At 44.6% G+C, this 70,709-nt stretch overlaps 2 protein-coding genes and 1 non-coding gene across 3 annotated transcripts; 1 reads left to right on the top strand and 2 right to left on the bottom strand.

Annotated features, from left to right (window-relative positions):
- Window positions 1–13,156: 13,156 nt before the first annotated feature.
- CCL26 (C-C motif chemokine ligand 26) lies at window positions 13,157–16,893 on the bottom strand. The gene is made up of 3 exons (XM_014850513.3): window positions 16,739–16,893; window positions 16,537–16,651; window positions 13,157–13,465 (listed from the first exon to the last, which is right to left on the bottom strand). Exons 1-3 carry the CDS (start codon window positions 16,809–16,811, stop codon window positions 13,369–13,371), a joined length of 285 nt encoding a protein of 94 aa, XP_014705999.1. The 5' UTR covers window positions 16,812–16,893; the 3' UTR covers window positions 13,157–13,368.
- Window positions 16,894–31,851: 14,958 nt separating this feature from the next.
- CCL24 (C-C motif chemokine ligand 24) lies at window positions 31,852–34,368 on the bottom strand. The gene is made up of 3 exons (XM_014850432.3): window positions 34,168–34,368; window positions 33,808–33,925; window positions 31,852–32,912 (listed from the first exon to the last, which is right to left on the bottom strand). Exons 1-3 carry the CDS (start codon window positions 34,238–34,240, stop codon window positions 32,774–32,776), a joined length of 330 nt encoding a protein of 109 aa, XP_014705918.2. The 5' UTR covers window positions 34,241–34,368; the 3' UTR covers window positions 31,852–32,773.
- Window positions 34,369–53,596: 19,228 nt separating this feature from the next.
- On the top strand, window positions 53,597–53,703 carry LOC123277063 (U6 spliceosomal RNA). The gene has a single exon (XR_006513736.2). It is a non-coding gene; the product is annotated as a U6 spliceosomal RNA (small nuclear RNA).
- The last annotated feature ends 17,006 nt before the right edge of the window (window positions 53,704–70,709 follow it).

Raw genomic sequence — 70,709 nt, 5'->3', positions numbered from 1 at the left:
AGTAATCATGTCTTTCACTCTCTGATGCTTTGCCGTCTTGGGACCTAGCTGACCCTGGAGGGATTACGCCTCCCCTGGTTAGCTAACTCCCAGAGACAGCAAATAACTCACCTGCGAGCACCTTTCACATACAAACCAACCGAGTCCGCACTCTAACCACCTCCTTTATGGAGCTTTCACACCCTGGGCCACTACCCCCCTGCCCTAATCGCCCACCACCAGAAAACTGGGGACAGTCCCTAAGTCCCAGAGCCCACTAAATATTCAAACTAGCCAATCCCAAACCTGCTTACTCTGTCTCACCCATTCCTTCCCACAGAAACCACAACAAAGGTTCTTGCCCATGTTTCCCCCGCTCCCTGTGCCTCCTGACCGACCTGGTGCTTCCCCGTGTGGCCCTGTGTGGTGTGGCGTGCCCCTCCTCTTGGGATCTGTGAGTATAACAAACCATCTCTTCAATGTAGTCATCTCCTGATCTATTGGTCTTGCCATACCTGAATTATAATAAAACCTGCATTTTAAGACGTTGATGACTTTAGCTTCCTGGCTCACTGCCACTCCTGCCAACATCCCGTCCTGATTCCTGGTGATTGCCATATGAACAAAGATGATCTTTCCACGCCCTGGTCCCTCAGTTCCTTGTCTGCCACCCAGTCTCAGCCACGCAATCCCAAGTTCATACCCTTAACCTCATAGGTATCAATCACCCAATTTTGTGCTTTCCTCTCACTGGCTACCACCTTCCTCCTCTAGAACTTGGACTCCAATTCACCAGGGCTTGTGGTCCTTTGAATATGTCACCTTTTCGTTGCCCCCTCCCCCTGTCTCCCATTTCTCTTAGTAAGAGCCAAAATCCTGGCAATAAGCCACAAGGCCCTACAGACTTTGTCCCCCATTATCTCTCCGACATCACGTGCGACTCCTCCTTCTCTCCTCTTTCCTTACACATCTCCTCTGACAAGCCAGGCACACTGCTACCTTGGGCCCTTTGCACTACCATTGCCGTGTTCTGGAACATTCTCCTTCAGATACCTGCAGGCTCATGCCCTCCCCTCCTTCAAGTCTGCTCAGATGGCATCTTCTCGATGCGGCTTTTCCTGACCCCCGACTCCCTGAACTCCTTACCTCGTTCGATTTCTTTCGGAGCTCTTACCACCTCCTACCACACTCTCTAGTTTCCTTGCTTATTATGCTTGTTGCTTATCATCTGGCTCCTGTGCTAAAATGTGATCTTGTGAGGACAGAGAATATTCTTCTTCACCGCTGGATCCTCGGCAGCTGGAAGAGGGCTTTGCATATACTCCGTGCTCAATAAATAGTTATTTAATGAACGAACAGAATATTAGCACCTGAGAGGAGCCAGAGAGCATCTCGTCCAACTTCCTCATTGTAACAATGATAAAAATGACAAGAGAAGCAGCAACAGCCGCTGCCGTTTGTCGGTCGCTTGCTGTGTCTCAGGCACTGTGCCCTCGCTTTTTATGCTGACCTCAGTTAGTCCTCAGGCGGCCTCAAGAGCTTGGTGTCACCACAGTCTCCATGTTATTGGTAAGGAAGCGGGCTGATGGAGGGTTCAGGTGCAGGGATTTAACTCACATCTTCACATTGATAAGTGGTGGTGCCGGGATCCAAGCCCAGGCAGCCTGAGTCCAGGCCCGTGCCCTCTTGTGCCCCGTGCAGAGCATGTGTGCGGAAGGGCTTTGTAGGAGAAAACTGGTTCACACGTGGGGGGAATTATCATCGCATAGGACACTGGGGCTCAGGAACCCGCTTGGTGCGGAGACACCCTTAATGAAGCAACTTGAATTTGCTGGGGTTGCTGGTTGGGAGCAGGGCGGGGAAGGGATGAGGCAGCAACCCTCTTCCCCAGGGCAGGTGGGATGGCCTAGTAGAGCCAGCTCCTGGTGCCTCCCAGCCTGAGCCGTCTCAGCCCTAATGCATTCGGTGGAAGCCTGATGCCCCAGGAGAGCCTTAATGGACCCATGGAGTCATAGCTTCAGCTGAAACAGTGGATTAATAATGGAGGAGGCAAGGTCATTAACAAGAAGAGCAGGGAGGTAGAGGAAAGGAAAAGAGTGTTTGACTTATAAGGATCCAACCCCATTCTGGCCAATCCTTAGCTTCCTTCTCCCCAACCACAGCCTCTCTCTTCTCTGTCCCAGGGTCCCAGTGTCTACGGAGCCCCAAATCCATTGATAGTCTGGGTTCCTCACCTGCCAAGAATCCACGTCACCTGGTTCCTTACCCCCAGCTTCCATCCCCCCTCAGAGCACACTGGAATGTGGGCGTGGGGGGTGGAGAGGATTCGTTGAAGGTCAGGAGCAAGTTTATTTAGAAAAAGCTTCCCAGCCATTCTAAGATGCTCCTCCCTCTTCCCCGGGTCCACTGAGAGCCACTGCTGTGGCGCTCTGGCTTTTTCTCCTTCCTTTCTTCATCCACTACACTGGTATGAAGAGCTTACTTCCTTCATCCAATAGACAGTGCGTCAGACATGGGCACTAGATCAAAGATGTGTTAGATTACTCAGAGGGGAAGCGTAACAGAAGCAGTGAATTTTAGAATAGAATCAAAGCACGTGAGCCCTGGAGAGGACCCTGGTGGGGACAGCGGCCTCTGCATTTGAGCCCTGGGTGGCTCAGGAGTTCATCTCTCCCCATGCCTCCTGTCCTGCCTGCTTGGGGCCCTGGGCACTTCTCACGTGGACTGTGTGGTGGTCTCCCTGCCTTTTTAAAAGAACTATATTTTATGGTGGTAAGATACACATGACATAAAATTTACCATTTAAGCCATTTTAAGTGTACAGTTCAGTGGCACTAAGTGCATTCACAGTGTTGTTTGACCATCACCACTATCCATTTCCAGAACTTTTCTATCAAACCAAGCAGAAACTCTATACCCATTAAACAGGAATTCTCCCCTCCTCCCTCCCTCCTACCCCCTCGGTACCTCTGTTCTACTTTCTGTCTCTATGAATTTGCCTGTTCTAGGTACCTCTTATAAGTGGAATCACATAATATTTGTCCTTTGGAGTCTGGCTTCTTTCATTTAGCATAATGTTCTCAAGATTCATCCACGTTGTAGTGTGTATCAGCATGTGTCCTTTTGAAGGCTGAGTAGTATTCCATTGTGAGGATAGCCCACATTTTGGCTGTCCATTCGGATTTGTGTTGTTTCCACCTTTTGGCTGTCGTGGATGAGGCTGCTGTGAACATGGGTGTATCCCTGCCTTTGACTGTGTCCCCAGCCTGTTTGCCATACAAATGTCAGGCATGATTTCCTAAAACACAGATTTGATTGTTTACGTTCCTGCTTAAAGTCCACAAAGGGCTCCCTGCTGCTGACACAGTTGAGTCCAGACACCCTGGCATGAGCGTAGGAGGCCTTTCATAATTCAGCTCCCCTCCCACCTTTCCCCCGCTTTGCTCTTTCTGGCTCTCCAAATGCACTCTGCCCTTCCCGGCCTCCCATGCCGCTGCATGGAATGCCCTTCTCTGCTTGCAGAAGCTCTGCTCGTCTGCCGAGACCCAGCCTGAACACCTGGCCTTCTTGGGCCCTGAAAGTGAGTGAACCCCACCCTCTGCCTCTGAGATTGGAGAGAAGGGATTAGAATTCTCACCTCTGCCACTCATTAGCTGGGTGACTTTGGGAAAGTTTCTTAACTGCTCAATCTCTTTCCTCATCCCTAAGATGTCTCACTGAAAGATATTTTTCAGAAAAAGGCAAAATCATGGCTCTCATGCAGGTATAAAAATGAACACATGTTAAAGATTTTATTTACTCATCATGAGGGAACCAGGCAGATGTTACAACTGGTTCAAAAGAGAATCTGAAAAACCTACACTTTTATAGATCAGGAATATTGAAATGAATGTGCAAACAGAGGCAAACTGGTTTTTCCACAGAGAAGAGAAGTGAACCTCCATCAAATGGTATAGAATCCAAAAGTCTATCGGTCACCTACACCTTACAGAGAAGTGAAGTAGTTCCCACAAACTCAGAATCTGATAAAGCAGGTGGCATGCTATCGATAACGCATGGCTTTCTCTACTTGACCTTGGTCCCCACTCCTATTTGTTTTTCCTTTCCTTCTGGGCATGAGGAAGACTGACCTTCCAGGCGCGTTTGTGGTTGACTGACGCCTTGTAGCTGGATCTTCACGATGAATTATGAGTGGAACTGACAGGTGTCACTATGGGCCACCACATTCAGCTGCTGGTTCAGAGTCATTTCCCCCCTGCCACTGCAATCATGAAAGCGTGGTCAAGAGGAATGTCTGGTGGCCTGGATCTCTGAGTGACTATGTGAGCAAAGCTTCCTGTCCACCCACGTTGGACGTGTTGTATGAGTGGGACATAAACTGAGGTTTGGGCTTATTTGTTCCACAGCAAAACTTAACCTATCCTGACTGATCTCAAAGGAAATTGTGACAAAAGCTCATTCTGCAGGGCCTGGCACATAAAAGTAACCCCAAAGTCACTGCTCTTTCCTCCCCCCACATTCTACCGTAAGACTGATTACATCACATTGTAATAATGTATTACAGTGTCCATATTTCCTGCTAGAACATGAGTGCCACAAGGCTGGGGACCATGATTTGTCAGCCTTTGTATTCTCAAATAGCATCTGACCATTGGTGGTTCCTAGTAAATATTTGCTGAATGAATAAATCAGGTATTTATTGAATTCGAGCTCTGCGGCTTGAGCTAGTTTTAAATTTTTAGAACCTTAGATTTTTTTTTTTTAATTTTTTTTTTTTTTAAGATTTTATTTTTCCTTTTTCTCCCCAAAGCCCCCCGGTACATAGTTGTGTATTCTTCGTTGTGGGTTCTTCTAGTTGTGGCATGTGGGACGCTGCCTCAGCGTGGTCTGATGAGCAGTGCCATGTCGGTGCCCAGGATTCGAACTGACGAAACACTGGGCCGCCTGCAGCGGAGCGCGTGAACTTAACCACTCGGCCACGGGTAGATTTTTTTTTAATCTATAAATTGGAGTGAAATTTATAATGGAGCTGTAAGAAGTAAAAAAAAAATCATGGGGATGTGGGAGTACTTTATTGCTTTTAAAATTATGCACAAATGAGAGGGACTGTTATAAATTAAAGAAACCAAGGCCGCCAAAGTTGGGGTGGCTGAGCTCGAGCCAGGACTCAAACTTGAGATTTTTGAGACTTAAAGGTCCAGAGTTGAAGAGGTCCTGAGAGGCCCTTCAGAAGTCTCCTGGGGGGCGGCCACCACATGGGTCTCCTGGGTCCTGCGCGTGTATGCAGCTCCTTTTTTGACCAAATGGAACTGGAGGGAGAGTGACTCACTCTGACGTCGGTGACTCAGCAGGGAGGGTTGGTGTCTCATGAGATTCCCAGCAGCCTGGGACAAGCCTGAAAGGCCTTGGAGAGCCAGTGACCGTGGGACAGAGCGAAGACGCCAACCCCTGACAGTCACCTTGGGAGCATATGCTACCCAAGTAGCCCAGGATTTCTCTCAAGGGACCAAGAGATTTGTTTGTTTCCCAATTAGTAAAGAGTAAAAGAGGATTTCTCTGCTGTTCTGGTCTGAGGGCAGAGATTTCCAATTCTGTAGATGACTAGTGGGGTCATGTTATCGTAATCGGTGTGAGGAAGTGGACAAAACCACAGGATGTGGATTAAGAGGAACTGGTGATGGCTCACATTCCACCGCTCACAGAAGTGTGACGTCAGACCCACCACTCCGTGTCTCTACCTCTGTTTCCTTGAAGATGGAAATCCTTCTGTCTTACTTACCTCTCAAGATTGAGGAACACTCTAGATGTGTTTTATAAAAGATAAGGCAACACTACGTAAATGTTAGTTATTTTGACAATCCTTATCTCATTGCACTGTACAAATTGCGCTGTAATTACTTGTTAACACATCAGCTCTCTGTTAGACCATGAACTCCTAGGAATCAGGGCAAGTTTTACCACTTTTACAGCTCCCGCCCCTAGCACCTAGTAGAGTGTCTAGCACAGTGAAGATGAATGGTTGTGCAAACAATGAAAAGAAAAGAGGAATGAATGGGAAGAACCAAGTGCTGTGTGGACGAGGATGTTTTTACTGCAATTGCTTCTCCCTTACCAAACCCTGCGCATATTTCTGGACCAGCCCCACCTCCTTCAGGAAGCCTTGCACAGCTAGATCTGCACCCACTTGTCTCTCTTTTAGATTGCTCATGAGCATGCTTTCATGCACTGAGGGAGTTCAGGAGCTCTAAGGAACCCTGAATATCGATTCCAACCTCCTTGTTTTGTGACGAAGAAACTGAGCCCCAAGCAGACGATGTCTCTAGTCAAACTCACACAGGTCTCTTATCTTATAGAGGGTCTTAACTGCTTTGTGTGTATTTCATTTCTCCCCTCCCAGCGCCACCCCCAGCCCCCCACTGCTGAACCGTACTGTCCAAAGATTGAACTAAGTCTTCCTTTTCTCATATTTCTCCCTGGACTTCCTCTCCCAATGCCTGCAGGTGACCCTGGATCTCAGGTAGATCCTCAGTAAAGACATCGTAGAATAGACTTTGCTGTAAATTGACCAGTTGTCAGGAGAGAGGTAATAAGAGTCCTTAAAAGATGGTAGGAGACTGTTGCCATCTGCTGGTAAGGATGTGGAACTACAGATAAAGGTCCATCTTACTGACCGACCCATCAATTCCGATTTGGTCCAGCAGGCTTGCGTGTTTTCTCCTCTTCCTGTGCACATACCACTCCGACTCAGAGTTGAGCCTGGGCAAAGCATATCTGGCAACATTCATCTTTGGTTGCATAGTCCATTAACGTTTGCTGTGTCTTTCATTTGTGCAAAGATACTTAGACTTCACCCCTGACCTCAAGGAGCCTGCAGTCTGATAGGGAGCTAAGAGCATCAATAAATATATTACACTTGTAAACAAGTATCATAGATGGGGGACAAAATATGCCAGAGTCCTTCAGAGGCAGGGGGCGGGGGCTGCTGCTGTTTGGGAACGTGGAAGGAATCACCGAGACCCCACGGAAAACATGATCATGATGTTCTCATCAAATGGAAGAGGCATTTTGCCATTTGGGGTCTAGTTTGGTGAGTAGAGTTTTGGCAGGGAGAGACTGCGAGTGGAGAGGAGATGTTCCAGCGGAGGAAACAGCATTCAGGAGATGTAAGGAAATTACCACTTGAAGGCCTGAAGTGAGCTAGGGGTTGTCTCATTATTCAGGAAAGCATAGAGTGGCCCAATGTGTTTATGGAGTGAGTGGTGGGTGATAGATTGGAAAAGTAGGCTGGGGCCTGGTCCAGGGAAGCAGATGTTGTCAGCGCCGGACTCATATGCCCTCGGACCTTGCCACTGTATCCCAGTCTGCCAGCATCTGCCTCTCTTTGAGGGCCCGCTCTACCCTCATACACAGCAGGCAGGAAGTGCACACCCCAACCCCAGCAGCTGTCAGCCCATGACTGATTGGAATCAGTACTACTCCCTTGCCCCTTGAGTCGGGCTAACTCTGAGACATACGTTCGACCTTTATTTTCCAGAGGTCCCCAACAAGATTAAGCTCAGTTGCCCACAGTGGTGACTTGCCTAGTAATACACCCATATTGGCTGCTTTCCCTTCCCTGTCATGCTTTCTCATTTCCTATTGGTGTCTCCTGAGATCACTTCCAAAATATGTTATGTACACTCAAATTCTTATCTCAAGGCCTTTTTCTGGGGAAACTCAATCTAAAACATCATGCAAGACCTGGGATACTAAGTTAATAAGGTTGGACTTTGACTAATAAGTTCTTCCTTAATGCAAAGTCATACCAGCCATCACTCACAGATAGTGTCTTCTAAACTGCCATCCTCTCCACATTCTCTCTTGTGGCTGTGGGGTCGCTATGCAGTGACCCAAGATTGCATATGTCCCAAGCTCTGCCTTCTCTTTGAAGATCCAGCTCAGCCAAGTGGAACGCTGCATTTTTGCATCTACTATTGGTCACAAATTCCCAAGATTCCTTCTTATATCATTTCCTTTCTGTTTAAAGAACTTTCTTTAGCCATTCTTTTAAGGCAGGGAGCCAGGACTTTCACCCCGACCTGGAAGTAATAAGATATCCTTTCCTACTATAGATGGATGAAATAGACCAGTTAAAAGACAAAGATTGGCAGAATAGATTTTTAAAAAAAATGTTCCAACTATATGCTGTCTTTCTATTAGAAACTCACTTCAAATATAATGCTATAAATAGGTTAAAAGTAGAAGGATGGAAAAAGATATAGCATGCAAATATTAATCAAAAGAAAGTATTTGTGGCTATGTTAATATCAGATAAAGTAGACTTCAGAGCAAAGAAAATTACCAGGGACGGAGAGAGACATTGCATAATGGAAACAGGGTCAATCCAACAAAAGACATAACAATCCTAAATGTGTGTGCACCAAACAACAACGCTGCAAGATATGTGAAGTGAAAACTGGTGGGAATGAAAGGAGAAATAGACAAATCCACAATTATACTTGGATTCCTCAACACCCCTCTGTCAGCAACTGACAGAGCAGCTAGACAGAAAATCAGCAAAGATGTAGAAGAACTCAACAGCACCATCAACCAATAGGGTTTAATTGACGTTCACAGAACAATCCACTCAGCAACAGCAGAATACACATTCCTTTCAAGCACCCGAGGAGCATACACCAAGGTACATCGTGTATTCTGGGCCATAAAACAAACCTCAAATTGAAAAGAGTTGAAATCATACAGAATGTGTCCTCTGACCACACTGTAATAAAACTATAAATCAATAACAGAAAGATAACAGACAAATCTCCAAACACTTAGAAACTAAACAACAAACTTAAAATAATCCATGGGTCAAAGAGGAAGTCTCAAAGGAAATTTTAAAAATACACTGAATTGATGAAAATGAAACTGCAACATATTAAAATGTGTGAGATGCAGCTAAAGCAGTGCTGAGAGGGAAACTGATAGCACTAAATGCTGACATTAGAAAAAAGGAAAAGTCTCAAGTCAGTAATCTAAGCTCCTACCTTAAGATGGCAGAAAAATAAAAGCAGGATAAACCCAAAGCAAACAAAAAGGGAGAAATTATAAGGAGCAGAAATCAATAAAATTGAAAATGGAAAAACAATACATCAGAGAAACCAAAGGCTGGTTCTTTGAACAGATCAATACAATTGACAAACCTCTAGCAAGAATGACAAAGGAAAAAAAAAAGAAAAGACACAGTTATAAAAATCAGGAAGAAAATGGAGAGAAAACTATAGACCCTGCCATCTTCAAATAAGGAAACACCGGGAACATAGCTACACACGTGAATTCAACAGCTTAGGTGAAATGAACCAGGTCCTCAAAAAACACAAACTAGCACAACTCATTCAATATAAAGTAGATAATTTGAATAGCCCTGTAACTATTAAGGAAATTAAATATGTAATTTAATACTCCCAAAAAGGAAACCTCCAGGCCCAGATGTTTTCACTGGAGAATTTTACCAAATGTTTAAAGAGGAGTTAATATCAACTCTGCACAGTCTCTTACAGAAAGTAGAAATGGAGGGAGCTCTTCCCAATTAATTTTCTTTAGAAATACCCTGATACCAAAACCAAACAAAGACACTACCAAAAAAAGAGAGAGAGAGAAAACTACAGACCAATATATCTCATGAATATAGACGCAGAAATGCTTAACAAAATCTCGCAAATAGAGCTCAGCAATAGAGAGAGAATTATACACCACAAGCGAGGTTTATTCCAGGGATGCAACACTGGCTCAGTGTTTGAAAATCAACCCAGGTAGTCCACCATGTTAACAGCTGAAAGAAGAAAACCCATGTAATCATATTGATGCAGAAAAGCGTGTGACAAAATTGATCACCTATTCATGATAAAAACTCTCAAAAATAGGAATAGAGGGGAACTTCCTCAACTAAATACTTTTTTAAGTCTACAAAAAAAGAAAAAGAAAGGAAGGAGAACACTACAACTAGCATCATACTTAATGGCGAAAGACTGAATGCTTTCTCCCTGAGATTGGGAACAAAACAAGGCTGGCCACTCTCACCACGCTTACTCAACATCGTACGTGAAGTTCTAGCCAGTGCAAGAAGACAAGAAAAGGAAATGGCATACAGATCAAAATGGAAGAAATAAAACGGTCCCTCTTTGCAGTTGACACAATTGTTCTTTTAAGAAATTCCAAGGAATCTACAAAAAGAACTCCTAGAAATAATAAGTGAGTTCATTAAGGTCTCAGAAAACAAGATCAACATACAAAAATCAGTTGTACCCACTTTTATATATAAAAGTGCCATAGATAAAATTAACTTAAAAGGAATCAAATACCTAAACATAAGAGCAAAAACTCTAAAGCTCTTAGAAGAAAATATAAGTATAAATATTCATGAACTTGGACTAGGCAATGACTTCTTAGATATGACACTAAAAGCACAAGGGACCAAAGAAAGAATAGAGAAATTGGACTTCATAAAAATTAAAAACTTTTGTGCGTCGAGTGAGCACCATCAAGAAGGTGAAAAGACAACCCAGGGAATGGGAGAAAATATTTACACATCATATATCTAATAAGGGTCTAGTATCCAGAATATATAAGACTTCTTACAGCTGAGCAATGAAAAGACAAAAGTCAAAGAATTTGAATAGGCATTTCTCCAAAGAAGATACACGAATGGTCAAGCACGTGAAAAGATGCTCAACGTCACTCGTTATAAGGGACACGCAAAAGAAAACCACAATGAGATACTACTTCACATCTGACTAAGATGTCTGTCATCAAAAAGACAGACAAGAACAAATGTTGGCAAGGATGTGGAGAAGCTGGCATCCTCCTGCGTTGCTAGCGGGAATGTGACCTGGTGCAGCTGCTGTGGGAAACAGTTCGGCAGTTTCTCAAAAAGTTAAACTCAGAGGCACCATACACCCAGCAATTTCATCCCTATGGATATACACCCACAAGAAATGAAAACACATGTTCGCTCGTAAACCTGTACACCAAGGTACAGTATTCTTCATAATAGCTGAAAAGTGGAGACAATCCAAATATCCTTCAACTAATGAATGAATAGACAAAAGGTGGGATAAGCCACACAATAGATTATTATTCAGCCATAAAAATGAAGTTCTGACCCAGGCTGCAACAAGGATGAACCTTGAAAACATTGTGCCAAGTGAAAGAAGCCAGATGCGAAAGGCCACATACGATTCCTTTTATATGAAGTGTCCAGAATAGGGAAATCCATTGAGACAGAAGCAGATTAGTGGTTGCCAGGGCTGGGGGGAGGGGAGAATATGGAGAGACTCCTAATAGGAATAGGGTTCCTTTCCGGGATGATGAATATATTCTGGAATTAGTAGCGATGATGGTTACACAACCTAGTGAATATACTAAAAATCACCTTAAAATGGTGAATTTTATGGTGTGTGAATGGTATCTCAATAAAAATAAAATTTAAAAATTGATTGTATTTATGGAACAGATGGGGCAGAAATATCCCTGCACAAGAACTGAATTGCAAAAACTATTCAATGGAGGAGGAGTCTGTTCAAATAAACGATGCTGGGACAACTGCATACCATAGGGAAATAAACAAACAAATAAACATCGACCTAAAGCTCGCACCTATATGAAAATTAACCCAAAATGTGCCATAGACTTAAATGTAAAGATAAAACTATAAAACTTTTAGGAGAAAACATAGAAAAACATCTTTGGGACCTAAGACTTGGTGAAGAGTTCTCAGGGATGGCGCCAAAACCATGATCCATAAGAGGAAAAAAAATCAATAAATTAGACTTCATCAAAATAAATCTTTTGCTCTGTGAAGATCTTGTGAAGATGAAAAGACAAACTATAGACTGGGAAAAAATATTTGCAAACCACGGATCTGACAAAGGACTCATGTCAAAACTCAGCGGTGAAAACAAGCAATTTACTTAGAAAATAGACCAAAAACACAAGACATTTCACCAAAGATGATCCATGGATGGCAAATAAGCACATGAAAAGACATTGTATATCACTAGGCATTAGGGAAATGGAAATTAAGACCACGACGAGATATCGCTATGTACCTATTAGAACAGCTAAAATCATAGTGGCACAAGTCACTCTGGAAAATAGCTTGGCAGTTTCTTAAAAAACTAAACACATATCTACTCTAGGACCCAGCCATTGTGTTCCTGGGCATTCATCTCAGAGAAATGAAAACTCATGTCCATGAAAAAAACCTGTATGTATGTGATTGTTCTTAGCGGCTCTATCGGTAATAGCCCCGGGCTGAAATCCCACAAGTGGGTAATGCTTAAATAAACTGTGGTCTGTCATAGCATGGAACACTGTTGGTCAGTGAAAAACAATGAATTATTCACATGCACCACATCTTGGATGGATCTCAAGGGCATTGTGTGAAGTTAAAAAAGCCGATCTCGAAAGGTCATGTACTATATGATTCCATTTATATAACATTGAAATGACGAAATTACCGAGAAGGGGAACAGATTAGTGGTTGCTAGGGGTTAAGGATGGTGGCGGAGGGGAGACATAACCGTAAAGAGTCAACACTAGTGAGATCTTTGTGGTGACGGAATAGTTCTGTATCTGGTTTATAATGGTGGCTACATGAATCTACACGTGACAAAGTGACAGAACTATACTCACACTTCATACCAATGTCTATTTCCTGGTTTTGATATCGTATTATAATTACATGAGATGTAACTATCAGGGGACACTGGGTAGAGGGTACACCCGGCCTCTCTGTACTATTTCTGCAACCTCCTGTGAATCTATAATTATTTTTCAAAAACCCCTTTAGGTGATGTGGACACAGGCATCCTAGGGGTGGCAGGTAGATAATATGCATGTTTATTAATTAATACCTTGTGAGAAAACACTGCCAAATATGGAGGCATTTCATGTACCCAGCACCAACAGGCTACGAGGTGTTGCACAGAATGCAATTTTCCACATACATAAACTTCTCTCTCTAAGTAATATTAACACGTTTAATGGGCATTTGCCAAAATGTATTGAAATTATCCTTGTTTTTTTGCACAAACAAAACCATAAGACCTAACTCAATACCATTCAAACTCTGAATTCAGACTCTGGGGCTCCGCCAGGCTGTCAGTCGCAAATATTGACTCGGTTTCTTTTCTTTGAAGGAAACTCAGGTTTTATTGAATAAGAATGTTTATGAGCAAATCAAATCTTTATGAAAAACCTTTATTAAAGAAAAGTCTGAGGGAAAAAACTCCCTCCCCCGCCCCCCCCAGCCCATGAAGTCTCTTGTTGAAGAAGTTCTCCAGGCTCTGCCAAGGGCAGCAGAGCCAAGAGCAGGATCCAGCTGTCCTTGGGCTGGAAATTCGGCAGTCACAACTGATGCCGGGCTCTCAGTAAAGAAACGTATCTTTGCACCCATTTTTCCTTTGGCCGTGCACAGACTTTCTGGCCTTTTTTGGTGGTGAATCTGGGGAGAAGAGATGCAGACAGTCAATAATGAGAACTTTCACCTCCTGGAAATGGATGGAAAGGGAGGGGAGCTGCCTGCCTGTCTTCTCGTCTTGCCGCACCCCTGTCACACTGTCCCTGCTCCCTCTTCTGATTCTTGCTCTCTCTCCTCTCCGCTAGCCTGCTTTCCCCTGGAAACCATGTTTCCAGACCCATCTCCCCCTGGAAACTTAACAGCGCTAGTCCAAAACGTGTAACCTGTACCGTGCCTCTTAACTCTTCCTCCCACCCCTTTTTTTTGGTGAGGAAGATTGGCCCTGAGCTAACATCTGTTGCCAGTCTTCCTCCTTTTTGCTTGAGGAAGATTGTCACTGAGCTAACATCTGTGCCAATCTTCCTCTATTTTTTGTATGTGGGATGCTGCCACAGCATGGCTTGATGAGTAGTGTTTAGGTCTGTACCTGGAATCCAAACCCACGAACCCTGGGCCACTGAAGTGGAGTGCATGAACTCAACCACTGTGCCACCGGGCTGGCCCCAACTCTTTCCTTTTAACATAGCAGCTTTATTTAGATATAATTCACACACCATGCAATTCATCCATTTAAGTGTATAATTATAATTCAGAGACTTTTAGTCTATCTGTGGACGATGCAGTCATCACCATTGTCAATTTTAGAACATTTGTATCACCCCAAAAAGGAACCTCATATCCATCACGACACTTAATTCTTAACCACATTGTCATGGTTGTTTGCCACAGCTGCTTATAGATAGTTCCTGTGTTCCTGACGACACTGTGAGCTCATGAAGCCTGGGAGTCGCTGTTGGTGGCCCTGAATCTCCCCCAGCCTTGTGCACCCTGAGAGCACTCAGAAGGGACAAGAGCCCAGGTTGGGGTGCTCTGGCTGGGAGCGCTTTGCAGGGCCCAGCAGTGTTCACAGGGCTCTCAGGCAGGCTCTGCATATGCAGGGAGAGGAGCCAAAGGATGAGAAAACAAGGGAGAGGAAGCACTTTGTGGACGTTTGAAAGCATGGCTGCCATTCCTTTGACATCATTCCCATTGAGAGAGGCGGGGCTATGTCCCTTTCCCTTGAATTTAGGCCAGCCTTGGGGACTGGCTGACTAATAGAATGTGGTAAAGTGATGCTATGTGACTTCATAGGCTAAGTCACGGAAGGTTGTGGAGCTTCTGCCTGGTTCACTGGAGCACTTATGCTGGATCCTTGAACCACCTTGTAAGGAGTCCTACCACCCAAGGTCGCCATACTGTAAGGAAGCCTAAACTAGCCCAACAGAGAGACCTCAGAGAGAGGCCCCAAAGAGAGAGAGATGCCGCCAGTCCCCAGCTGCTCTGGCTCCAGCACCTTCTGACTTCAACCACATGAGAGATGCCAAGCCAGAACCATCCAGCCAAGGCATTCTGGAATTCCTGATCCACAGAGACCAGGAGAGATAAGAAAATGATGGTTGTCATATTGAGCCACTAGGTTTTGGGGTGGTTCCCTATGCAGCCATGGATAACTGATAGCAGCCTCTCACCCTCCTCTTACAAATGAGGAAAGCTGACTTGTCCGAGGTCACACAGCTGTGTAAGTGACAGAGCCCCTGCTTTGAGCCCAGCTCATGAGGGGCTCTTTGCCAGCTGTTGGTTAAGTGTTGATGTCCATAAAGCTCCAGAAAGCCAGTCAAGACACAAAAGAGAAGACCCAGGGCATCCTGAGCTCTGGAGCGCCCCCCTCCATATCTGGGCACTTGAGTGCCTATTTCCCATCCTTAACTGTCTCAAAACGATGACATTCAGGTTTGTCCAGGGAGCCCCTTCCCTATCCTTCTGCACTGTTCTCCGAGGCTCAAGCACCCCATGTCCTCGGGAGCAGTGACCGGCCCCTCCTCGTGTATGTGCACTTAAGAGGAGCTTCCATTTGTGAGATGCTTACTGTGTGCAGGTGCAGTGCTAAATGCCTTGCATATATTATCTCATTTAGTCCTGCCGGGGACTCTGTATGTCCTCTCTCCTGTTACCAACGAGCCCGGCATGACCTGGATCCTGTCTACATGTCTGCCTTGTTGTGACACGTTCACCCTCCTCCCACCCACTTGCTGTTCCCTGCCCCATGCACCCATGCTCCTCCTGCCCCATACACCTGGGCCACCCCCACTTATCCTGAGGGTCTCGGTGTAAACGTGACTTCCTCCAGGAGACCCTCTGGACACCAAGTGAGGTCTTCCTGTGACTGTGATGAAGGGTGGCAGAATATACTGTCCCAAAATATGCCACTTTGGCCTAAGGATTATTTTGAGCTAAAGACATTTTAAAAAAACAAACAGGAGGTGCGAGAAGGGTGTTCTGATCTCCCCTTTGCTTCCTGAAAGCAGGAGATAAAACACCCATGTTTTATGAAAAATGTCCTCCCTGGGCAAGAAGGAAAGAAATATTCTCAGCTCCGGAGACGGTCAAGGCCAAGAGAATTCTGTACAAAGAGATCTTGTTAAAATAACTCTTACCCTTTAGCACCCCCATAAGTTTTAGTTACTTTTCCACAGCTGCCTCTCTTTGTTCAACCTGCTATAAAAGCACTTAGATTTTGCCTCTTCTTTGGGTCTTCATTTTCCTATGCGGGCTCCCATGTACACGTAAAAGTCTGTAATGTTTTCTCCTGTTGATCTGTCTTATGTTAATTTAACTCTCAGGCCCAGCTGGAGACCCTAAGAGGGTTGCCTCCCTACCTGACGAGCTCCCTCCTGCTCTCTTTCTGCTGCCTCCTTCAAGCACCCATCACAACCGGGATGAACTATTCTGTGCAAACGTCTTTTGTCACCCTCGTTCTGATGCTAGATGCAAGGTCTGTAGGGCTGCCTTGTTCTCTCTTTCATACCAAGCACCTACCACAGTGCCTGGCATGTGCCTGGCACATAGTAGGAAAGTCAGGAAATGGAAGCTCAGGGCCACACTTGTTAGTGGCAGAGACAGGGTGACAACCCTCAGCTTCCCACCCGAGGCCTCTCCTGGCACTGTGGGATCTGCCCAGCATCCACCCAGTTATGTGACTGGGAGAGACCCTGAAAACTCAAACGACAAATACTCACATCACAGCCTGCTGGGAGCAGCTGCTCCTGGTGAATTCGTAGGTATGCACCCATTTCCAGGGAAGGACCTTGTCGCCGTATTGGAAGCAGCAGAGCTTAGCCACATCACTGCCAGCTAAGAAACAGGGAGAGGAAAGAGCTTGGAGATGCCCCATTACTTCCACTCCCAGTCAGCCGGGAAGGGAGTAGGACAGCTACATACGTGTGGCGGCTCCGCGATGGACACTCAGCATGAAAACCAGGAGAACTAAGGGGGCCACAGGGAAGCTCTTCATGGTGCTGCAAGCCGAGCCCTTCCCAAGCCTTCTCCCCAGTTCCCCCTGTCTCAACCAGACTCCCTTTTATGGGCTGACCCGTCCCTCAAGATAATTCCGGAGAATTTTGCGGTTGAGCACAAAAGCTGCTCTTTTGACCCTTCAATGGAGGAGTAACCTGACACCCAAAAGAAAGAGAAAGTGAGAAGGGGCCATCTGGGGCAAGCAAGGAGCCAGCACCACACATACCTCTGGCCCAGTGTTGTCTGAGTCAACACTTCCTCGTGTGAAAGCACAGGCAGAGGAAATCGTAATTCCAGTGAACTGATCTAAGTATGGTATGACCCAATTGGTTGCTCCAGAGAGATTTCTGGCTCTTGGGCAAAACTTTCTTTGCTTTCTACCTTATCTCTTAGTGAGGCCTGGACAGTCTCAGCACGTGCATACGGAGCAGCCCGTCCATGACAAGGGACATTCAAGGAGGATGCTCCAGGCATAAGGCCTTCTTGCGTTCTTAGTGCCACACATGACCTGGCACGTGGTGCCAGCGCTGCTTGGGGACACTTAGAGCCATCTCACCTGATTTAGAGCATCCCAAACTGGAGAGACCATCACAATGGCCCAGAGCTTGACAAAAATACACAATTGCTGACCCTGATTTGCACCTTCTGGGTCAGGCTCTTTGGGAGGGGGACCCAGGAATTTATATTTTAGCCAGATTTTACTAAAATGGGGAAAGCGAATTCTAGAAGACGGCAGTGACTTCTGCCAGGAGACTTAGGGAGGGGAAGACTGGGACCTTCAGATCCATGGTTCATGACCCTGCGCTCAGTCGTTGCCACCACCTGACATGCCCCTGGGCTTTAAACATTTGAGTTTAAGGTTAAAAAAAGAAAAGGTGACTAACCATCTAGAACCATAGAATTTTTCAGGGACCTTAAATCTCATCTAGTCCAACCCTTTAAAACACCCTGCCAGAGTCATCCGGACTGTTCTGACTACTCCAAGTGACGGAGAACTCATCACTGAACTTGTCCCAACCCAAGACAGCTCTGACTGTGACAAAGTTCTTTCAAGTTATGTTTAAAATTTGGCTGAAATCTATATTCCCATTGCTTCTACATAATCACCCAGAGGTACAGAAAAATGCCTGGTTTTTCTTCTGGAAGGTGAGGCCATTGAGATTGGGGCAGATTTGAAGACCATTGTTCTAGTTTGGATTCTTCCAGAATAGGTCCTAAGATAAGGATCCCAGTGCAAGTAATTCATGAGGGAGGTGATTCCAGGAGACACCAGTAGAGGAGCGGAGAGCAAGGTGGAGAAGGGAAGGCACCAGTGAGGGGTGACAATCAAGCAGGTTACCGCCAGGGGCAGCTGAAGCTCAGTTCCACGGGGGGCGGGGGGGGGCCGGGGGCTGGTTCTGGGAGCTTGTGCAGAAGAAGCCTGAGTTGGCCCAGGGGTGGGTGAGGAAGTGGGGATATTTACTCCCCAGTCCTCTGCATGTCCCTGGTTGAAGGCTGTGTTCCTCACTCGCAGTTTGTCCTCTGAGCAGGCTGAGCGTGCTCTGTGATCAGAGAAAGACCCCTCGGGCAGAGCCGAGGACATCCTCAATAAGCAGCCTTTGGCTCCCAGAAGTGAAGATGAGGGTATGTTGGCGGGGTCCCAAGGGGCACCTGCTACAACCATCATCAAGTTTGCCCCGGAATGTTCTCTTCTTAGGGCTAACCTCGTCTATGCCATCAACTGGCCCCACACCATCCTAATGGCCACCGTCACATACCAGTTTCAACTTCAGTGAACAGCTACATTGTGCTGGGGATCCAAATGTTTCATGAATGGGACAAAATAACTGCTAATCATAAGGGTTGATAAATAGTTGATAAATTAAACTATACTAAAATTTGAACCTTTTATTCATTAGAAAACAGCAGTAAGAGAGTGAAAAGGCAATCTTTGAGGTGGGAGATTGTTGCAATACATCTGTACTGGGTTGAACAGTGTCCTCCCGAAATTCACGTCAAACCGGAACTTCCAAGTATGACCTTATTTGGAAAATAGTGTCTTTGCGGCTATAATTGTTAAAAGGAGGTCCTTTGGATTAAGATGGGCTCTTGTGATATTGTGACTTATAATAAGAAATATATTTTTGGTCTGCATCCCCTGGCACACAGCTCCTAAAACTCTTGTAATTTTCTAAGCAATAAAAGCCATAGGAGCATCTTTTTTTTTCTTTTTTATCCTTTGTTCTTTTGTCCTCAATTCATGAAATAGCTCCAGGGCAATAAAGGTGAAGGGAGTGCCTTGTTATTCATAACAAGTCCCTTTCAACAAGACCTGAGTTGATATTGATGAGGCGATTTTTGGAAAGCCCCTAGATAGTCACAGGATGGGGGCTGGCTGCCAAGGGAACCAACTATTTGATGAGAGGATTGGAACTTTCAGCCCCACCCCTTATCAAAGGGAGGAGGGGATGGAGGTTGAATTAATCCCCAATGGCCAGTGATTTAATTAATTACACCTACTTAATGAAGCCTCCATAAAAATCCAAAAAGAAGGAAGTTTGGAGAACTTCTGGGCTGGTGAACATGAGGAGGTGCTGGGAGGGTGGAAGCTCCCTTTCCACCCCTTACCCTATGCATCTCTTCCATCTCACTGTTCCTGAGTTGTATCCTTTATAATAAATTGGTGAGCTAGTAAATAAATCTAGATTTCCTGAATTCTATAAGCCACTCTAGCAAATTATCAATTCCCAGGAGGAGGTCGTGGGAACCTCTGATCTACAGCTGATCGGTCAAGCCTAGGTGACAACCTAGACTTGCAATTAGCATCTGAAGTGGGGGCAGTCTTGTGGCACTGAGCCTTTAGCCTGTGGGATCTGACGCTATCTCCAGGTAGATAATGTCAGAACTGAGTTAAATTGTAGGATTCTCAGCTGCTGTCTGACAATTGCTGGGTGTGAGGAAAACCCTCCCACATCTGGTGTAAGAAGTGTGGATCGAGAGTATGGTGTTGTAGGGAGTAGATAGACAACAGAAGCTCTAAGGCCCTTTCAGCTCTAAATCCAGTGACTGGTGTCCTTCTAAGAAGGCCATGTGAGGACATGGAGTCACACAGGGAACAAGGCCATGTGAGGACGCAGGCAGAGATTGGATGATGCAGCTGCAAGCCCAAGAATGCGCGGATTGCAGAGACCCACCAAAAGAGTGGAAGAGGCAAGGAAGGATTCTTCCCGGGAGCCTTCAGAGGGAGGCTGGCCCTCCCGACACCTTGATTTCGGACTTCTAGCCTCCAGAACCATGAGAGAATAAATTTCTGTGGGTTTAAGCCACTCAGTTGTGATAATCTCTTATGAAGCCCGAAGAAACTCATATAACATGTACCTGTAAAAGGGCTACAATTCAGAATATGCGAAGGACACCATAAATCAACAAAAAAGGACAGACAACACAATAGAAAAATGGCTGAAAATTAAACACTTCACCAAAGAGGAAACCCAAATGATGAATAAAAAGGGGCTTAATATTAGTCATCAGAGAAATGCCAACTTAAACCACAGCGCCATACTACTCCCACATCCACCAGAATGGCTAAGATGAAAAAGATGGAAAATACCGAATGTTAGTGAGGATGTGACGCCCTGGGAACTCGCAGCCCGAAGGCAGGAGTGGAGGACGATTGGCAGTGTTTACTAAAGCTGAACGTACGCATGTGCCATTATCCCCAATCCCACGCCTAGGTGTATGTTCATCAGAAAGGTGTGCCTGTGTTCACCAAAGACGTTGTTCCCATCAGCCCACCCTGGAAACTGCTCACACATCTGTCAACAGTAGAATGGAAAGTAAATCATGGTTTATTAACATAGTACAATACCATACAACAGTGAGAACGAGCTCTAATTGCACGTAACATGTACGCGTATCTCATGACCTAATGCTGAGGAAAGGCAGCCAAACATGAAAGAGCAATATTGTAGGATTCTATGTATATAAAATACCAGGCAAGCAGAATGAACCTAGAAGGACAGAAGTCAGAACAGTGGCTCCTCTCCGGCAGTAGCGCCTGGACGGGAGGCCCACAGGGAGCTGAGGGGGGCGGGCGTGCTCTAGTCCTTAATCTGGGTGTTGGTACACCCTTCCCTTGTGAAAACACATTGAGCTGTTCTCTTAGGATTTGTGCACTTTTCTGTATGTGAATTATATTTTAATAAATTAGTAATGGGAAGGAAATTACATGGTGAAGAAAATAAAACAAATAACTCCAGTTAAGGAAATGTTTCATCAGAGCTGAAATGTTTCAACATCAAATGTTTCATCTTTCCCTCTTCCCTCCTTTGTACTCCGGATGTTCCTCACTTCAAGGAACAATGCAGACTGGCTGTCACGTCAGCGCTCATCCTGTCTGCGCTGTTTCTGCTCCATCCTTCCAAACACTGCCTCTCCCCAACCTGGCACAGCCCCTACCAAGAGTCGTGCGTGGCTCAGCTTCAACTTCCAGACTCCCTGCTGGCTCTCCAGAGATTGTCTGTGCTGCCACGGTCCCTGGAATCTGGGGTGCCCCTGGGAGGCCAAGTGAAGAGCTCTTCTTAGCTTAAATCAGTGTGTCTGCAAAAACCCTATTTCCAGGTAAGTTCCCACTCTGTGGTTCTGGGTGGACATGAGTTTGGGGGGATATGATTCAACCCAGTACAGATGTGTTGCCAAAATGTTCTCCCACTCTCTTGTTGCTGTCTTCTAATGAATAAAAGTTCCGAATTTTAATGTAGTTCAATGTATCAACTTCCTCCCTTTACAGTTAGTAATTATTGTGTTTCTGAGACATTTGCGTCCCTCCAGCCAAGGAACAAGTCTACAAATGGGTTTCTGCTGAAACTCCTCCTCCGTGGTACTTGCGCACCAGGGACCTCTGGCCAGGGCCTTGAGTGTGTCCCTAATGCCAGCGCCTCACTGGTGGCCCTGGATCCTGCTCTGTTCCCACTAGCCCCTTCTCCATGGCTGAAGCCCCTGCCCCCTAACCCCGGCTTGCTGGCTGGGCCCCCACCATGTATGTATGGGTCTCTCAGAACCCCCCATCTCACCTGGTTCCCAAAGTCTGGACTGTCATCTGCATTTCCCGCTGCTAGAGACACTCTTCCAGAATCAGGCCTACTATTCTGTTGTCACGGGCATGGGCTCAGACAGCCTGGCTTCTCTCTGTAGGCTCACCTTCCTTAGCTGAGTTGCTTCTCCCCTTGTTATGGACTGAATTGTGTTCCCCCCAAATTCAAGCCCTACCCCCCAATGTGACTATCTTGGAATATAGGGCCTTTAAAGAGGTGATTAAGGTTAAATGAAGTCATAGCGTAGGACCCTGATCTTGTAGGACGGGTGTCCTAATGAGAAGACAAAGAGATACCAGGGATGCCTGCATACAGAGGAAAGGCCACGTGAGGACACAGTGAGAAGGGGCTGTCTGCAAGCCAAGGAGAGAGGCCTCACCGGAAACCAACCCTGCCAGCACCTTGATCTTGGACTTCCAGCCTCCAGAACGATGGAGAAATAAATGTTTGTTGTTTAGGCCACTGGGTCTGTGGTGTTTCGTTATGGCGGCCCGAGCTGACAGACACAGCCTCACCCCCTGGCTTCCCTGCCCCTCCCTTGTGTCTAGGGCTGGATTCTCCCAGAAGCAGATCCTGAGACATGGATTTGAGTGCAAACAATATATCTGGGAGGACACAGCGGGAAATACCAACAGGGGAGTGGGAGAGTGAGACAGAGAGAGGAAGGCAGCCAATAAAGAAAAGATGCCTGATCAAGCAGGTTACCACTGTGGGCAACCGGGGCGCAGTCCCACTGGAGACCTCTGGACGTGAACCAGAGTTGCTGTACCGAGGGCCAAGGAAGCGGGCATTCATCCTCCACCTCCCGTCGTTACAGCCGAGGGCAGTGGGACCGCCCTGTGCATGGGAGCCCTCAGGCAGAGGACCTCAGGTACCTGCAGATGGAGGATGGAAGGAACAATGAGAATGAGAGGATGGGTGCTGAGGGAATGTGGGCTGGGCACCCCAGTGTCGACTACATGTGGACTCGTGGGGAGTGACAGAATAGCCTTCCAGTGGGGACAGAATGCCTCATTCTCTGTCTGCAAAGACTCCACCCTCTGGGCCTGTGACCCATGTCATCTGCTCCGGGAAGCTTTCCTCCATCCTCCCTTCTGAGCTGGATCGGGTGGCCCTCCTCCGCTCCCAGAGAACATTGTGCAGACAGCATCATCATCCCTTTTCACACTCATCAGCTTACAGGTCTGCCTTCCTTCCTGGATGGGGAGTTCTTTTCATTCATCCCTTCACTGACTCCTTCTTTCAATATTTTCTGTGCTCTCTGCACTGTACTGGATGCTGAGATGAGAGGTAAACGACACAGGAGATCCTTGCTGTCAGGAAGTGTATATTCGAGCAGAGGGAATAGACATCAAGCAGAAAGGGATTACCCAATAAATTATCAATTATATCTGGGCATGTGCTCTGATGCAGAAACACAGGGAGCTTCGAGGATCTATATTGAGGGAATCTGAACCAGGCTGGGGGTCAGAAAAGGCCTTTACCTTTGCACTTAACCTTGAAGGACCACATGCCGGTTCCGCTCCATTTGGACCCTCCCCCTGCAAGTCATCATCCTCATCCGTCCTCTGTGCCCTGCCTGCTGCTTGGGCGATGACCTCCACGGACTGCATCTTCAAGCTTCCTGGCCCTCTGGCTGCCTCCTGGCTTCTGCTTGTTCTGCTCCCTCTCTGCCTGGCCGTAGGTCTGGCAGTGGTCTGTGTTGCTCCACGGACCCAGCTCCTGTGGGGCAACCCCTTTGCCCCAGCTCTAGCTCCCTCTAGCTCTGGGGCTCTGTAACATTGTTCTTGCCCATGCCCTTCATGCCTAGGTGGTCACAGCTCCCCGCTGCTGCTAGTCTTTGGGGGCTTCACCATCCCTCGGGTGCTTCTGAAGCCTGCTGCCCGTCTCTGTACACACTCCTCTCATTAAAGTCTCTTTTTCTAGACCTTTTTCCATCTGCCACATGTTTCCTACTGAGACTCTGACCAAGAAAAGACAACTAAACTAACAATATAGAAAGAGCATTCCGGGGAGAGTGAATGGCATGTGCAAGGGCCCCGTGGCAGGAGGCGGCAGGGCATATTCTAGGAACTGAAGGAAAGCCAGCAGTCGAAGCTTCCCGAGCTTCATGGTGAATCCCCTCCGACTCTGCCCCACTGTCTCCTCCACGGGGCGTGTCAAGCATTTTCTTCTTTACCCTAAATGCAATGCAGAGACAGTAAGGAGTTTTCGGCAGGGGAGTAACAAGGTTAGAAGAGTCATTTATAAAGGTCCCCCTGGCTGCTGTAAGAAGGATGCACTAGAGAGGGACAAGGGGGGATGTGGAAGACCAGCAAGAAGGCTCCTTGTTTGGTGGTTACCAGGGAAAAGGGGGGGTGGGGGGAGGGCACAAAGGGGGAAGTGGTGTACCCGCAACATGACTATCAAAAATGTACAACTGAAATCTCACAAGGTTGTAATCTATCATAACATTAATAAAAAAAAAGAAGGCTCCTTGTTGTCTTCACAACTCTCCAGGACAGTATCTGGAACCCGTTCATTTCACAAATGTTTGTTGAGTTCTTACCAGGTGTCCAGGGCTCCGGAGGTGCGTGATGGAAGGAACCTGCCCTGCCCTGACCCAAGCTGAGTGAACCGAAATGCACGCCTATCTGCTGCCCCCAGGAGACTTAACCATCAGGGAGCAAGGAGAGGCCAGAGGGAGGCACAGTGTGTTCAGAGGATTTCCCCAGCACTGGGCAGCTTCCCAGGAGGAAGGTGGTGTCCTGGTTTGGGTCTCATAGAAGCAGGGTGGAATCAAATAAGAAAAATACATTCCCTGGAATCGGAAAAAGACAACCCTTTTTGTTTGTTACCAGTTGCTCCATTTATGCTCATAGCGTTCTCTGAGGGAGGTTTTCTTAATCTGCTTCTCGTCAAGGGAAACTGAGGCTCAGAGAGAGAGGAGGTGATTTATTCAAGGTGACACAGCTAGGAGGTGGCAGAGCCAACGTTCAAAGCCTGCTCTGTCTCATGCCTCTGCCCTGTCCTGCCTCTGAATGTCTTAGGGTCCTGTCCCCTGTCCCCCTTCCCTGAGAAAGGGCCTGGAGGTTCGCTTGTGTCATGCTCTGTCCTGGAGCCCAAAGTACTCTGCAGTTAAGTAAAGGGGGCCGGCCCCGTGGCCGAGTGGTTAAGTTCGCGTGCTCTACTTCGGCGGCCCAGGTTTCGCCAGTTCGAATCCTGGGCGCGGACACGGCACCGCTGATTAAGCCATGCTGAGGCGGTGTCCCACATGCCACAACTAGAAGGATCCACAACTAAAAATACACAACTGTGTACCAGGGGGCTTTGGGAGAAAAAGGAAAAATAAAATCTTACAAAAAAAAAACGTAAAGATATCAGAGCAAAAGGCAAATAACAGCTGGCCAGATAAGCCGAGGCTGCGTGGGGTGGCAGACTTTCCTGAGCCAACACAAAGGGGAAAAGGCAATCAGCTCCATGTGTCACAGCATCCAGAGCATAGAGCCAAACCGCTGACTGCCTGGGGACGTGCGACGCCCGCGGATTCTGAGTCCCAAGAGAAGTCTCTCCAGGGGACTCTCAGAAAGGGTCACTGGGCAACGCTGTGACCAGACCCCACGGCATCCCGACAAGAGCTGACATTCCACAGGGCTTGTCATTCCTCAGAAGTTAGAAAGCCAGGAGAAGAATGATGAGATTTCCAGGGAAAGCCAGTCACAGATTATTTTCATGGAATCAGGAAATGTGGAGGCCAAAAGCCATATGTGACAGTGGTTGTTCCCCTTGGCAAAAAAGAAGCGATGAGACTGGATATGGGATTGGGTAGGAGTCAATGGGGGGCTAGAGGGTCTGGGATCCTCTCGCTGTCCCATCTGGCCGGAGCATTTGAGGAGTCTGAGTCGACCGTGCCCATGCGTGGTCAACGATGGAAAGATTTGCCCTGAAGCCTCCGTGTGACCCAGGCGGAGTGCTGGATGGAAAGACCCAGGCCCGCAGCTTGATGCAGAGGAAAACTTCATGTGTCCTGGAGGGGTTTCCTGGGAATCGTCAGGCCCGTAATTCTGAGAAGTTAGAAAACGACCCTTTTAATAAAGAAGTTTGGCCTAGAGAAATAAAGTCTCGGAGTTCTTTGGAACAAAACCTTTATGAGGGTTGAGACCTAGAGCTCTAGTAGGGTTTCAGCAGTTCAGACAGCAAAACATTTTCCTCTGCCAGAGAAGCCTCGTGCCAGCAACCTCTCCCCGCAGGCCTGCTTCTAAGAAGGAAAAGTGGGGATGGGGAAGGAGAGAGGAAGTGCCTCTCTGGAGAACTGAGCCGCTGCGGGCACAGCCAGGCAGGACTCCACTGTCACACGGCTGTGGAGAAGCGCTGTCCTCCCAGGAGATGGATGGAGCCTTGCTGAACTCAGTGGGTAGGCTGGCTGGTGGGACAGAGGAGGAAATCCAGGGAGGAGAGGAAGAGGGAAGAGGTGAGATAGGAGAGGAGGCAGAGAGGATGACGATCTGAGAAGTTCAGGGATTTTGAGCCAGTGTAAGACTTTATGACGTTCTCACCTTTGTTTAGGCACTCCAGCTGCCACCTGGAAGGAAAGAGACCAGAACTCAGCTCATCAGCTGAGCCAGCCCATGGGCATGGGGTCCAGAGTCAGACACTCACCCCAGCCCAGTGCTTCCCTCCTGGCCCCCTTCCGGCCGGGTGCAGCCAAGGTCCCTCTCTACTCCCCAGTCCCTTATCTACACATGTGGAAGATAAAGTCTGTCAGCCCTGGCTGAACATCACAATCACCTGGACTATTTTTTTTTATTTGAGATATAATTGACATATAACATAGTATTAGTTTCAGGTGTACAACATAATGATTTGATATATGTATGTATCGCAAAATGATCACCACGATAGGTTTAGTTAAAATCCATCTCCACATACAGTTACAATTTTTTTTCTCGTGATGAGAACTTTTAAGATCTACTCTCTCAGCAACTTTCAAACACACAATACGCTATCGTTAACTATAGTCACCATACGTTACGTCCCCAGGACGTATTTATTTTACAACTGGAAGTGTGTAGCTTTTGACCACCTTCGCCCATTTTACTCACCCTCAAACTCCTTGCCTCTGGCAACCACCCCTCTTTCTCTGTATCTAGGAATTCAGGTTTTTCATTTTCATTTTTTTGCGTGTTTTAGATTCCACATACAAGTGAGATTGTAAGGTTTTTGTCTTTCTCTGTCTGACTTATTTCACTTAGCATAATGCCCTCAAAGTCCATCCATGTTGTTGCAAATGACAAGATTTCATTCTTTTTTGTAGCTGAATAATATTCCATTGTGCATATATACCATATCTTCTCTATCCCGTCATCCATCGATGGACACTTCGTTTGTTTCCACGTCTTCGCTATTGTAAATAATGCTGCAATGCACATCGGGGCACAGATATCTTTTCGAGTTAGTGTTTTCATTTCCTTCAGTGAAATACCCAGAAGTGGAATTGCTGGATCAAATGGTAGTTCTAATTTTTTGAGGAACCCCCATACTGTTTTCCATAGTGGCTGCACCAATTTGGGCAACTTTTTCAAGAATGCCTGTTTCTGGGCCCCATCCCAGCAGAGTTGGAGTCGTCATAATTGGGGCTGGGCCTGGGAATCTGCATTTTAATGCTTCACAGCTGATTCTGAAGCCCAGCCAGGGTTGAGAACAGCTGTCCTGTGTCTCTCCCTCATTCCTGCCCCCACCCCTTGGGTGCAAGGACTCACCTGTGCTCTCTGCCTCTTCTACTCGTGGCTTATGATTGTACCTTTGGATACACCAGCCATGTGCTTACGACAGAGCTTTTAGTTCAATTTTGATGAGTCATATGACAGGTTCTGCCGGGGTGGAGGGCCCTCCCAAACACAGGCCAACTTTGGCTTAACGTGGCCACAGACTTGAGCCCAGTCCCTCCCTGACCATAGCCAACTCCCAGCACCTCTTCCATCTCCAGTTGTCTCCTTCCCAAGGTAGCTTGAAAAAGAGTAGGTCACTCAGTGCATGTGACATCATACTGGTGGCCTGCCCAGAAGCAGGGCAGGAACGTGTCACCTCTCCACACGCAGACTAGCCGTCCAGGTCCAAGGCTCATGTTCTAGAGCAAGGCCGGGCCAAGACAGTTCAGGTGCCCCAGCGGTCATCACTCCAATCAGTGCCTTCCTTCTCCAGAGGCATTTAGTGGCCCCAAGAGAAATGAGACAGGAGGAAGCAGGGGGCCCGGAGCCTGCTGGAATGGCCATAGAAGTGCCAGCTGGGTGCCCTGGCCACAGCAAGACCAGCAGTAGCTTCTCTGCCTCCCAGCTGAGCTTGGGCATGACCCCAGCTAACATCCATTGACTGCCTTCCATGTGCCAGCCATGGAGCTAAAGACTTCCCATGTGTTAATTGCTTTATTTCATCCTCACAGTTGACCCATGAAAGAGATATTTCTATTATGCCCATTTTACAGATGAGGGAACCGAGGCTAGAGAGGTCAATTAGCTTCTTCCAGCGTCACACAGCCAGAAACTGAGGGTGCTGGGGTCAAATCCAGGTCCGTCTGACTCCCAGGTCCAAGTTATCTCTCCTTTATTTTTCGGTCATTTCAACTAGTTGACTTGGTTTGGGTTCTCCCAGAAACTGAGACACGAGTTCAAGAGTATGTAGCTTATTTAGGAGGCAGAGAGACACCAGCAAGGAGGGCAAGCAGCCAATAAGGGTGTGTGGTCAAGCCAGTTACTGACTGGGAAACCATTGGCGGCTGGAGTGGAACACAAGCCCCAGAGCTATCCCAAGCAAGGAGCAGGGACCTGGGGTGACTCTAGACCTATTCCCAACTGCCATTGGCTGAGGGCCGCCCTGGGGCTGGCACCTCTGTCCTGACAGAGCAGAGGAGCCTTTGGGATAAAACCCCCAGACACAGAGACGAGATACTGCTGCTGGTGGAGGCAGGCAGGAGCACGCTGAAGTGGTGTGGCCTGAGGGACAGTGGGTGGGCGGCACACTGCAGCTTCTGTCCGCTGGTTTTCATTGTAAAGGAGGATGAATGCACATAGTGAAAGTTCAGACACGGCAGAAAAGTACTCATAAAGATGCGTCTCCTCTATCCCAGACTCCCAGTCTGACCTGCCACAAGCAACCACTCTTGACAGTTTGTGTGTCCATCAGGTTGCTGATTGTACGTACAAATACCTTTTTTGCACGAATAGGATCGTACAGTGCCTGCCCTTCTGCGCTTTGCTTTTTTTTTTGCTTAAAAACATATCTTGGCCGAGTTCCCTATAAATGGACAAATAGGTTGCTGCTAGGTTTCTACAACCACGGATGGCGCTGCAGTAAACATGCTTGTGCACGTGCCTCTGTGAGCACGTGTAGGACACAGTCCTGGACGTGGAATTGCTGGGTCAACAGGTGTGTGTGTTTAGCAGTTTAACAAACACTGCCAGACCGTCCTCCAAAGAGGCCGGTCCAGTAGACACTCCCGCCAGCAGCAGAACGGAGCACCAGCTTCTCCAGGTTCTCAGAGGCTCTGCCCTCCCTGCCACCTGCTTCAGTTGGCTTCCCTGTGGAAATCAACAAAGGCCAGCCAGATGAGAACACGCAAAGGCCCTTTATTCAGAGCTTGCTCTAGCCGGGGAGTCAGCCACCATCCTTGCATTTGGCAGAGAGTCACAGGTGGGCCGGGGGGCAGGAAGAGCTTCAGAGTGGACGAAAGGGAAGGTGCAGCTGTGCTATGGTTGGAGGTGGTTGGCACAGGAAGCTGGAGGTGGGTTAACTAGAAGCAAACGTCTCTTGTGATTGATTCAGGAGTGTATTTGGCTTTCTCTGATTAATCCTGAGTTGGAAAAGGGGGAAAAAGAGGAAGCCGGTAGTCACTGACCAGGTCGTGACGGCTCTGGGCTGGTTGCTGCCGAGGCTGTAGGTCAGAGTTCTCTTGTCCTCGATGGTCTGGCCATTGTCTGTCTGCATTGCAGTCTCTCATCCCTGAATGCTTCAGCTCTCTTCCCTCCTTAGAAATACAGTGGTCCCTTGGTATCCATGGGAGATTGGTTCCAGGACCTCCATGGATACCGAAATCCTCAGACGCTTAAGTCCCTCATATAAAATGGTGTAGGATTTGAACGTCACATATGCACACCCTCCTGTATACTTCAAATCATCTCGAGATTACTTATAATACCTAAGACAGTATAAATGCTATGTAAACTGTTGTTATACTGTATCTTTTAGGGAATAATGACAAGAAAAAAGAGTCTACGTGTTCAGTATAGACACAAGCATCTAGGCCTTTCGATCGACAATTGGTTCTGTGCACAGATTTTTGGGACCCCTCTCCCTGGTCTAGCAAGCACAGGCAAATCTAGCAAGCAAACTGCAGAGGCTGGAAGTCAGTACAGTAAAAATCCACACTGTCCTCTGCTGCAGCCGTGCAGTCCAACTTCAGCCTGTGTTACAATGACCTTGCGATCCCGTGCCCCAGGACTGAAGACGCCAGCTGGAGACATCGGCAACACGAGGAGATAAAGGGGAGCTCGCCCTCATGGTTCCCAGCTGCATTTCTTGGAAATTGAGGGAATAGATAATGACCCTGGTCCTTGCTTCCCACCATGCGTAGATAACGTCAGCATCTCTGAACTCATTTGACGTAGAACCAATAAATTCTTGTTTATGTTACCTTCAATGTAAAATCTAGAGAAAAGCGCAGACGTACTCTCTCTTTTTTTTTTGATATATATGAAATCTAGTCATAAGTTTCTTTATTTTCCTCTTCCCTGCATGTACCCTGTTTGTGAAAGAGATATAAGCTGCACTTAGACACACACTCCTCGGAGCAGTTCCTCAGAGAACTCTGTTGGACTGTTTCCTGGGATTTGAATTCCTCCCCTTGAACATCAAATCGACTCCAGCTTAGCCAGACTCTTTCTTTCAGTTGACAGTTCCAGCCGAGGTTGCTGAACCTGCAGACGTGGAGGGCCGACTGTCCGCTCTTCTTTCCGGAGTAAAACCTCAGTCATCACTCAGACACCAACTCTGCAGAGGATTTCTGCAGGCTTCCTCCCACAACAGGAGGTCCCCTCCTTTGTCTTGTTGAACACTACTCTATTCCGCTCCATATTGGAGTTACAAGAACTTTAATAGCTGCTGTATGTGGAGTGTCTCCTGCCAGGCCTTTCTGTGACCTGCAGACTCTGTACCTGAAGGCCTGGTTTGAACGGTGGAAGGTTGCTCTGCCCGCACCCGCAGCAAAACCGGCCCTCCCAACACCGGCAATGACCGATGGAGACGGGGCATAATGCTGAGGGTTGGGAGGGATGTCTCACACCACTTCCCAGCAGATGGGGCTCTAATTCCCTGCTGCTTGACAACACACTCTTGTTGGCTGCCATCCTTGCCTTGCGTTACCTCCCCACTCTATTGGTGTTATTCTTTGTAGCTTTCACATATAATATTTGCACTCAAATCTTTGTTTCAGGGTCTGCTTCTGGGGAAAACCCAGACAAACTTGAAAGGTCTCATATCCCCATTTTACAGATGAGGGAAATGAGGCTCAGAGAGGTTAAGTGACATATTTCAAGGTCATGCAGCTTATAGGATTGGTATTAAACCCATATTGCTCTTGATTTGTGAGTGTGTGTGTGTGCTACTTTTCTCCCTAATTCTGTGAAGCTAGAGACCATCTTATATAATTTGATAGCCTCCTGATGCCTATAAAAGCTCATTATGCACTAATGTGCTCTGTTGAAATTCTTTAAAAATTTAATTGAAAACAGATTTGCGTGTGTGTTTTTCCAAGTTCAACACAAGACTCCCAAGAGCTGGCCAAGGACATTCCAGGGATGCCCTGGGCTCACGCTGCCTTCATCCCCTCCAACCCTTGGATGGGCAACTCAGGACGCTCTCTGGAGGCACATAGTCCACTGTTTACACCCCAACCCTGCCGCCTATGGGAGGTGAGAGCAGCAAGACACAGACACCTTCAGAGGAGAAATCACATTTTACTTGGATTGTTACTTGAGAACAGTAAATATGTCTACATTCTTGACATACAAATCACACAGTAGCCCACGCTAGTGAAGAAAGGCTGGGGTCCTTCTCCCCCCGCCCAGTCCCCATCCTATCCTCCCTTCACAAAAATGTGGGGAGGACCAGCTTTAAAGGCATAACAGGTCTTTGTCCCCAAAGCAACATGGAGCGAGCCATGCCACCAAGCGGGACATCTCCTAGAAGCCATATCTTCACACAGGAATTGAGCTATCCAGGCTGGCCCTTCATCCTGAGCCTCCATGTCCGTTTTGTTAATCGTATCCCATGAGAAGTGTTCAAGGGGGCCAGGATCTGGCAGTGAATACAGAAAAGGGGCCCTCCACTTTTGTTGGGTTTGTATTCACTCGGAATGCTGAAATTGGGACAAGCCTGGAGCATCCCAACATGCTAAAGAGCTGTAGCTGTTGGCAGGTCATCCATCCCAAGACAGACAGACAGACAACCCATAGGCAAGAGGAGAGGGCCCATAGAAGCCAGCATCAGGCTAAGGTGCAAGCGAGTGTGTCTGCAGGTTGACCTCATGCACTGATGGAGCCTGGAAGTCAGAGAAAGACCAGCTCCAGCTCAAGAGGAGGACAGAGGGCTACCATTGCCCTCCTTCCAGGACCTTCTCCCTCAGCTCAGGGAAGGTAAGGGGCCCAGGATGCTTGGAGCCATTGCTCAGCCCCCAGGGGCAGGCCTCCCGTGCCTTGGGTTTTTTACAGAATAGATAGAACCCCTGAGAGTAATGCTAAGGAATAGAAACATTAGGTCTTCCCCCCATCACTGCTGGCTCACCAGGCCCCCAAGCAGCCTGGCGAGGAGAGCAAGGCCCGGGCGGTGGCTAGGTGGAGGTGCTGTTGGCAGGGTGTCTCTAGACAGGGACTGTGGTGCTCATGGCCCTGGTCCCAGTGGAGGCCTTCTTCTTCTTGGCAGCCAGATTCTTCATGTACCTCTTGACCCACGGCTGCCTGGGGTCGCCACAGAACTTCTGGCCCTTCCTGGTGGTGAAGCTGTGGGAAAAGTGACAGGGGCACATCTGAGACCTGACAAGGAGCTTGGACCACTCCACTTTGTGAAGAAGTGGGTGTGGAAGGCCACAGAGGACAAGCTGCTTCCCTGGCCTGGTAGCAAGTTACTGCCACGCTGTCTTCTCTCTGCGGTCTGCCTCTCTGCTTCAGAGCTCCTACTCAGCAACTTCCCTGTCAGACGGGGGAGGCACAGCCTTGCTTTTAGATAACACTGGAACTGAAGGGAGAGACATAATCTCTACCCACAGAGAGGAGAGGAGAAAACGCGTTACAAACCCCCAAGAAAAAAGGCAAATGCCTCCAGTCCACCTGTGCACACTATGCAAGGACGCGTCACCGATAAGGATGCTGGAGCTAGAACAGGGAAGTGGGATGCCCACTTCCAAGTCAGCTCTGAGCTGGAGTCTCTGGACTGGGTCTGGTGCTGATTGGGGAAAATTACTAATGATACTAACATCATCTTTGTATGCCATGCCACTGTTTACAAAGTGAGTTCCCACTTGCTGCCTTGTGTGAGAGACAGCTATGAATTATTTGGCATCCCAGGTGACCTTTAGCAGGTCCCCTTTTGAGCCTGAGTTGTCCTCTGTAAAGTGGGGACAATCGGATTTAGCTCATAGGATGGTTGAGAGGGTTAGTTAAGATAATGTTATACGCCCCGAATGGTGCCTAGGGTATATTTGGTGCTTAAAAAATGATTGTTGACTCTGAATCCTCCTGCTAGTCTTATGGGTGAGGAAGCTGAGGCCCAGAGACGTTAGATGACTTCCCCGGGATCACAGAGCTGGGTCCTCCTGACTTACTCCTCAGTGACCCTGGAGGCTCGTTTCTCCCTGCTCCTCTCCCATCAGGTATCCGGGGAGAAATAGTTACTTACAGCACTCCTGCCATGGGGCAGACGCTCCCGTTGGACAGCTGGTAGCTTACCACTCGGCTCTCAGGAATTTTCTTGGAGATGAAGGACATGCAGCAGAAAGAGGGGATGTGCGCAGACCCTAAAATATAGGGAGAGGGAAGAGCCATGGTCTTTCCCAGCATGCCCTAGGCTCTGGGCTTTGGATATGGAGTCTGTCCCCTGCGCTAAACGCCTCCAGCCCAATCACAGGCCTGCCCCTGACACAGCATTCTCCTCCAGCTCCGGGCTGGTCGGTCCTCTACCCTCCACTGTGCTATCCCAGCCATGCCCTCGGGATGGCCATCCTGCCCGAGAGAGCTGGGCTGGTGCTGGAGGTCTTACCTGCGGGGGCAATGTGGTGGGCACACAGGGCCAGGAGCAGGAGGCCAGCTATGACAGTCGCAGGGCCTGCCATGTCCTGGAGAGCAGAGGAGGCAGCTCAGGGCTAGAAGCTGGGGTGCAGGAGGAGAGGGGCTGGGGACAAGGGGCCCAGTTCCTCACAGAGTGCCCTAAGCTCCCTCTGCCCTTTATAGGGGCAGCTAGGAGGAACAGGCACTGAAATAGCCTTCCCCCGACCCCACCCCAGGCTTCCTTGAAAGTCCAAGAGGCTGCAGGTCTGCCAAGGGGAAGTTGTTGCCCAGTTGAGTCACGGGTTGGTTGGGCACTCTAAGAAAGGGTGAGAGGAGGGGCCCTGCGCCTAGGCAAAGTTCAAAAGTGTTGGCTGTAGAGTCAGAAGGCTATGCTGTTCATTCCCTGCGGGCTCCTGAGGAAGTCACTCACCTCTCTGAGCCTCACTTTCTTCAGCTGAAAATGGCTAACGTCGTCCTATGTCCTTCCTTCCATTCATTCATTCATTCATTCATTCACCAACTCATTAGGCATGTGCTGTGTGCCAGGCTTCTAGTGGGGAGACAAGTAAGTGATCAGGTGTGCATCATAAACGATTACAGGTGCTGACACAGTGGGCACAGAGCAAAGCACATACTGTCATTGTCCGTCCAGGTCCCTCAGACCCCTTTATCGTGATTGTGCACAACGGCTCTTGGTGGTTTGCATTCCGGCCCTCAGCTGCAGGAGCTGCCCAGGCTGCAGGCTCTAGAAAGTGCGAAGTGCCTGGAAACTTACATGCTCAGGGCAGCCCTTGAGCAACGTTTGCTGGAGGGATACAGGCTCCAGGTCCAGCGTGAGTGGCACTGCTGCCTGAGTTCCTGATGGTGTCCAGCCACTCACTCTTTGTGCTGCAAGACTTTGCCGCCCCCTTCCCTTCCGGGTCTGCTCCCCTCTCCCCCACGCTGGTTTCCCCTGGAAGCATTTCCTAATAAGCCACTTTCCCATGAATCCTCAAATCCTCATCTCAGGGTCTGCTTTGGGAACCTCAACCTAAGACAAGCAGTGTGTGAGGGGGCGTGGGGAATATAGGACGAACCGGCCCATTCTGCTGAGAGGAGCGTCGGGGATGCACTCGGAGTTGACAGCTGTGCTGCGTTTTGGAGGAAGGAAGGCAGTAGTAACCAGGCTGGGGCTTCGGAAATCATAGTGATCAGTCTACTTGTGAGGGACTGACGTGACTTTGTCAGACTAAGTGGGACATGGCACACACCTCACTCAGCCCCCCCATTCCAGGATCCCAGGCTGGGACTCTGTTTAGAGACTTTTGTCACTGCTGCTTCCATTCCCCACAACCCCCCATCTTCTCTATTCCACTTCTCATGGAAACACTTGGCCTTCTCTGACTTCTCTACTCTGGCCTGCTATGGCATCAGGAACATACTGGTGGGGGAGCACAGTGGCACACATCACCTGGATGATGGCTCATTGTGCATCTGTGTCTCCTGCTTGACCATGAACACCTTGAGATCAATGTCTCGTTTCCACTCTTACCAGGTCCTGAGCAGATCACCTGTCCCATGGCCAGTGTTTGTAGAATGAATATACAATAGACCAACTCTGAGTCACTCCTCTGGACCAGGGACTCCCATGGAGTCTCTGCCCAGCATGACTGGGGTCAGCATGTACACAGGGGAGCCAGTAGGCAGGTCCTTTGATGGGGGCAAGACCAGCAGCACTTGTCTCCTCATTGCCCTTCTTTATGGAGTGAAAAATGCTGAGCGCCCCACTCGGCTCCTCAGTGGCTTTGCACCTCACCAGGCAGCAGTAGGAGTCCTTGCCAGAGTATGGGGAGCATTAAATGAAGAACGCTTTATACTTGTTGGGGCTTTTCATGATTCCATTTTGCAACATCTTGTTCTAGCTTTTGCTCCTCGACAGTTCAGAGGGGATAGCCTGTCGTCTGTGTGGGTTTTATGATTCAGTGGGTGCTGGGAGTGAGGGGTGACAGGAGAAGGAAGTGGAGAAGGAAGAGAATCAGGCGGAGGCAGCAGGCAGCAGAAGAATGAGCACAGGGCTGCGCAGAGTGGGACGTGCTTGCTGTCTGCATGTTGCAACCAGAGTAGGGTGGCAGAAGGGCATCGGGTGGAGAGTTTGGGGTGGGGCGCCTCACCCTGATTAGTAACACCTATTAGGGGCTTTTCCACAGTCCTTTAAAAAAAACACCCAGTCTTGATGCTCTATCCAAGGAAGTAGATAAAGCAGGGATTACGAACCCCACTTTACAAAGGGAAAAACTGAAATCTACTGAGGGTGAGAGACTGGACACCATCATGGAGCCACTTATCCCAGCACCCAAAATGGGAACCTACGCCCTTCCTGCCTGAAGGGGTGAAATCCAACAGCCAGAGCCATTATTTAAAGTAAGAATGGGAGGAGAAGTTTCTGGGGAAGCCAATTAGAAAGGGAGGAGATAAATAGAAAGAGAAAGAGGAGGGAGAGGAGGGCAGGGGGAGGAAGGAGAGGGCAAGACAGCAGGTATAGAGAGAGCAGACTTGGGGAGGGGAGATGGAGAGGAAAGAGGAGAAGGGGGGCAGTGTGATGCCCTGGACCCCGCCCCCCCAGCTCCAGCTCAGGCCCTGCCCCTCGCCCAGCAGCAGTGGATTCTCTACCTGAGGAGTAGGATGTTGGCCAGATCTGTGTTTCCCCAAGTGTGGCAGCCACAACGCCACGGGTGATACAACAATGGGTATATTTCATGTTAATTTAGATATATCTTGTTATGGTTCCCATCTATGATAAGGAGTTTTATATTTATGGTAGTGATATATGATTTTCCAAAAGTAAAAAATATGCGTTGACCAAAAAACTAAATAAATAAATAAAGTAAGTAAGTAACAGGACAAATGGAAGCCACCTCTACAAAAATTGTGACAACAGCCCAAGAACAGCTGAAGTCTGGGAAACTGTGGCCAAGGTGCCCTCTGAGGCCTTTCCTCTGCCACGTTCCATGCACCAATGAAGCAGGTCCTGGAGAGAAGGAAGGAGAGGGCTGGGGGCCCAGTGAGCACCTGGGGGAAGAGGAGAAGGCGAGGAACGCCGAGCTGTGCCTGGCAATGAGCAGGGAGCAGCAGTCCTGCCTGTGCAGAACGACAGCAGTGGTGGCTGTCCTGGTTGCCTCCCGGGTGAGCCACACCGTGAACAATGATGTAGCACAGAACCCACAGCTGTGTGACCCTGGGCCAAGGGGCCATAGCCAAGGGGCTGAGGGGACTCCAAGACACATCCTGATGAGAAACGACTGGAAGAAGTGGGCGGTTAGCTTGGATAAGGAATGACTTCAAATACCTGAAAACATGTCCCAGAAAAGGAGAACTGGCCTTGATGGACCCAAATAGTACAAAAGTAGACCCCAGACAAAGGGTTGTGAAGTTGGGGGGCTGGGGGTCGGACAGGAGAGGCAGCACTGGAGCAGAGCCTGGCTTGGGTATGAAATTGCTAAGTACTTTAGATCCCTCATCTCCATGAAATATCCCCACTTTACATACAGGGAAACTGAGGCTGAGAGGTCAGGGAAGGGTAGAGCTGGCCTTTGAGCTGAGTTCCGTCTGAATTCAAGGTTCATGTGATGCCTCTCACCAATGGAGCTTGCCTTGATCCTGTGGGCAGCCAGGCCACCCACTGTTTTAGGTGCAGAGTTAACGAGGTCAGATTTGTGGTCTAGTGACATGATTGGATCCACTGGCAGGTGTGGTAGGAAGGGCCTGGAGGCATGGAGGCTGACTGGGAGGTTATTGTAGCCGCCTAGGGGAGGGGCAATGAGGGACTGGGGCAGGGGCCAGGAAGCATTTAATTTGGCTGCACTTCACACATTAGATATACGTGGTGGAGAGTGAGATGCAGAATCCAAGGTGCCCCCTCCCAGGATGCCATCCGCGCCCCTGCATTCCAGATTGTGGGTGAGAAGCACCTGCAGGTTTCCTAAGACCCACTTCTTGGAAGTCATCCCAGAACCCACATTTTTAAGCCTCTCTCTAAACCCTGAGAAGACTGGCCAGTAGCTATGGCCCAGTAGGAGCATCTTCTAGATTTGAAAGTCACCTGCCAGGATTGAAATCTTAGCTTTAGCTGTGAGACCAATGTTACTTAACTTCTTCATACCGTAGCGTTCGTGTCCTCACCTATAAAATGAGAAAAAATGACAATATCTACCCTGTGGGTTATGATGAGGATTGAACGAGAAGATTCGTGTCAAGTGTTTAGCTCTCTGTCTGGCATAGATCAAGTGCCCCCAAAAGGGTGGTCATTCTTGGTTTTATTGTTTTGTTACAACGAGTTTTTTACAAGCTGATGAGCTAACTAATCCATGAGCTTTTCCATGAGCTTTAATACATTATTGCATTTAATCTGCTCTTTACAGTAATGGCCTTGTAGAGAAGATGTTATTAATTACGTTGACCAGAGAAGTGAAGTAACTTGCTTGTGGTCACATAGTCCTGGACTTCAACTCCAGTTTGCAGTCCAAACCTGAGCCACCATACAGGGTGTTAAAAATATGGAGGTAGTGAGGGAGAGAAAGGCTAAGAAAGGGAGGGAAAATGGACAAACTGATCCTAAAATTCATCTGGAAATGTAAGGAACCCAGAATAGCCAAGACAATTTTGGGAAAAAAAAGAACAGAGTTGGAGGACTAACACTTCTGGACCAGAACTTACTTCAAACTAAAATAATCAAATCAGTTTCGTACTCGCATAAAGCTAGACATATAGATCAATGGAATAGAATTAAGAGTCTAGAAGTAAAGCTTCAATAAATTTTTGGCAAAGATGTCAAGGCCATTCATGGAAAAGAATGATCTTTTCAACAGACGATGCTGGAATAACTGGATATCCACATGCAAAAGACAGAAATTAGACCCTTACCTCACACCATGTACAAAAATTGTCAATCTATTGTAAGAGCTAAAGCTGTGAAACTCTTACAAGTAAACATAAGTGCAAATCTTCATGACCTTGGGTTAAATAAGAGTTTCTTTGATATGACACCAAAAGCATAAGCAAGCAAAGAAAAAATAGATAAATTGGACTTCATTAAAATTAAAAACTTTTGTGAATCAAAGGACACCACTGTGAAAGTGAAAAGCCAACCTACGTAATGGGAGAAAATATTTGGAAATCATCTGATAATTCTAGTCTCCAGAATATATAAAAGAACTCTGACAACCCCACAATAAAAAGACAAATAACCCAATTTAAAAACAAGCAAAGAATTTGACTAGACATTTCCCCAAAGAAGATACACAAATGGCCAATAAGCACATGAAAAGATGTTCAACATCATTAACGCTTAGGGAAATTCAATCAAAACCACAATGAGATATCATTTCACACTCACTAAGATAGCTATTTAAAAAAACGAAAATAACAAGCGTTGGCAAGAAAATGCACACCCTCATACATTGATGGTGGGACTATAACATGGTGTAACCACTGTGGAAAAGTTTGGCAGTTCCACAAAAAGTTGAACATAGAGTTACAATGTAATCCAGCAATTCCACTCCTACCCAAGAGAACTGAAAACATAGGTTCACTCAGAAACTTGCACATGAATGTTCATAGCAGCATTATTCACAGTAGCCAAAAAGTGGAAATGACCTAAGTGGAAACCGACGAATGGATAAACAAAGATAGTGTATCTATACAATCGAATTTTATTCAATCACAAAAATGAATGAAGTGCTGATAGATGCATTATGTTAAATGACAGACGTCAGACTCAAAAGGCCAGATATCATATGATTCCATTTATAAGAAATGTTCAGAATAGGCTAGCAGCTATATTTGTTCCTTCTTTGGGCTAGAAGATGTCACATCACATATAGAAGCTCTGACTCAACTTACTCAACAAGCCCTTAGTGATAGTCAAGCAGGCATAGCCTTATAAATACTGAAGTGTCTTTAAATGAGAAAGGCTGTCTTTCAAAATAGAATGCCTTTAGACGGGGTGACGTCAGCAACATGGCAGAGTGAGTGGTTCCCTTTGTGTCTCCTCCTTGGAACTACAACTAAATGGACATTCATTGATCAACAGAGGATACTCACACAGCACCTCAGCATGCCTGAGAGACCTGTGCAGCTATACATCAGAAGGTGGATGGACTACACCTGGGAAGGAGGTGGAGCTAGGTGAGAAATCTCTGTCCTCCAGACAGCCCAGTACCCACGAGTGACTGCTCTCTCAGCTGAAGCACTCATAACACCGCCACGGCCCAGAGGGTGGGCCTGAACCTTGGCACAACTATGAAAAAGCTTACAGTCCCACTGCAGTGCCAGGGAGTGATTCACGCTTAGACCCAGTGGAGAGGCCCCACCCACCAAGCACAAAGGCTGATGCAACATAGAAATAGATGCAGTGCAGCTGCAAGTCCATACAAACAAACCCCTGGCTGCTTTAAATGCCCATAGCTCTGCTGTGGCCTCAAAGGGGGAAGTGAGGCCCAGCAGGACCATGGGAGCAGGTAGGAACAACCCTGAGCCCCAGCATGATTAATCCTTGGTCCAGTGGGAAAACTCACGGTCCCACCACTGCCCCAGGGAGAGATTTGTCTTGGTCCTAGTGGAGAGGCCCCGCCCACCAAGCACAAAGGCTGGTGCAACTTAGGAGCAGATGCCATGCAGCTAGGAGTCTGGTCAAACAAACACCTGGCTGCCTTAAATGCCCACAGCTCTGCTGTGGCCCTGAAGGGGGAGATGAGACCCAGCAGGACCATGGGAGCAGGCAGTAACAAACCTGAGCCCCAGCGTGATTGCTCCTTGGTCCAGTGGGAAAACTCACGGTCCCACCACTGCCCCAGGGAGAGACTCAGCTCAGTCCCAGTAAGGAGGCCCCACCCATCAAGCACAAAGGCTGGTGCTCCCTGGGAGCAGATGGCAGTGTATCTGTGGCCTAGGCGAAAGTGCCTGGCTACCAGAAATGTCCACAGTATCACAGCAACCCCAATGGGGCAGTATGACTGGCAGGACTGTGGGAGCAGGTGGCAGCAGCTCTGAGCCCCTGTGTGATCACTCTCTCGACCAGTGGGAGAGTCCACAATCCCACGACAGTCCCAGGGAGTAGTGCTAGCTCAGACCCAGTGGGGAGGCCCCACCCACCAAGCACAACAGCTGGTACAACCCAGGACCAGACAGCAGCAGAGCTGTGAGTCCAGGAGAACAAGTTCCCATCCACCTCAAAAGCCCATAACACTGCTGTGGTCCCTAAGGGGGAAGTGCATCTCTGTGAAGGTCTGTGGGAGCAGGTGGAAGCAACCTGGAGCCCCCATGTGATTGTTCCCACAGTTGGTGGGAGACCCCACAGGGCTGCTGCCATCCCAAGGAGTGGACCAGGCTCAGACAGGAACAGCTGATGCAGATCTTGGTGGGTGCAGATTACACAGCTCCTGCCCCCAAGGCTCCAGTGGCAGCTGCAACCAAATTCTATCTCTATGCGGAGGCACAAATCCATGCCATTAAGCAATATGAAAAAATATATTAAATCTCCAAAACAGAAGGAAAATGACAAGTACCCAGAAATCAATCTTGAAGACATAGAAATCTATAACCTAAATGACAAAGAATTCAAAATAGCTATCATTAGAAAACTCAAAGGGTTAAAATAGAATACAGATAGACAATTCAACAAGTTCAGGAGCTACTTCACAAAAGCTTAAAACTATAAAGAAGGACCAATCAGAAATGTTGGAGATGAAAAACACAGTGGATGAGATAAGAAGGATATGGACTCCCTGAACAGTAGAGCTGATACTATGGAGGACTGAATTAGCAGTCCAGAGGACAGGAATATAGAAATGTGTCAGATAAAGGAGGAGAGAGAACTAAGACTAAAAAGAAATGAAGAAACTTTCTGAGAAATATCTCACTCAATTAGGAAATGCAACATGAGAATTATAGGTATCCCAGAGGGAGAAGAGAAGGAGAATGGACCAGAAAGCTTGCTCAAAATAGAATGGGCTTAGATATTCTAACAGCAGCCCAAGGTGGTACATGTGCAATCATTCAAACTAAATGCTGTGTTTTTATACCTGATGAATCTTCCAATGTGTCATCTCTGCCAAAGCACATGAAAAAACAGGTGAATGCCTTAAGTGATCCTACACCCAGTCTCGATTTTTTTGTTTGGCTCCCCTTCAGGCATTGGTTCCCTTTTTTTGAATCTGGATTGCAATTCCTGTTTCTATCACTCCTTGGAATTCTTCTATTAGTCAATATTCAAACTAATTGCTATTTTCTTTACTCAGTGTTGTAAGACTGGCATGTAGGCGGGAGTAATGATTGCTCAGCGACTTGAGGTGATTGACCAATCTTACAACCCTGGACAAATTTCCTTTTCTGATAAAGAGTATGCCTAAGAACTCACTTTAAAACTAATCTTTTTAAATATTGAGTTGTCATCCTTGTTACTGTACCTGTTATATAATTGTAAACAATGTAAGCATAAGGAGTCACATAAAAGCACATGTACATTGTTTGTGCAAAAACCTAAAATTAATTGAAAAACCTATGAAATGCTCCCTCTGTTAATATATATCTCTATGCTTGTCCACTATATCCAACTATTCCCCCAGTGCAGATAACTGGGCAGATCAATAAGATGAAAGCCAAGACCGAGGGACGTGATGGACCCAGGGCAGGCAGCAACCACCCTGCCATCAAGGGACAATGTTTTGATCATCAATGCTTCCTATCAAAAGGTTATTGATCAAAAGGGGAAAAATGATGAATAAATGAGAAACAATAGGATATATTGGAGTATATGAGGAAACCATTTGGTTTAAAACTAATTCAGCCTGACTTTGTCTTTCTAGAGAGGTCTGATGTGGCCTGTTGAGAATGCATTGAGATGCATCTGCTTTAAACACTTTCAATATTCCAAAGACAAGAATGATGCCCTTACAGATGGCATGTAGCTTCCCCCCATGTCAGCATTTCTTTAAGGATAAGTGTCTTCTGGAAACTAAGGATTACTTACCCACCTGCTGTGCACACCTTGTGACCACTGACCTGCTGTGCCAACAAAAGTGTCCCGTGACCATTGTAAAAGAGACACTCCTGTCATATGCACTGTAGGCTCTTTGTCCCAAGATGGTATACAACCACTCTGCACACCCCACTTCTTTGGTTCCCTTTCTTCCTTGGGGAAGGAAGCCCCTGGGCTATATATAGTCCTCAGACCTGGTTCATATAATTAACTCACGCCACTTTTGAGTATAGGTTGATTATGGATTATTTGCATCAACATTTCTTGGCATCATGATTAGTGGCTGCCTGGGACTGAGCATAGGAGGGGGATGGGGGTACGGAGTTTCTTTTTGGGGTGATGGAAATGTTCTAGAACCAGACTGTAGTGCGGGTTGTACAAATTGTAAATAAACCACTCAACTGTACACTTTAAAGGGGTTAAAATAATGAATTTTATATTATGTGGATTTCATCTCAATTAAAGGTTAAATAAAAAAAGAAAGAGAGAGAAGAAGCTGAGGACACTTGCAAAATGTTCAAATGGGGGGCGGCTTAATGACTTTATTAAGGCCACGTCCAGTCTCAAAGACCTCACCTGCTTCCCTCACGTGGCCTGACTTTTACCCACAGTCTGCTTTAATAGACTGGAACCTGAAAGGGCACCAGCAGGTGGAGAGCAGTGGGTTTTCCCCTAGCTCTCCCCTACTCTGGGCACTCTCCCTGGCAAGCAGACAGAAAAGGAACCTTCCTTCAGTGGGTCCCATGGCAGAGTCCTTGGAGAGCTGAAGCTTCAGGGCCCCTTTCTCTCTCTTTTTCTTCCCTCATGGCCCTCCTCAGACCCCAGTGCTTCTATATTCCCTCTGTCTCTTCTCATATCAAAACCTGCTACTCAATAGGAAGGCGATAAAAGGCATTCACTCTATACATACGTGACTGATGAGAATATACAATAAGAGCTTCTGGTTTCCTAGGCCTTTGCAAATGAGGGCGACAGGAGCCAGGTCTCTCGCTCTTGGAGAAGGGCATTGAAAATATGCAAAAGGGGAAGGAGAGAATGAACCCAAGCATGCGGGATTGGAAGCAGAGGAGCAGACAATCAGAGGTATCATCATCTAGAAGCAAGGACACGCCAGCAGCAACAAGCATACCGAGCAAAAACATTCCTCCTTCAAGAAATGGATGATTCTAGTCCCGGGGAGGAGAAAGTAGAACCTGGATGTCTTTTTGTGCCAGAAAGCAAGAAAGTGCTCAAAGAATCATGGGGATGTGTCAAAATGACACAGGAATCAGCTAGTAGGAGCTCACACTGGCCAAATCTGAGATAGTTTGACCAGTAATAGTGACAGTGATGGAGTGAATGAAGTAAGAATCCATAAGCCAATAAATAAATGTGTTTTGGGTTGAATTGTGATCCCCTCAAAAAAATTAATTTCGGAGTCCTAACCCCAGTACCTTAGAATGTGACCTTATTTGGAGATACGGTCTTCACAGAGATACTCAGGTTAAAATGAGGTCATTAGGGTGCACCCTAACCCGATATAACTGGTGTCCTTGTAGAAAAGGGAACTTTGGACACAGAGACAGATATCCACATAAGGAAGACAATGAGAAGACACACAGGGAGAAGATAGACTCTTACAAACCAAGGAGAGAGGCCTGGATCGGATTCTTCCCTCACCACCCTTGGAAGGAACTGACCCTGCTGACACCTTGACCTCGAACTCTTAGCCTCTAGAACTGTGAGAAAGTAAATTTCTGTTGTTTAAGCCCCCTAGTCTGTGGTACTTTGTTATGGCGGCCAGAGCAGACTAGCAGGAGAAGAGAAAGCTCTACCCTATGGTAGAATGCCAACTAATAAACAGAGAAGAAATGATGGAGCTAGAAAACCATGCAGGGATGTGAAAACTAGTGGGTGAAACTGCGATGCGAAAGGGGATATTGACATAGTCTCAGAGTATCTCCCTACAAATTACAGAGAGAAAATTAGTAACTTGATAGTGGAGAAACCTGGGAGACAAATTTTTTAAAAACCACGTGAGTCTTCCTAGTAAGGTTTGAAACTGAATTGAGGGTCATGAGAGGAGAAGTGATGGTATATTGCAATGTTCTATTCCCAGACCTGCAAAACACTAGCTGTATGAACTTGAGTGAGTCACTCACTTCTCCCAAGCTTCGATTTCCTCATCTATGAAATCGAGGAGTGGGGGAGGGTGGACATTCAAAATTCTGGATATGGAGCTTTTAGTAAACTTCAAAGCACAGCGCACCTACAAGTCTTCACCATCTAGCAGGAATCGGCCTTAAGCTGGAGGAATTAAGCCCATTTCAGGCATTCGACAGCGGAGAAGCAAATCTGGATTCAGAACATGGGGCCTTTCTGGGCCCCTAAAATTGGACTTTGAGGTGGTCTGGCTCTGCTGGCTCTTGAATGGACTTTCAAGAAGAAGGAAAATGACTTGGAAGATAGGACCAACAATATTGGGGTTGTCCTTTTCTTGGGACCTTGGACTGGGTGATGATAGCAGTTTCAAAATCCTTCCCAGATAGATGAAGTGGATGTGTTGCAAGGAGTTGAAAAATTTCTCCCTTCTTGCCCTTCTAGTCTGATACAGATAATTGACAATTACCCTCTAAATAATGCCCCCTTTGCTGAACTGTAAATGCATTTTTTGGTAGGGATAACAAATCCCTCACATAAACCCACTAATAAAACTTAATCAAACTAGTCATCCGTCCATCCATCCATCCATCCACTCACTGAACACTGCTGTCCGCCAGGTGCCCTGCTCAACCCAGGTATAGCAAAGGAAACTATACCCAGGTGCTCCCCTTGGGCAACTCATACTGAGCCGTAAGAGACAAAGCAATTATGATACAGGTGGTAGGTGCCCAAATGGAGGACGTATACCTGGCCACACTGGAGAGCAGGAGGTCAGAGAAAATTTCCTGGAAGAGGCGCCTCCTGAGCTAAGTAAGGCTGATCGAGGTAGAGATAGGCAGGCTGACCTGGTAGAGAGGAGTGTTCCAGGCCCTGGAGGCCACAGGTAAGAAGTCAAGGAGGAGGGGGTGAATTGATCAGGTCTGGAGTTTTACAGAAATCTCTCTGGCTGCAGGTAACCAGAGCAAAGGGACTGTTGTGAAGGCTGTGGTAGGGATCCAGGAGGGGGAGGTGGTGGCAGTGGGGTAGAAAAAAAGGGATGGATTTGAGAACTGCTCGGGAAGTGGACTCGCCAGGATGTGGTGCCCTATTAGTTGAGGAAGGAGAAGGAGGTGACCAGACTAACACTCAGGTTTCAAACTTGGGTGCATGTGTAGGGGTGGGGCCATTCATGGAAGAGAAGAATCCACCAGGGGAAGCAGGTCTGGGTGAAAACTATTTGGGGCTGTTGGGTTCAGAGTACTGGGAGTTCTAATAGAGCTTTCTAGTATGTGGCACGCGAGGCTTTAGGAAGAGTTCCAGACATCCAATAAATTATTAAAGCCAGAAGGCCCTTAGGGAGTCTCACCTATCCCAACATTTGCAAATGGGGACCAGAGGTGCAGAGGGATTGCATAGGTCTAAATGCCCCCACCCAGCCCAAGCCCCAGACACTGACAGCATAGCACCATGGCACTGGTGTTCTGGGTTTGAGCCCTGCCCCTACTTGCTCTTTTGGTGGCCCCAGGCCAGGTATTCAACTTCTCTGAAGCCTGGCCCATTTGCTACAAGATGGGGCTATGAAAGCCCACCTCCCAGGATGGCAGAGGATCTTGAGTCTCAGCCAGGGACTTCATCCCAGGCCTGCCTCGTACGACTTGACGAATCACCGACAGACCAGACCAGCATCCCTTCAGCCGTTCCCTTAATACACTCCTTGGCTCCTCTGAACTCTTACCTGATCCTCTTCTTATCCCCGTTCCGCAGGTGAGAAAAATCAGGGTCATAGAGGTTAAATGACTTGCTCAAGACCCCACAGCCATGATGCAGCAGGGCTGGTCCTACATTTTTCTGGTGCCCTTGCCATGGTGCCAGGCAGACCCACTCTGTTGCGTGGTGCCGATTCCAACACACTGAGTCCCCTTCCTCAGTAGCTCCCAAATCCATCCCTTCCTGTCAACTCTCACTGCCACCACCTTCACTCAGGCTTCATCAGCTCCTTCCTGGATTCCTGCTCCAGCCTCCTAACTGAAGGTGGCTGAAGATGGACAGGGTGTCTGGGTTTGGAAGAGAGGGAGACAGCAGGAAGGTGCCAGGAGGAAGATGGGTGTTGAGCTGAACACAGGGGACTCAGGAGGGCAGGCCTGGGGTGTCACTGTCACCTGTGGTACCCTCCCCCATCGCTACCAAACACATACACACAGTCCCCGAAGACTGGGAGCAGGGAGTGGTCCTGGGGACCACTTACCTGGAGATGACAAAGTGACAGCCTCAGCACCAAGTGCAGAAATGTTTCCCCTCACTGATCAGATCTGGGTGGCAGGGAGAACGGGAGGAGAGGAGGGGCCTCCCGGGCAGGGAAGGGAGCCTCCTGCACATCTCACTTTTACTTGGCTTGGAAATTCAGGAGCCCAAGGTTCACAAGGACCTGTGAGAAGTTGGCTTCATGGCAACAGGCAGATCTTGACAGAGGCAGATGCAGGGGGTGGGCGGCCGTCCTTGTCAGGAGAGCACAGTGAGTCCATTGTAAGGATGGACTTCTCCCCCACATAGCCTAAGCCCGGTCCTGGAAGGAGCATGGCCCTGGGTGGGCAGGGCTGGACAGGCAGCAGCTATAAAGCCCCTGGCTCTTTGGTCTGATGGGAAGGCTTCCCAGAGTTCACTGTTACAGGAACAGGAAGGCACAGATAGTGGCTGAACTTGAGGGCACTATTAACCAGCTGGCCCAGGCTGGGTGGCAAACAGGGACAGCTGTAGCCCAAAGGGGCCTAGGGGATCCCCTTGTATGTCTCAGTGTCATTCTTAGATTGCCTAGATGTTGGAGGCCCACGGGGAACATAAGTGGAGGTCAGGAGGTAAAGTTCAAGGGAGGAAGACATCTGCAGTAGGCGAACTCATCTAGATGCAGATCTGATCACCTTGGATGATGGTGAGATCCCCACCAAAGGGGGCATGCAAGCACCCCTTGGCAGAGCTCCGAGTAGGAAATGGAAGCTTCAGATGAGGGAGTTCTATCCAGGCCTGGGGTTCTGGGATCCAGGGAAGGACCCATTTCAGACTCAATGCCATTAGAGCTCAGAATCCACCAGAGAGATAAACACGTAAACAAATAGTTCCAATATAGCAAGACGTGGCATGAGGAGAAGAGGGATTAAGATCATGGGCTTTAGAGGCAATTAGGCCTGGGTTCAGATCCTGGCTGTATCAGCCTCGGTTTTGTCACCTGTGAAATGGGGATGAAACTCTCTGCTTCCCAGGGGTATGATGAGCAGAGAGTGAACCCCTGTACCTAATGTTCTGGGCATGGTGCCTGGCCTGCAATAAATGTTAACGAGGGGTAGTCACTGCTAGTGACAGGCAACTGCCAGGTCCAAAGTGCTCTAGGAGTGCAAAGGAAGACAAGCTCTGTGTGGGGGATCAGGGAAGCTTCAGAGAAGGATGGCCAGGAGCTCCAGGGAGACAAGGGGTCAAGGACATTCCAGGCCAAGGGGAAGAGCATGGGCAGGGGGAAGCCTGGTGAGCAGCAGGGTGTGGATGATTTCCAGAAGGTGACGGAAAGAGGTAAGGTTGAGAGGTTAGGGGCAGGGGCAGGAATAGCACACGGTACCTCATGTGTCCTGCCCCAAATGCAACTAGTGTATCCTTCCTTACCGTTCAGAGAAAGCACCATTGTCCCCATCCTCATATCTAATAATGTCTCTAGTTTTGTTGACTCTACCTATTTAACAACTCCCAGACCCATCTGTTCCTTTTCAACCCCATTCCACTGCCTTCCAATTTGCCTCCTTCCAATCTGTTCTGTACATAGATGCATGAATGCAAACCAGCCCTGGTCACTCCCGTGCCTAAAATTCTTCACTAGTTCCCCATTCACCAGCAACCAAATTTCATCCATTCTTTCATTGTCTCCATAATTTTTACCATTTCTTCCCACCACCCAATCTATTAGACACTTAATCGTTTTTTAAAAATTGACTTCACTCAAAAATATCCGTGAAGTCACAGACTTAGTGTACTGGCTGTATTTTTTCCAATACACGTTAAAGTAAACCCACAAGTATTAAAGTAAACCAGGAGTGTGTGTGTGTGTGTGTGTGTGTGTATCAGTTTGTTGTAGAAACTGTCCATGCTCTGCCCATATCCTCTTGTCCTTGTCAGTTCCGGGCGTGTTGGGCTGACTTCCAACTGCCGCCACCTGGCTGGCTCTCTCCCCTGGAGCCAAGGTGACCTGCTGGGGAGGGAACTCAGGAAGTCCACGTGGAAGAGGCTGAAACAAACACCAGTGATTATCAGCAAACACCTTGGCAGGTCTTGGTCAACAGACAGGTAAGATGGGGCCAGTGACGTGCTGGTAAATGTTTAACAACTGGCTCCGTGAGGAAAGCTCTGATTTGTAGCATTTGCTGATTTCCGTGATGTAAATACTTCTTTTTTTTTTTTAGAAGATTGGCACCTGGGCTAACAACTGTTGCCAATCTTCCTTTTTTTTTCCCAAAGATTGGCACCTGGGCTAACAACTATTGCCAATCTTTTTTTTTTTTTTCTGCTTTATCTCCCCAAACCACCCCCGGCCCCCATACACAGTTGTATATCTCAGTTGCACGTCCTTCTAGTTGTGGGATGTGGGACGCCGCCTCAACGTGGCCTGACGAGCGGTGCCATGTTCCCGCCCAGGATCCGAACCCTGGGCCGCTGCAGCGGAGCACGCAAACTTAACCGCTCAGCCATGGAGCTGGCCCCCGTAAATACTTCTAATGTGGCTGATTTCAAGCTTTCAACCTGATGTCGCTGAAAGTGGAGTTGGGAAGAGAGGCTACAGTCAGCTCTCCCAGGTTGATGGGAACCGGCTTTGGCATACCACTGGTTGGAGCCCAGGATAAGGACTTAGCGGGGGTCATGGTCCTTAAGTTCTGGGAGATGCAAGGAAGGAAAAGGATGGTGTTGAGAGGGAGGTTGGAAGATATTTACTAACCAGAGGCTCACTGAAAGCAGGTGGGTGCAGGAGGAGGGAAGGCCTCTGAGCATGTGCACAAGGGTCCTTCTGATGGGCCACAGCTGAGGAGGCCAAGCTTTAGGAAAACAAAGAGTCCCAGGGCAGAAGGGGACGGGTAACTCTAAACAGCCGGTTTTCTTGTCCTGCCTGAAAGCCAAGGAAGGATCAGATTCTGCTGATCCATAAAATCTGGGGGCTGAGGACCCCACTAAAAGGAGAAGTGAAAGGGCTTCCTTCCTGAAGCACTGGCACAGCTGGATTTCTTCTCTAAGACAGAAAAACCTGGGGCTGGAGCCACAGAACCTGGCTCCTTCACTGGGCTGCCCGAGGATATTGAAGGTCTGGGTCTGGAGTCAGACACACTCCTCCCATTTACTTGACCCCAAAACTTATGGGATTGGTTGGAATAGTTGAGATACTTCCAGGGCCCCAAGAGACAGTGTGTGGCAGGGAAGCCCTGTGCACTGGAGGGCTCCCTGGAGCTGGAGCCCTGACTCTGCCCTTTAGGAGGGTGTGGACTTGGCCTGCAGTTCCTCCTCCATCCACTGGCACCAATGGTGCTTGATTGTCCCACCTTCTAGAGTTATTGGGAGGCTCAAATGAGAGAGAGTCACAGGCACTTTGCAAACTGCAAAGCATTGAGCAGAAATGAGCGATGGAATGATAGTGATGTCTCATCACCCAAGACCCCTGGGAATCAGCTCCTGCTCATTTGCTCAGTGGCTCAGGCCATAAAGAAAGTCCAGGGTGAGCTGGGTAGTTAGTTACCCAATGAGTTTTGGGAGGCTGGGGGAGGTGAGGTCTAAAGGAGCCCCCGGGGGAGGTGGGAAGCACCAAGACTGACAATGGGAGGGGAGGGGAGAGGAGTCTCAACACCAATCCTCCTACTGTGCCCTTGAACCATCTCTGCCCTCAGGAGGCTTATAATCTCGCTAGGGAGACAAGGTACACAAGAAAGCCCACTTTGCTCATCCTGGTTTCTGCCCTTACAAGGAATGATCTCCTCATGGACACAATCTCTCAGAAAATGACAACTCCAATAGGGGAAGCTGTCTATGCAGCATGAGTGATTCTGACTATTTTGCAATCTTTGAGCGACATGGGAAGATACTGGATAGAAAGTTGATAAACCTAGATTCTGATTCCAGCTCTGCTGCTAACTAGCTGAGCAAGCAAGTCATTACTCTCCCTGGGCCTCAGTTTTTCCACCCATAAGATGGAGGTAGTGATCACCACCCTACATGCCAGCCCAAAAGCAATGTCAACAACTTAGCTGAGTTAGTGGATGTGAGAGGAGACTCCCATTCAGATATGAAGGCTGATGGGTGCTTATTGGTTGGACCATAGACCTGGATCTTTAGGAAGGAATGAAGAACATCAAGAATGGTACGTATGTGGCTAAAGATGAAAGACAATCTTTTTTCTTTTAATTTATTAAAAATGTATGTGACTGCTTACAGCAAGACTGGAAACATTTTAGTGTGGGGCTTATTACATATGTAGATGTAATACATATGGTAGCTCTAACACAAAGAATGAGATCTATATGGTCACGAGGTTCTTAGAGTTTACATCAAATGCTACAACATTACCTCTCTGTAGACTGGGAAATGTTAATGATGTATGTTGCATTCCTTAGAGTAACCGCTAAAAAGGTAATGTGAAGAGATATAGCAAAAGAGCCAATAGATAAATTAAAAAGAAATTCTAAAATAAATATGCAATTAACTCAAAAGAAGACAGGAAAGTAGGAATATGAGAACATAAAACAAAACCAAAACAAACTAAAGGACAGGACAAACAGAAGCCAAATAAAATAGTAGACCTAAACCCAATTATATTAGTGACTACATTAAATGTTAATGGACTTGTGTCAGGGCTCCAAGACCATCTCTACATCCAGAGATTCACTAGAAGGATTCAGGACTCAGCATATAGTTGTACACATGGCTAAGATCTATAACACTGATGTATTAAAAATGCACAGCTGGATTATAAGGAAAAAATACTCAGGTGGAGTCTAGAGAAATCTACATGTAGGCTTCCTTGTGCTCTCTCCCTCCAATGAGGAATCGCACTTTTCCTCCAGCCATAACAATGCAGCAACACGTCTGTGAGGTCCTGCCCTGGGAAGCCCAGTAGAGACTCAGTGCCTAAGATTTTTATTGGAGGCTGGCCAGGTAGGCACCCTCTGCCTAACACATACCAAAATTCCAGACTCCCAGAAAGAAGCAGGTGTTGAGCATAAACCATATTGTTTTTACAAATGTTTTGGGCACAGTGAATCAACCTTATCAGTTCACTGTTGACTGGGAACACTCCAAGAGCCAAATTCCCAGATGCCAGACAAGGCCAAAGTTGCAAGTAGGCCTTTCTAAGGCTAGGTTTCAGGTCTGCTATGTTAACTCTTTTAGCACAGGACTAAAACTCCAATTAAAAAGCAGAGATTGTCAGACTGGATAAAAGAATAATACCCCACCATATGCTGTCTACAAAAGATGCATTTTAAATATAAAGACACAGATAGGCTCAAAATAAATGGATGGGAAAAGACATGTTATATAAATATAAGGAGGGGGACAGTTCATAATAATTCGTAAGGAAGACATAACAATTATAAATATGTATGCATCTAATAATAGAGCTTAAAGATACATGAAGCAAAAACTGCCAGAATTAAAGGGAGAAATAGACAAATCCACAATCATAGCTGGAGACTCTAATACAGCTCTCTCAGTAATTGATATAATAAATAGATAAAAATTAGTAAGGACTTATAGAACACTATATCTGACAAACACAGAATACACATTTTTTTTCCAAAAGAACATAATATGGCCACAGAGATACAACATATGCTTAGCCAATGGCTCAATATATTTCAAAAAATTTAAATGTTAAAGAATACGTCCTTTGACCACAATGGAATTAAATTAAAACCAGTAACAGTAACATACCTAGGAAAACATATTTGGAAATTAAACAACACATTTCTAAATAATCCATGCTTCAAAGAAGGAATTACAGGGGAAATTAGAAAGGATTTTGAATTGGATAATAATGAAAATACAATATATCAAAAGTTGTGGGATGCAGCTAAAGCAATGCTTAGAGGAAAATGTATAGTTTTTAATGCTTATATTATGAGAGAGAGAGAGAGAAAGAAAAACCTAAAATCAGTGATGCAAGTTTTCATCTTTAGAAGCTAGAAGAAGAACACCATGATCAACCCAAGGTAAGCAAAAGGAAGGAAATAGTAAAGAAAAGAGCAAAAATTAATCAAATAGAAAATAAACAGTGCTCCCTTCTGCAGCACATTTATTAAAATTGGAACAATACAAAGAAGACCAGCGTAGCCCCTGCACAAGGATGACACACAAATTCATGAAGTGATCCACATTTTGGGAGAAATCCACCAAAGGCAAAAAATAAACATAGAGCAAATTAACAGAGCCAAAACTTGTTTGTTTGAAAGATTAACAAAATTGATGAAGTCCTAGGTGGATGGATAAAGAAAAATAGAGGGGTTCTCCATACAAATTCTTTTTTAATTAATTTATTTTTATTTTTTATTGTGGTAACATTGGTTTATAATATTATATAAGTTTCAGGTGTACGTCATTATATTTCAATTTCTGTGTAGATTACATCATGTTCATCACCCAAAGACTAATTACAATCCATCACCACACACATGTGCCTAATCTCCCTACAAATTCACATTAAAAAGATAAGGAAAATAACCAATGAGTCAGAGAAGACATCATAAATTAGAAAACACTCTGAGATGAATGAAAATGAAGAAACTGCATAATAAAACTTATGGGATGCAGCTAAAGCATTGCTTAATGGGAAATTTATATCTATAGATGCCTACATTTAAACAAAAGAGAGATTTATCTCAAATCAATAACCTAAACTTCAACCTTAAGAAACTAGAAAAAGGAGAGCAAATTAAACACAAAGCAAGTAGAGGAAGAAAATAACAATGAATAGAGCAGAAAATGGAAAAGAGAATAGAAAAAAAACAATGAAACCAAAAGATGGTTCTTTAAAAAGATCAACAAAATTGGCAAAGTTTTAGCTGGACTGACCAAGAGAAAAGGATCAGTAAAATTGGGAATGAAAGAAGGGATATTACTACCCACCCTACATAAATGAAAAGGATCATAAGGAAATACTATGAATAACTACATGCCAACAAAATAGATAACTTAGGTGTAACAGACAAATTCCCAGAATGACACAAACCACCAAAATTGACTCAAGAATAATTTGAAACTCTGAATACACTTATAACAAGTAAAGAGACTGAATTAGTAATCAAAACCCATCCACAAAGAAAAGCCCAGGCCCAGACAGCTTCACTGGTGAATTCTATCAAACATTCAAAGAACAATTAATACCAATCCTTAACAAACTTTTCTAAAAAATAGAAAAGGAGGAAACACTTCAGAACTCAATCTATGAGGCCAGTATTACCCTGATACCAAAACCAGACGGAAATATCACAAGAAAAGAAAACTGCATACCAGTACCTCTTATGAATACAGATGCAAAGATTCTCATTAAAATACGAACAAACTGAATCTAGCAGCATGTAAAAATTATTATGCACACCATGACCAAGTAGGATTTATCCCAAGAATGCAAGGTTGGCTTAACATATAAAATACAATCAATATAATACACCATATCATTAGAATAAATAGCAAAAATCACATGATCATCTCAATAGGTACAGAAAAAGCATTTGACAAAATTCAAAACCCCTTCATGATAAAAATACTCAAAAACTAAGCATATAGTTCCTCAATCTGATAAAGGGCATCTACAAATAACCCACAGCTAATAACACACTTAATAGTGAAAAGATTAAGCATATAGTTCCTCAACCTGATAAAGGCCATCTACAAACAACCCACAGCTAACAACTTACTTAACAATGAAAGGCTGAATGCTTTCTGCCCGAGATCAGGAAGAACACAAGGATGTCTACTCTCATCACTTCTATTCAACATTTTACTGGAGGTTCTAGCCAGGAAAATAGGGCAAGAAAAAGAAATAAAAGACTTTCCAGGTTGGAAAGGAAACAAAAAAACTATTTCTATTTGTGGATTGCATAATATTATATATAGAAAACCCTTAATAATACACACACACACACACACACAATTAGAGCTAATAAATGCGTTCAGTAAGGTTGCAGGAAACAAGAACAATATGAAAAAAAGTTGTATGTCTACACACTAGGGATGAACAATCTGGGTTGAGAGACTTATTATTAAGATGGCAATACTCCCCAAGTTGATCTTCAGATTCAGTGCAATCCCTAGCAGAATGCCAGCTGATTTTTTTGCAGAAACCGACAAGCTGACTCTAAAATTCATATGAAAATTCAGAGGACCCAGAATAGCCAAAACAATCTTGAAAAAGAAGAACAAAGTTGGAGGACTAACCACTTCCCTATTTCAAAATTTATTATAAATGAAAGTAATCAAAACAGTTTGGTACTGGCATAAGGACAGACATAGAGATCAATGGAATAGAATTGAGAGTCCAGGAATAAACCTTCACATTTACAGTCAAGTGACTTTTGACAAGAGTGCCAAGTCCATTCAATAAGAAAGAATAGTCTTTTTAACAGATGATGGTGGGACAACTGGATATCCACAAAGAAAAGATAGAAATTGAACACTTACCTAAACGTAAGAACTAAAACTAGGGGCTGGCCTTGTGGCCAAGTGGTTATGTTCACACGCTCTGCTTCAGCAGCCTAGGGTTTCACCGGTTTGCATCCTGGGCACGGACCTAGCATCACTCATCAAGCCATGCTGAAGTGGGATCCTACATAGCACAACTAGAAGGACCCACAACTAGAATATACAACTATGTTCTGGGGGGCTTTGGGGAGAAGAAGGAAAAAAAAGAGCTAAACTATAAAACATGGGAAGCAAACATAGGGATAAATCTTCATGACCTTAGATTTGGCAATGGATTCTTAGATACGACACGAAAAGCACAAGGAGCCACAGAGAAAACAGATAGATTGAACTTCATTAACATTCAAAATTTTGTGCTGCAAAGGATGTCTTCAAGAAAGTGGAAAGACAGTCCACAGAAAGGGATAAAATATTTGCAAGTCATATATCTGATAAGGGACTTTTATTTCGAATATGTAAGGAACTCTCATAACTCAATTATAAGAAGACAGATAATTCACCTAAAAATAGACAAAGAATCTGAATAGACATTTCTCTAAAGAAGATATTCAAATGGCCAATAAGCATGTGAAAAGATGCTCAACGTAACTAGTCATGAGAGAAATGCAATTCAAAACCACAATGAGATAGCACTTTATACCCGCTATAATCAAAAAGACAGATAATAATAATAAGTGTTGTGAGGCTATGGAAAAATTGGAACCTTCATGCAGTGCTGCTAGGAATGCAAAATGGTGTAGCTGCTTTGGAAAATAGTCTGGCAGTTCCTTAAAAGATTTAACATGCAGCCCAGAAATTTTGCTCCAAGGTATATATCCAAGAGAAATGGGGATATATGTCCACACAAAAGTTTGTACATAAATGTTCATAGCAGCATTCTTCATAACAGCCAAAAAGTGGGAACAACCCAAATATCCATCAACTGATAAACGGATAAATAAAATGTAGTATATCTCTGCAGTGGAATATTATTCAGCAACAAAAAGAAAAGAAGTACTGATACATGCTACATGGATGAATCTGGCAAATATTACACTAAGTAAAAGGAACCAGGGGCCGGCCAGTGGCAAAGCAGTTGGATGCACACATTCTGTTTCTGCGGCCCAGGGTTCACAGGTTCAGATCCTGGGTGCAAACATGGCACCACTTGGCAGGTCATGCTGTGGTAGGTGTCCCACATATAAAGTAGAAGGAGATGGGCACAGATGTTAGCTCAGGGCCAGTCTTCCTCAGCAAAAAGGGGATTGGCAGCAGACGTTGGCTCAGGGCTAATCTTCCTCAAAAAAAAAAAAAAAAAGAAAAGAAAAGGAACCAGTCACAAAGGATCATGTATTGTATGATTCTACTTAAATGAAATGTTCTAAATAGAAAATATCTATAGAGACAGAAAGTATATTTGGGGGTGAGTGGAAGGGAAGTGGAGGGAAAAGGGGAGTGATTGCTAATAGTACAGATTTTGGGGGGGTGATGAAAATGTTCTAAAAGTTATTGTGATAATAGTCACATAACTGTGAATACACTAAAAACCATTGAATCATGCCTTTTAAATAGGTGAATTCTGTGGTATGGAAACATATCTCAATAAAGCTGCTATTTAAAAAGTAAGGGAAAAGAAAAAAAGAGAGAAAGCTCAGAAAAATAAAATTAGAAATGAAAGAGGAGAAATAACAACAGACACCACAGAATTATAAGAGACTACTACGAAAAACTATATGCCAACAAAATGAATAATCTAGAGGAAATGCATAAATTCTTAGACTCTTACAACCTCCCAAATCAGAATCAAGAAGAAACAGACAATCTGAACAGACCAATCACAAGGAAAGAGATTGACAGCAATCAAAAGCATCCCAAAGAATAGAACCCCAGGACCAGAAGGCATCCCTGGAGAATTCCACCAAACTTTCAGAGAGGATTTAATACCTGTCCTTCTCAAGCTATTCCAAAAAATTAGGGAGGATGGAACGCTTCCTAACACATTTTTCGAGGCTGATATCACTCTGATACCAAAGCCTGACAAAGACAACACAAAAAAGGAAAAATACAGGCCAATATCACTGATGAACATAGAAGCAAAAATCCTCAACAAAATATTGGCAACCCAGAGACAGCAATACATCAAAAGGATCATACATCATGATCAAGTGGGATTATACTAGAGACACAGGGATGGTTCAACATCCGCAAATCAATCAACGTGATACACCACATTCACAAAATGAGGAATAAAAACCACATGATCATCTCAATAGATGCAGAGAAAGCATTTGACAAGATCCAACAGCGATTTATGATAAAACTCTTGACAAAATGGGGATAGAGGGAAATTACCTCGACATAATAAAAGCCATACATGACAAACCCACAGCCAACATCACATTCAATGGGCAAGGACTGAACGCCATCCTCCTGAGAACAGGAACAAGACAAGGATGTCCACTATCACCACTCTTATTCAACATAGAACTGGAGGTTTTGGCCAGAGCAGTCAGGCAAGAGAAAGCAATAAAAGGAATTCAAAGAGAGAGAAAGAAGTGAAACTCTCACTGTTGCAGACGACATGATCTTATATATAGAAAACTCCAAAGAAGACATTGGAAAACTAATAGAAATAATTAACAACTACAGTAAAGTTGCAGGGTACAAAGTCAACTTACAAAAATCGGTTGCTTTTCTATACTTCAATAACAAAGTTAGAGAAAGAGAACTCAAGAATACAATTCCATTTACAATCACAACTAAAAGAATAAAGTACCTAGGAATAAATTTAACCAAGGAGGTGAGGGACTCATACAATGAAATCTATAATACATTACTGAAAGAAATTGATAAAGACATAAAGAGATGGAAAGAGATTCCATCCACATGGATTGGAAGAATAAACATAGTTAAAATGTCCATACTACCCAAAGCAATCTACAGATTCAATGCAATCCCAATCAGAATCCCAACAACATTCTTCATGGAAATAGAACAAAGAATCCTAAAATTCATTTGGGGCAACCAAAGATCCCAAATTGCTAAGGCCATCCTGAGAAAAAAGATGAAACTGGAGGTATCACAATCCCTGACTTCAAAATGTACTACAAAGCTGTAGTGATCAAAACAGTGTGGTACTGGTACAAAAACAGGCACACGGATCAATGGAACAGAACTGAAAGCCCAGAAATAAAAGCGCACATCTACAGACAACTAATCTTCAAAAAAGCTGCCAAGAACATACAATGGAGAAAAGACAGTCTCTTCAATAAACGGTGTTGGGAAAACTGAACAGCCACATGCAAAAGAATGAAGGTAGACCAATATCTCATGCCATACACAAAAATAAACTCAAAATGGATCAAAGACTTGAAGATAAGTCTTGAAACCATAAAACTCCTGGAAGATAATATAAGTAGTACACTCTTTGATATTGAACTAAAAAGGATCTTTTCAGATACCATGTCTTCTCAGACAAGGGAAACAAAAGAAAAAATAAACAAATGGGAGTTCGTCAGACTAAAGAGCTTCTGCGAGGCAAAAGAAACTAGGATCAAAACAAAGAGACAACCCACCAACTGGGAGAAAATATTTGCAAATCACAACAAGGGGTTAATCTCCATAATGTATAAGGAAATCACACAACTGAACAATAAAAAAACAAACAACCCAATCAAAAAATGGGCAGAGGATATGAACAGACACTTTTCCAAAGAAGATATACAGATGGCCAATAAACACATGAAAAGATGTTCAACATCACTAATCGTCAGGGAAATGCAAATCAAAACTACACCAAGATACCGCTCATGCCTATTAAAATGGCTATAATCACCGACTAAAAATAACAAATGCTGGAGAGGGTGTGGAGAGAAGGGAACCCTCATACACTGCTGGTGGGAATGCAAACTGGTGCAGCCACTACAGAAAACAGTATGGAGATTCCTCAAAAAACTAAAAATAGAACTACCATACAATCCAGTTATCCCACTACTGGGTATATACACAAACAATTTGAAATCAACAATCCAAAATAACATATGCACCCCTGTGTTCATTGCAGCTCTATTCACAATAGCCACGACACGGAAACAATCCAAGTGCCCATCAACTGATGATTGGATAAAGAAGATGTGGTATATATATATATATATATATACACACACACACACACACACACACAATGGAATACTACTCAGCCACAAAAGAACCAAATTCATCCCATTTGCAACAACATGGAAGATGGAAGGACCTGGAAGAAATTATGCTAAGTGACATAAACCAGAATGAGAAAGACAAATACTAGATGATTTCACTCATATGCAGGATATAAACAAGCACGTGGACAAAGAAAACAGTTCAATGGTTACCAGGGGAAGGGGATTAAGGGGTGGGAATAGGGGGGTGAAGGGGAGCACTTATGTGGCGACAGTCAAGAAATAATGTATAACTGAAATCTCACATTGATGTAAACTATTATGAATTCAATTAAAAATAAAATTTAAGAAAAGTAAAGGAATATTATGAGCAATTTTGAAAAAATATTCGACAACTTAGATGAAATGAACAAATTTCTTGAAAAATAAAACTTGCCAAAATGGACACAAGATGCAACCAGAAAATCTGATTATTTTTGCATCTATTAAATAGATTGAATTCATTATCAAAAACCTTTCCATGAAGAAAACTCAGGCCTAGATGGTTTCACTGAAGAATTCTAGCAAATATTTAAGTAAGAAAAAGGAAGATTTACATAAACTTTTAAGAAATAAAGAAGGAAAGAATTTTTCCCAACTCATTTTATGAGGCCAGCATAACCCTGGTACTCTGATAAAACTTGACAAAGAAAGAAGAAATTATAGACTAATGTTCTTCATGAATGTGGATATAAAAATTCTTAATAGGAGATTAGTAAATTGAATCCAGCAGTATATAAATATACAAATGGAATTCAAGGTTTAACATTTGAAAATGAACAGTGTAATTCACCACATTAACAGAAAAAAGAAGAAACATTATATGATCATTTCACTAGACCGAAAAACGCATATGACAAAATTCTATTGAACATATTATGATATATCATATATATAATGAGTCACATATATATATATATGAATCATAAAAATTCTCAGCTAATTAGAAATAAAACTTCCTCAATCTGATAAAGGACATTTACTAAAAACCTACAGCTAACATCATCTTAATGGTGAAAGACTGATTTTCTGCCTGAGATTAGGAATAAGACAAAAATTCCATTCCCTCTGCTCCTATTTGACATTGTCCTGGAGATGCTACACAGCGCAAAAGGGCAAGAGAAAGAAATAAAAAGCATATGGCTCAGAAATAAATAAATAAAATCCTCTCTATTCATATAATATGATTGTTTATGTAGAAAATCTCAAGCATCTATAAAATACTAGAATTAATAAGTAATTTTAGCGGGGTTAGAGGATACAAAATCAATACACCATAATCAATGTATTTTCCATACACTAGCAAAGAATAATTTGAAATTAAAAATTCAATTTCTCCAATACTGTCAAAATTAAATTATTAGGATAAATTTGACCAAAGGTATGTAAGACCTGAACATTGAAAACTATTTTAAAAATGGCTGAATGAAATTAGAGAAGACCTCAATAAATGGAAGGCTCAATATTATTAAGATGTCAATTCTTCCCAAATTGATCAAAGGATTCCCACTCATGAAGCTAGAAGACTTTTTTGTAGAAACTAACAAGTTGATTCTAAAATTTACATGAAAACGCAAAATACTTAGAATAGCAAAACAATCTTGAGAAAGAACATTAAAGGACTTACACTACCTGACTTCAGGGTTTACTATAAAACTACAGCGAAAAAGGCAGTGTGGTAGTGATATACAGATAATCGTATAAATCCAAGGAACAGACCAGAGCACCTGAAACATATATACACTTAAATGGTCGATTGATTTTCGACAAATTTGCCAAAGAAATCCAAAAGGAAAAAGAATATCTTTTCAACAAATGTGTAGAACAATTGAATATCCATAAGAAAAAAGTGAACCCCGAAATCTTACTCACACCATACACAAGAATTAATCCAAGGTGGATCATATACCTATACAAAAAAGCTAAAACTACAAGGCTTACAGGAGAAAACACAGTAAAAATATCTTCACGACCTGGGGTAGACAAAGCACTCATTCTTAGACAGAACACACAAAGCAATAACCTTAAAAGAATAAAATATGTGTTAGATTTCATCAAAATTAAAAACTTCTGGCCAGTTATCTCAATAAAACTGGGGAAAAAAATCAAGCACAACAACAATAAAATTGAAAACTTCAGCTCATCAAAAGACGCCATTAAGATAATGTATAGGCAAGCTGCAGAATAGGAGAAAATAATCACAAATTTTATAACTGAAAAAGGATTTGTATCCAAAATATATTAAGAACTCCTACAAATCAATATTTAAAGAGACAGACAATTTTTAAATGATTCAAACATTTGAACAGACATTTCAAAATGAAAGTTATTAATAATGAATGAGCACATGAAAAACAGCTCAATATCATTAGTCATCACGGAAATGCAAATTAAAACAATCCTCGGATGCCCTACATGCCCCGAGCAGAATACCAACAACATCAAATTTCAGTGAGGAGATAGGGCAACTGGAACTCCAATACATTGCTGGTAGGGATTTAAAAGGGTAAAAGACGTTGGAAAACAGTCTGGCAGTTTCACAAAAATAATCGTCCACGTACTCTATGATCCAGCAATTCCACTTTTAGGTGTTTACTGAAGGGAAATGAAAACATATGTTAATAATATGACTTATACAAGAAAGTGTGCATCAGCTTTATTTAAGGTAGTGAAAAACGCAAACAACCCAAATGTTCACCGTGAGGAGAAGAGATAAACAAATTGTGCTCTATTCATACAATGAGATACTGCTCAGTGCTAAAAAATGAAAAACTACTGATGAAATACAACCACACGCATGAATCCCCAAAACATTATGCTGAATGGAAGAAACCTTATATCAAAGAGTTTTTCATTGTATGAAGTTCTCGAATAGGCTTTTCTATACTGGAAAAAAATCAGAACAGTGCTTGTCTCTTGGAGAGTGGGCATAGGAAACCATAAACAATTAATGGAATGCATGCTGTGGTGTTTACAGGTGAGGAGTATTGGTGTCTGAGACTTATTTTGAAATGCCTCAAAAAATAAGACGGACTGACAGATGAATAGATGGATGGATAGATGGAGAGTTATGTGATGGAGCAACTATAGTAAAATGTCAAAAAAAAAAAAAGGGTGGAATCTAGGTGCTCGGTATTTGGGCGTTCACTGCACATCTTTTCAATTTTTCTTTACGTTTGAAATTTTTCATAATAAAATCTCAGGAAGACAACATAAAATTTAAAAATAAAATAAAAGCAAAAGCTGAGGGAATTCATTGCCAGCAGACCCCACTCAAGAAATTCTAAGGAAGTTTTTCAAGCTGAAATATTATGAATAAAGCTAATAACAGATGTGTAAGACTTCAAGTTGACTCCTTTGAAATATGGTGTTGGAGGAGAGCTCTACAGATACCCTGGACTGCCACAAAGATGATCAAGTGGGTCCCAGAACAAATTAAGCCTGAACTATCACCAGAGGTAAAAACAATAAAACTGAGGCTGTCTTACTTTGAGAAGGCATCATGAGAAGGCAGGATTCTTTGGAAAAGAATATAATGCCGGGAAAAGTGAAGGCGGCAGGAGAAGACGAAGACCAAATATGAGGTGAATTGACTCTGTTAAGGGAGCCAAAGGCATGAGTCTACAGAAGCTGAGTAGGATTGTGGAGGACAGGACATTGTGGACATCACTCATTCATAGTGTCGCCAGGAGTCAAAGCTGACTTGATGGCAGGTGACAACAAGACCTCTACGTTGAAACTGAAAAATACTGCTCAGAGAAAGCAAGTAAGACCTGAATAAACAGAAAGAAAATACATGTTCATGGATTAAGACTCAGTATTGTTTAGGTTAGCAATTGATAAATAACAAGATAACCCCAAACCCAGTAACTTAAAAAAACAACAATTATTTATTTGTTCACAATTCTGCATTTCAGGCAGGGCTTAGTGGGGAAACTTGTTTCCACTCCCCATGGTATCAGCTGGGATGGCTTAATTGGGACAAGAGTATCTACTTCCACAATGGCCTCACTCATATGGCTGAGAGTTAGAGCTGGACTGTGAGCCAGGGCCCTCTGTTCTTCTCCACATGGTCTCTCCATGAGGCTCAGTTGAGCTTCTTAGAGCCTTGCAGTCTCAACATAATTCAGTGGTTTACGAGTTGGCAAGCTTTGCCCAGCATGAGCATTACAAGAGGACAAAGCCCAATGTGTACACAATTGTCAGACATCTGCTTGTATCACGCTTGCTAGTGTCCTATTTGGCCAAAGACAGTCCTATGGCCAAGCCCAGAATCAATGTGAAAGTGAATACAAGGATGTGAATACCAAGAGACATGGTTTACCATCAAAGTAGCAGTCTACCACAGTTCACCTTCTGACCGTTAATGCTTCTTTTCTCTCCCACGTGCAAAACACTCAACCCTTCCTCCCAAAACCCTGTTTAATCACGGCATCAGGTTCAGGCTTAAAAACTAAGATCACATCTCCTAAATTATGGTTGCAGATGAGGCTCCTGGTGCAGCTCCTCTCAATCTGAAACAAATTATCTCTTCCCACACACCCAACATAAATGATGAGGCAGAGATAGGAAAACTAAAAGACACACCCAGATCACATAATCCCAATGTTACTTAACAATTTCAGAGCGTGGAAAAAAGAAGGAAAATTCCAAGTTTGTTTTATGCAGTGAATATTACATCAATTCAAAAGATTGCACACACCAAAAAAAACTACAGACTAATCTTGCTTATAAATATCATTGCAAAAAATTTTAAATTAAATGTCAACAAACAGAATTCAACAGCACATGATTTATTATGATCAAATGAAGTTTATTCAATGCATGCCAGCACCTTAGCTATTCAATATTCAGTAATGCTGAATTAAGGTTCAGTTCTCAGAAATCCATTAATTCAATCCATCATATTAATACTGCCAAGGAGAAAAACCTATAATCATCTCCAGAGATACCAAAAAGAGCATCTGACAAAATTCAATACCCATTTTAAAAATTCTCAATAAAAAGGACTTGATTAACTTTGTAAATATGATCCTATATCGTGTCAGGCCCAAAACCAGCATCTTACTTAAAAAGGAAAACTTACACTAAAGTTGGAAATAAGGATGCTCACTTTTCCAATACTATTTAACACTGTGTTGGAAATATTTAACCAAAGCAATTAAACAAGAAAAGGCAATTAGGGGGGCTGGCCCCGTGGCCAAGTGGTTAAGTTCGCGCGCTCTGCTGCAGGCGGCCCTGTGTTTCGTTGGTTCGAATCCTGGGCACGGACATGGCACTGCTCATCAAACCACGCTGAGGCAGAGTCCCACATGCCACGACTAGAAGGACCCACAATGAAGAATATACAACTATGTACTGGGGGGCTTTGGGGAGAAAAAGGAAAAAAAAAAAGAAAAAGAAAAGGCAATTAGGAAAAAAGAAAGAGATACAACCTTTTTTTCAGATAATATGATAATATGATTATATATCTGGAAAACCTAAAAAATCATTGGAAAAAATAAAGCCTAAAGTTTAGTTAATAGTTATGTACTCATATCAGTTTCTTAGTTTTCACAAAGGTCCCAATGAAACATAAGACATTAACAATGGGTGAAATTGGGTAAGAAGTTCAGGGAAACTCTTTGTATGATCTTTGCAACTTTTCTGTAAATCTAAAACTGTTCCAAAATTAAAAGTTTATTATTTCTTTTTTAAAAAAAGACAGTAGTTTGGGTGTATATCCCAAGTAGACTATAGCATAAGGACAAAATGGACTGCAAAAAGAAAATTAAACTATGTTCAGTAATCATAGTATTAGTAATAGTTTTGGCATTGTTATTATGAAGCTATTTTATATGCTCACATAGACACACATAGCAGGATAACATAGGTATATAAGTATGATAACGTCATTAGAGCCAAGATTTTCAACATAAGTGAAAAAATACAAATATTAAATGAAAGAAGTTAAGTAAAAAAAAACCCATAACCTTAAATTTGTGTTGGAAATATAAGTATGATTATATGATATATTTTCTCTTTTAAAAGGAAATACAGAATGATTCCAACTATATGACATTCCAGAAAAGGCAAAAGGATGGAGACAGACAAAAGATCTGTGGTTGCTAGGGGTTCGGGGGAGGGAGGGAGGCGTGAGTAGATGGAACACAAGGGATTTTTAGGACAATGGAGCTATTCTTTATGATACTGTAATCGTGGGCACGTGTCATTACACATTTGTCAAAACCCATAGAATGGACAACAGAAAGAGTGAACCCTAATATAAACTATGGATTTAGTTAATAATGATGTATCAATATTGGTTCATCGACTGTAACAAATGTACCACATTAATGCAAGACATAAATAATAGAGAAACTGTGTGTGTGGTTGCGGGAGAGGGAGTTTATTGAAACTGTCTGTACTTTTCTGTCAATTTTTCTGTAAATCTAAAATGGCTCTAAAAAAGAAATCTGTTAATTTAAAAAAAAATAAAAACAGACATCAGCAACATGGCAGAGTGAGCTGTTCCCTTTATTTCTCCCCCTTCGAATTACAACTATGTGGACATTCATTGATCAGCAGGAGATATCCACACAGCACAACAGGACGCCTGAGAGACCCGCACAGCTATACATCTGAAGGTGGATGGGCTGCCCCCAGGGAGGTGGTGGACATAGGCGAGCACTGTCCAGCCCCCCAGCAGCCCTGTGCATGTGTGCAATAGTTCTCCCAGCTGGAGCACCCACAGTACTGCTGTGACCCTGAGGTTGGCAGCACTCCTTGGCATGACTGTAGGAACAGGTGACAGCAGCCCAGAGCCCCCTAGTGATCAGTTTCCCATCTGGTGGGAGAGCCCACAGTGCTGCCATGGTCCCAGGGAGCAGCCCAGGCTCAGAGCCAGTGGGGAGGCACTGCCCACCAAGTACAATGTCGGGTGTGACCTAGTAAGAGGCAGTAGCAGATCTGTTCACCTAGGTGAACAACTTCCCAGCTGCCAAGAATGCCCATAGTACCACTGTGGCCACAAAGATGGCAGCATGCCTAGGTTGGGACTGTGGGAACAGGAAGTGGCAGCCCTGAGCCCCCATGTGATTGCTTTCCCATTCAGTGGGAGAGCCCACAGTGTCACCGCAGTCCCAAGAAGTGGCCCAAGCTCAGACAGGCGTAGCTGCCAGGGATCATGGCAGGCTCAGAATACACAGCTCATGCCCCCTCCAGTGGTGGCAGGTGGAATCTGTGACCAGATGCTATCACTATGTGAAGGCACAAATCCATACCATCAAATAGTATGAAGACGTATGTTAATACTCCAGACCAGAAGGAAAAAGACAAACACCCAGAAATCAATCCTGAAGGCACAGAAATTTACAATCTAAATAACAGAGAATTCAAAATATTACAAGAAAACTCAGAAAAACAATTTGATGAAACAAGAAATAAAATTAATGAACAGAGGGAATTCTTCACAAAAGAGATTGAAACTATAAAGAAAAACCAATCAGAAATGTTGGAGATGAAAAACAAAATGAATGAGATAAAGAAAAGTCTGGAGTCATTAAATAACAGAGCTGATATTATGAAGGACAGAATTAGCAATTTAGAGGACAGAAATATAGAAATGCTTCAGATGGAGGAGCAGAGAGAACTGAGACGAAAAATAAATGAAGAAATTCTCTGAAAAATATCTGACTCAATTAAAAAATGAAACATAAGGATTATAAGTATTCCAGAGGAAGAAGGGAGGGAGAAAGAAGCAGAGAGTTTGTTCAAAGGAATAATAGCTGAGAACTTCCCAAAAGTGGAGAAGGAGCTGTACATGTAAATGAAGCCAACAGAACTCCTAATTATATCACTGTAAAAAGACCTTCTCCAAGGCACATATTAGTAAAGCTGGCAAAAGTAAATGACAAATAAAGAATATTAAGCTCAGCAAGATGGAAGAAAATAATCTACAAGTGAACCACTATCAAACCTTCAGTGGATTTCTCAGCAGAAACACTACAGGGTAGGAGAGAATGGAATGAAACATTCAAAATTCTGAAAGAGAAAACCTTTCAGCCAAGAATGCTATATCCTGCGAAAATATCCTTCAGGTATGATGGAGAAATAAAAACTTTCCCAGATAAACAAAAGCTGAGGAAGTTCATTGCCACAACACCCCCCTACAAGATTCGATCAAGAAGGTGCTCATACCTAAAAAAAAAGAAGAAAGGGTTTACAAAGCCTTGAGCAAGGAGATAAATCGGCAGACAAAATCAGAAAATTGCAACTCTGTCTCAGAACAGATTAGCAAGCAATTATAACTCTAAAGATAAAGGCAGAGAAAACATCAAAAACAAATTCAATCACTTCATTTTAACCACAAATTCACAACACAAACAGAATAAGTTGTGACAACCACAACTTAAAAGGGGAAGAGGAATGGGATGAAACCTGCTTAGACTAACGAAATAAGAGGCTATTAGAGAATGGACTGTCTCATCTATGAGATCTTTTATAGAAACCTCACAGTAACCACTAAACAAAAAATCATAATAGGGACACAAATGATAAATGAAGAGAAAACTGAGAAAACCATCACAGAAAACTACCAAACGGAATTGGCAGTCTGAAATACATGGGACAAGAAACAAGGGAAATACAGAACAACTGGAAAACAAGTGACAAAATGGCAACATTAAGCCCTCTATAACAATAATCACTCTAAATGTAAATGGATTGAATTCTCCAATCAAAAGACACAGAGTGACTGGATGGATCAAAAAACAAGACCCAGCAACACACCGCCTCTGGAAAACATGTCTCAGCTCTAAAGACAAACACAGGTTCAGAGTGAAGGTATAGAAGATGACACTCCAAGCTGATGGCAAACAAAATAAAGCAGGTGTTGCCATACTTATATCAGACAACATAGACTTCAAGATAAAAAAGGCCATGAGAGACAAAGAGGGGCAGTATATAATGATAAAAGAGACATTCCACCAAGAGGACATAAGATTTATGAATACATATGCACCTAACACAGGAGCACCAAAGTACACAAAGTAACTATTAACTGACGTAAAAGGAGATATTAACAGCAACACAATAATAGTAGGGGACCTTAACACCCCACTTACATCAATGGATAGATCATTCAGACAGTAAGTCAACAGGTAACAGTGAAACTAAATGAAAAACTAGACCAGATGGACTTAATAGACATATATAGAACACTCCACCCAAAAACAGCAGAGCACACATTCTTCTCAAGAGCACATGGAACATTCTCAAAGATAGACCATATGTTTGGAAACAAGGCAAGCTCAATAAATTTAAGAAGATTGAAATCATATGAATCATCTTTTCTGACCATAATGTTACAAAACTAGAAATCAACTACAAGAAAAAAACTGGGAAAGGGACAAAGTTGTGGTGACTAAACAACATGCTACTGAACAACAAATGGATCATTGAATAAATTAAAGGAGAAATCAAATATTATCTGGAGACAAATGAGAATGAAAATACACCATATCAACTCATATGAGATGAAGCAAAAACAGTCTTAAGATGGAAATTCATAGCAATACAGGCCCACCTTAAATAAGAAACATCTCAAATAAGCAATCTTAAACTACACCTAATAGAATGAGAAAAAGAAGAATAAACAAAGCCCAAAGTCAGCAGGAGAGAAATAATAAAAATTAGAGCAGAAATAAATGAAATTGAAACCAAAAAAACAGTAGAAAGGATCAATGAAACTAAGAGCTGTTTCTTGGAGAAGACAAACAAAATTGAGAAACCTTTAGCCAGACTCAATAAGGAAAAAAGAGAAAAGACTCAAATAAATAAAATTAGAAGTCAAAGAGGAGAAATTAGAACAAATGCCACAGAAATACAAAGGATTATAAGAGAATACTATGAAAAACTATATGCCAACAAATTGGACAATGTAGAAGAAATGGATAAATTCTTACACTCATACAACATCCCAAAACTGAATCAAGAAGAAATAAAGACTCTGAATAGACCAATCACAAGTAAAGAGATTGAAATAGTAATAAAAAATCTCCCAAAAAATAAAAGTCCAGGACCAGATGGCTTCTCTGAAGAAGTCTACCAAACATTCAAAGAAGATTTAACTTCTATCCTTCTCAAACTATTCCAAAAAATTGAAAAAATGGAGCACTTCTTAGTACATTTTACGAGACCAACATCACCCTGATCCCAAAGCCAGAAAAGGACAACACAAAGAAGGAAAATTACAGGCCAACATTGCTGATGAACATAGATGCAAAAACTCTCAACAAAATATTGGCAAACTGAATACAGCAATACATTAAAAGGATAATACACCATGATCAAGTGGGATTTATATCAGGGACACAATGATAGTTCAACATGCCCAAATCAATCAATGTGATACACCAGATTAACAAAATGAGGAATAAAAACCACATGATAATCTCAATAGATGCAGAGAAAGCATTTGACAAGATCCATCATCCATTCATGATAAAAACTCTCAATAAACTGGGTATAGAA

This window comes from Equus asinus, chromosome 14, assembly GCF_041296235.1.
Source record: "Equus asinus isolate D_3611 breed Donkey chromosome 14, EquAss-T2T_v2, whole genome shotgun sequence".
Taxonomy (NCBI): domain Eukaryota; kingdom Metazoa; phylum Chordata; class Mammalia; order Perissodactyla; family Equidae; genus Equus; species Equus asinus.
This window is presented reverse-complemented; position numbering and strand designations above follow the sequence as displayed.

Bases quoted from the DNA above. Each gene is read 5' to 3' on its own strand.
- CCL24 (XM_014850432.3), bottom strand. From the start codon at position 34,240: ATGGCAGGCCCTGCGACTGTCATAGCTGGCCTCCTGCTCCTGGCCCTG. The intron at 33,926-34,167 runs GTAAGACCTCCA...CCTATATTTTAG, and splicing joins CCACCACATTGCCCCCGCAG to GGTCTGCGCACATCCCCTCT. The intron at 32,913-33,807 runs GTAAGTAACTAT...CTTTTCCCACAG, and splicing joins TGCCCCATGGCAGGAGTGCT to CTTCACCACCAGGAAGGGCC.
- CCL26 (XM_014850513.3), bottom strand. From the start codon at position 16,811: ATGAAGAGCTTCCCTGTGGCCCCCTTAGTTCTCCTGGTTTTCATGCTG. The intron at 16,652-16,738 runs GTATGTAGCTGT...CCTGTTTCTTAG, and splicing joins CCATCGCGGAGCCGCCACAC to CTGGCAGTGATGTGGCTAAG. The intron at 13,466-16,536 runs GTGAGTATTTGT...TCTTCTCCCCAG, and splicing joins TGCTCCCAGCAGGCTGTGAT to ATTCACCACCAAAAAAGGCC.